This window comes from Cyprinus carpio, unplaced genomic scaffold (assembly GCF_018340385.1).
Source record: "Cyprinus carpio isolate SPL01 unplaced genomic scaffold, ASM1834038v1 S000000004, whole genome shotgun sequence".
NCBI lineage: Eukaryota > Metazoa > Chordata > Actinopteri > Cypriniformes > Cyprinidae > Cyprinus > Cyprinus carpio.
The window spans coordinates 169,547-241,635 of record NW_024872757.1 but is presented as its reverse complement, the minus strand read 5'-3'; the positions used below and the strand labels follow the sequence as shown (position 1 = coordinate 241,635).

General features: G+C 38.7%; 2 protein-coding genes across 2 annotated transcripts; both read right to left on the bottom strand.

Annotated features, from left to right (window-relative positions):
• Positions 1–359: 359 nt before the first annotated feature.
• On the bottom strand, positions 360–6,409 carry LOC109072224 (G2/M phase-specific E3 ubiquitin-protein ligase-like). Its single transcript, XM_042753787.1, has 10 exons — positions 5,971–6,409; positions 5,462–5,615; positions 4,447–4,519; positions 3,906–4,287; positions 3,589–3,684; positions 2,938–3,251; positions 2,510–2,691; positions 2,242–2,376; positions 1,672–1,825; positions 360–586 (listed from the first exon to the last, which is right to left on the bottom strand). Exons 1-10 carry the CDS (start codon positions 6,201–6,203, stop codon positions 360–362), a joined length of 1,950 nt encoding a protein of 649 aa, XP_042609721.1. The 5' UTR covers positions 6,204–6,409.
• A 29,052-nt stretch (positions 6,410–35,461) lies between these two features.
• On the bottom strand, positions 35,462–59,644 carry LOC109093493. Its single transcript, XM_042753786.1, has 2 exons — positions 59,375–59,644; positions 35,462–37,687 (listed from the first exon to the last, which is right to left on the bottom strand). The coding sequence occupies exons 1-2, from the start codon at positions 59,479–59,481 to the stop codon at positions 36,100–36,102; spliced, it is 1,695 nt and encodes a 564-aa protein (XP_042609720.1). The 5' UTR covers positions 59,482–59,644; the 3' UTR covers positions 35,462–36,099.
• Between the last annotated feature and the right edge of the window lie 12,445 nt (positions 59,645–72,089).

The following is a 72,089-nucleotide window of genomic DNA, read 5'->3' as shown; positions in this document are numbered from 1 at the left end:
TCCCACCACTGTAGAAAAAAAAAAAAAAATAACACAAAAAGTAGGAACAGAAAAACATTTATTACATTATTTAAAAGAAAGCAATACACCAGCCTATAACGAAATAAAATAACAATTCTGTCATAGCAATGAAACTGCGGGGAACATGGTTGTTCAGGGGTAGAAGACTGGAACATATAGCTTGAAATACATCTTAAAAAGTAATGAAGAAAACTTTTTTTGTTGTTTTGTTTTTTTTTATGTGTTGTTACAGTAATACAGAATTTTGTATCAAGAAATAACAAAGTGAAAAAATAACAGCAATAGCATAACACAATCTAACATAACTCAAGCTCTACATGCCTCGAAAACTGTACCTCTCACGCTCTTCCAAATCCTGGTGAATTGCGTATGGCAAAATCCATGTCAGATCTGAAAGAAGTGTACACTGCATGAACGGGTATGCGTAGCATTAGAATATGTTCACAAAGTAATTGGCCACTGGAAAATCGGCCGAAGCAGGTAATGAACTCAAGACTTGGCGTTGGAGAGAAACCCAGTGCTGGAATGCTGTCACATCCAGTGAATGGAAGAAAACAAGAACATCCTCGAGAGAGACATTGTTTTCAACTGTAAAAAACATAAAAGAGAGTACCACAATTAAATGATGGCTATGTTAAATGATACCACTGGAGTAATGCAAAAGTGTTATAAGAGCAGTTATATTCGAAAGGGTTGCTCATAATGTCACATGCAACACTAACAACAGTCTGATGATAGTATAAAGAGCCATTTAGCAGAATAAAAGATAGGAGGTTGGTGAGAAGACTGTAGCAAATAATCTTTCTCCAAGTCTCTGTATATAAGGCAAGGTTCAAAAAGAAATGATTGATTGAGTCAGTGTGGAAGAACTTGACTGGTCTGCATAAAGCTAACTCCAAATCCCAGCTGAACACCTCTGGTGTGACTTTAAATCAAGACCTTGAGCCAAAAACTCATCACCAAACACTAATGACATGTACATTCACTATATGGACAAACGTATTGGGACACCCCCTTCTGTAGAACAGAAAAAGGCACTTCCAAAAACTGTGTCAACAAAGATGGAAACATAATTTGTATATTTAAAAATTGATTTCCATCTCTCTGTTTGCAACAGTTTGGGAAGTGTCTGAATGAATGTACCCATATATACAAGTCACTGGTGCTCGGTGATGAGTTTTTTAGCTCAAGGTCTGCATTTAAAGTCACTCCAGAGGTGTTCAGCTAGGATTAGGAGTTGGACCAGTCAAGTTCTTCCACACTGACTCAATCAATCATTTCTTTTTTAACCTTGCCTTATACACAGAAGCATTGCCATGTTAGAATAGAAAAGGGTCCTGTCCAAACTGTTGCTATAAAATTAGAAGCACACAATTTCCTAGAATATCATTATATACTTTAATATTAAGATTTGCACTCATGGATATTACTAAAGAAGTCATACCTGTTCATTGGAAGGGGTTGACCCAATACCTTTGGCAAAATTAGCTTTAAATGTTATATTAATGTATTTATAGTACATAAACACAATTTAAACATTGCAATATATATATAATTTTTCAACCATTGTCATGTACCACTATGATGGAACCAAAAACAATTTAGAAAATAACGTCTTGCGTTGAAAACTGTGTGAAATACTAAACTTACTTTCAGCATCCTGAAGATAGTCTTGCCAGAAAGCCAGGGTCCGGCACTCTGCTTGAAATGCATTACTCCCTCTTTCAGAATGAATGATTTGGAAGAGATTCTCCACATCATTTGCGGTTAAGGCCTTTTCAGCCTTCACAAAAAGGCACTTTGACTGAACAGGATCGTTTTGGAGAGCATCTAGGACACCCAGAGACGTTAAGCCATCTCTGAACCTAATAAAAAGGAAACACGCTGTAATGTGTAGTTTATGTGATTTGAAACATGTAGCACTAGTATTTTTCATTTTTAATTAGATGAGGTTCCACAATGAATTATTATGTCCACCTGTACTGGTGCACTATAACATGGAAGTTGAGGTCAATCAATCAAATTTTCTTATACTGTAGGCACACTTTGTTAGCAACTCAAAAACTTTTTTTGTACATGCTTTCCTCTTCTATCTCTTGTATTTCTGCCAGTTTACAGCCATAAAACTATATTACATTTTTCTGACAAAGTACAATTACATTATGTGTTCAGATATAAACATACCTTTCAAATGGAGCACGGGTCCGCTGAAGGACATACCAATGAGCCAGATCCAAAGCAGTCTCCTGTTTGTTTCTCCAGTGTTATGCGAACATTGTGACCAGCAAGACTGATTAAGCTAGCTGCCTGTGCAACTGCATCTTGTAGTTGTGAATCAGTCTGGGCCTGTAAGATCTAAAAATATATACAAAAAACATTGTTTGAATGAAGATATACAACTATTAGCTGTAACTTCAATGTTAATGAGTGCATGCAAAAAGAATAATTTATATCAAAATACAATATAATTAAAGTAAAATATGCCTACCAACTGCAACTGTGACCTTGTTTCTTCATCAGTAATATCTTCAGTTTTGACCTTTACATTGTCAGGGCCCTTTTGAAGACACTCATACATAAGTTCAGACAGGAAACATGGACTCTGCCCCCCATGGGCAATTGACATTGCCATGATCTGGCCAGCATAGAAGTATGCATTGTCTTTCATCGCTATTATCAAATGAAATTAAAACATCATGTCACAATGCCACCTATCTGTGTGAGGCTGTAAAACCTTTTTTTTTTTTTTTTTTTTATCAAGGAGTGAACTTTTAAATACCCTTTCTCAAATAAGCATTGTAAGTACAACATTTGAAGATTCTTACATTTCCTACTAAATCATTTCAGGTACAACATATTTAGAAATCCAAAAGAAATCCTTTACTTGACATCAATATGAATTTATAAGTAGTGTACCTTTGGAGTTGCATGTGAGGACTTTAGCATTAGATGGTCCTTCAAAGATGCCAATTTTGTCCTTGATTTCATGTAGACAGAGTCGGAAAAACTCCCGAGTAGGTCCTCCATTGTCCACAGCACCCTCAGATGTTCCATAGTCATCAGTAAACTTAACATCCACCTTTTTGTCGGGTGAAAAATTGGATCTGCCCATTGCTCTGGATGTTCCATCCCACACATTTCTTCTTATGATGTTGAAGCGTACAGTGCTGTCACTATTTACTCTAGAACCAATCTGCTCCATTATTCTCTCTAAAGTCATCCTTGAATCACTGAAACAATAAAAAACAATAAAACAATACAACAATCTCACCCATAATGTAACATACAAAAAATTATATATTTTTATTTTATACATTTTATACACTTTTACACCATGATTTAAACAAAAATGTATTAAATGAAAACAATATTATAAATGTTGTTGAAACAATGACCACAGTAAAGCTTTGATATCAGATAAAGAAAAAAACACAATATTGAGCATACATAAATATATTTCTGAACCATTTAGGTGGCGGCAGCCTGTCTATTGCTACTAGTCTAGAAAGTAAGCTATTGCTATGATGCATTACAATTAAACATTTCTACATAATATCTTCTACTGACCTCTCATTTGTGCTGGACTCTAAGGACCTTGAAATGGCTTCCTGGAGATCAGAGTCATCAGAGAGGTATTCTTCCTCAAATAGGTCAAGGTATGTACTAAAAAATTTAATATATCAGTATTTTATAATGGACAATGTTTAAGTACATATATGATGTTAGGAGAAATAGCTGCATTACTACAGGACAAATAACATCCTAGATGTAATAATAACATTGTCTACTGCTGAGTGACTATTCTAACACAAAATTGTACTGTAAACAAGGCCTATTGACATTAAACCCTGACCATGACAATCCTGTATAAAAAGAACATGTACCTGTAGGTTGTGCTGGGTGCATTGGTTTGGGTGGGACTATGGGATGCCCCAGAGGTGTTGCTAGCAGAGAAGCATGGTGTGTGTCCAGTGCCACTGATAGTGGGACCAATCGAAAACCTGTGGGTGTAGCCACTAGAGATGGCAGATGATCCACTAGACAAGGTAGGAGTCTCATCAATAGTAATGGCAGCAGCAAAAGAAGACATGATGAGGTTGTCAGCTGAGATGGGTGGTGCATTGGTGCAAATATCTTTAGTCTCAATACACCAAATAACTTCATCTCCACCAGAGATGGAAGGGGTATTACTGGAGAGACACTGGACCTCAACAGTGGAGATGGCTGAAAAAACATCTTTGGAAATGTCAGGCACACTACCAGTGACTGTATAAACAAGGAAAAATAGCTGGTTAATTTTTCTATTAGGATTTCACTTATATGAGAGTGTAAGCAACAGAACACATTTATATCTTCAACATTACATTATGTAGTAGATTTAAAATGAAAAAAAAAAATTATATGGATGTAAATAAAAGTATTTACCACATTTGTCAGGATCCGATGTTTCTTTGAAATCATTCTTGTTTGTGTTGCTACTGTCTTCATCAGAACATGACTGTCAATTGAAGCAAATAAATACATTTATAATTTTAGTAAATGTATGCTTTCAATATACTATGCTAACAACAAAACAAACATTTGTTTTAATTGTCACAACATACTAGTACCAAAGTAAAATACAGTATTGCCATTGTCACCTGTAATATACAGTACTGTGCAAAAGTCAAATATAGTACCTTCATTCCCCCCCAAAAAATATATTTAATCTTAATGTTTTGCTTTTGTGAGTCTATAGGGAAAATCATTTTATATAGGAAGTATTGTTTACATTTCTTTTGACATTAATTGTAATAATCCATTGTGATTTATGTACAACATCCGGTGCACCACAAAGGGATGTGATCTCACATCACCAAGTCCATGTGCGATTGGAGAAAAAGAAGAAACCAGAAGACTTAATCCAGAAGAACTGTGGCAACATCTCCAATATGCTTGAAGAAAGATCTAACAAAAATGCTGTAAATTTTGGATGCTTGCAAAAATAATGAATAGATGAAATTTAACAATTAACTACTGTTAACTAAATCATATGAAAGTTTGTGTTTCAACAGCTTTTGTCCTTTGGTACACTTGCAAGTAGTTTTGCAGGTGAGTTTCTTCAAGCATCTTCAGAAATATGAATTGATATTTCCTATATACACACCACACAAAAAAATAATAAAAACACACATACACCTGATGATGGTGAGTTCAGATCTCTGTGTGGTGCAGACCAACTGTTGTCCTTGTGCAAACAAAAATCTAATTTGATTATTACACTTAATGTAAAAAAAAAAATGTTTTGAAATAAGAATTTATATTTCCTATATACACACCACAGCAAAATATATTAATAACTGGCTTATAGCAATTTTTGGAGGCTGAAAATACTAGGGTGCCTAATAATTTTGACAATACTGTAATTTAAAATTTTAAAAAAATCTTCTGCACTACTTACAGATTCTTTCTCTTCACTTAAAATGACCTTGTCAGGCCTGACATAAATGGACTTCTGAAGAAAAAGTTTTTTCAGAAGGTCTCCACCTAAAGTCTGTTTAGAAGTCAGGGATGGCTCCACTAATTTGTTGTAGCACGACATCAAGATTTGTAATCTGACGAAATAAAAAGCACACTGTATATGAAACTTATTTTGAAGCTAGAACACTACACAACAGTACATGGAAAGGTATGGTTTCAATACACCATTTGTCTACACATACAAATTTTGATACTGTCAGTATATCAGTTGGTCAGTTAATTCAATTTCAATTCAGATAAATGAATATAAATTTAAAAGAATTAGATATTTACAACCATAATGTATTGGCAAAATCCAATATTTTTAATTTTGTTACATAGGGATATTTATCAAAGCACAAACACTCCAAATTAACCTATCATATTACTAGTATTACTGCAAAAATGTAAAATAAGTAATAAATGTGATTAAACACAGCTAACGTTTACCTGCATCCCTCCACAACTGGCTGGAAGGCTGCTGTTATAGTCTGCATAACTTTGTCAGCGTCCCAGTCACACCCAAATTCTAAGGCAGACTTTATATGTCCCTTTTCAAAAAGCCAAGCTTTCTTGGCACGCCTTGGCACATGTGTAGATGTATGGTCTGGCAGGAGGATAACTTCTTTGGTGAAAGAATGAGCCACCGGACGTAAACTGGCTTGTGCCTGAAACCTTAACATTAAAGAAAATCAACATATTCAATTCAATTAAATATGTATGCACTTTATATTAAGTTATCTTTTCTGTTTATAAATTGGAAGCTGTGTTAAATTAATTTATTGTAAAATGTAGTTGATATTAAGAATTCATTTTTTTTTCTCTAGTTTATAGACAGCATTTGTGCACAACCATTTGTCATTACTACAGCAGTGCAAAAACCCAAAACTACTAATTCCAAAGTTTAACTACTTAAGCCTCATGAATGTATTTTAAATTTAAAGATTTACAATTGTCTACATCTGAAATCATACTTAACACATTTCACCGATATTTCTGAATTTTGCTATGACAAAAACTCTTATCACCCGCAATTAATTTTGTTCTTACCTCTTATGTCTAGGGCCCTTTCGAGTGAACGGGCGAAGATTGTAGATAGCTGTGGGTGGTCCCTGTGAAGTAGAAGGCATGTTTCTTTCTGTAATGTTTGCTTGATAAGCAGGAACTTCCTGGGCTGTGAAGTTCACCGCATTCGCTCTTCCACGATGAAATAACGAATAAATTTCTTCATCAGTAGAACGATGTTGTGTACGGTTGCCAGTATTTTGGCCTGTACATGCATTCGCCAGGGTGTTAATTAGATGATCGTTACTTAAAATTGCTGCTACTAAATTTCGTGCGGACTCGCTCATTGCTCAAAATGTGAATAAAAAAATAGTAGACGAATAACACAAGATGGCGCTGATAACATCAGATTTTCATTCCATGTATTCAGACTTTCGTTTTATATATTCGGACTTTTATTCTATATATATTCAGACTTTCATTCTATATATATTCAGACTTTCATTCTATATATATTCAGACTTTCATTCTATATATATTCAGACTTTCATTCCATATATATTCAGACTTTCATTCCATATATTCAGACTTTCATTCTATATATATTCAGACTTTCATTCTATATATTCAGACTTTCATTCCATATATATTCAGACTTTCATTCTATATATTCAGACTTTCATTCTATATATATTCAGACTTTCATTCTATATATTCAGACTTTCATTCCATATATATTCAGACTTTCATTCTATATATTCAGACTTTCATTCTATATATATTCAGACTTTCATTCCAAATATTCAGACTTTCATTCCATATATATTCAGACTTTCATTCCATATATATTCAGACTTTCATTCTATATATATTCAGACTTTCATTCTATATATATTCAGACTTTCATTCTATATATATTCAGACTTTCATTCTATAATATTCAGACTTTCATTCCATATATATTCAGACTTTCATTCCATATATATTCAGACTTTCATTCTATATATATTCAGACTTTCATTCCATATATTCAGACTTTCATTCTATATATATTCAGACTTTCATTCTATATATATATTCAGACTTTCATTCTATATATATTCAGACTTTAATTCCCTATATTTCAGACTTTCATTCTATATATATTCAGACTTTCATTCTATATATATTCAGACTTTCATTTCTATATATATTCAGACTTTCATTTCTATATATATTCAGACTTTCATTCCATATATATTCAGACTTTCATTCTATATATATTCAGACTTTCATTCTATATATATTCAGACTTTCATTCTATATATATTCAGACTTTCATTCTATATATATTCAGACTTTCATTCTATATATATTCAGACTTTCATTCTATATATATATTCAGACTTTCATTCTATATATATATTCAGACTTTCATTCTATATATATATTCAGACTTTCATTCTATATATATATTCAGACTTTCATTCTATATATATATTCAGACTTTCATTCTATATATATATTCAGACTTTCATTCTATATATATTCAGACTTTCATTCTATATATATTCAGACTTTTTCATTCCATATATTCGACTTTCATTCCCATATATTCAGACTTTCATTTTCCATATATTTCAGACTTTCATTCTATATAATTCAGACTTTCATTCTATATATATATATTCAGACTTTCATTCCATATATTCAGACTTTCATTCTATATATATTCAGACTTTCATTCTATATATTCAGACTTTCATCCATATATATTCAGACTTTCATTCTATATATTCAGACTTTCATTCCATATATATTCAGACTTTCATTCTATGTATATTCAGACTTTCATTCCATATATATTCAGACTTTCATTCTATATATTCAGACTTTCATTATATATATTCAGACTTTCATTCCATATATATTCAGACTTTCATTCTATATATTCAGACTTTCATTCCATATATATTCAGACTTTCATTCCATATATATTCAGACTTCATATTATAAATATAATTATTTCCTGAACGGCTTGCCATAATTTTCATCTATATAAAATTAGCTACCAAAATAAATTTTGGTAACTGCAGTTTGATTAAAAGTAATCACTAAAATTGACAAATGCAATGACTCGTCGACTAAAACTATGAAAGACTCAAAAGCCTAAAATGTGACTAAGACTGTTAAGCATTTTCCTCTCAATATAAAGACTGTCTAAATCAAAAATCCCTGTCAAAATTAACACTGCTCTGTACTGTAACAAGCTGCACACATGCTGAAGTCGGTACTGTAACAAGCTGCACACGTTAAAGCAAGTTTTTTTCCACTTTTTTTTTGCGCAATATGGTTAAAGTGCAACTTTTCTTTGAAAAGAATACAACAAAAGGTAAGATTTTTCATTGCTTACAATTGAAAGACCATCCCCTGATGTAATTTTATTTTATTGTGCTGTATGTGTATGTGTGACTGAGGCACTGAAAGATAATAGGAGGTGATGGGCTCTGCACAGTTTACTCTATTTAACCCATCTTGGAAAATCTCTGTATGACCCTGACCGCTGTATTGCAACACAGTTTCAGGGTGTTACCGATCTTCTTATAGCAGTGGTTCCCAATCCTGGTCCTTAAGAACCCCCAACACTGCACATTTTAGATGTCTCCCTATTCAAACACACCTGATTCAACTTATTAACTCATTAGTTAAGACTCCAAGCCCTCAAATATGTGTGTCAGATAAGAGAGACACCAGAAACATACATTGTTGGAGGTTCTCCAGGACCAGGATTGTAAACCACTGGCCTAGGCCATCTTTGTGGAGAGCAACAATTCTAATTCTTAAATCCTCAGAGAGTTCTTTGCCATGAGGTGCCATGTTGAGCATCCAGTAGTCCGTATGAGAGAATTGTACTCAAAGCACCAAATCTTAACTGCTCTAATGCAAGATACACAAATTTGTATGGTCCTGTCATGCAGACAAAAACATGAACATGATGAATAGGTGCTGCTTTGTTGTCACTTAGGGTGTACTCACTTTTGTTGCTAGCTGTATTGACAATAATGGCTGTATGTTAAGTTATTTTCAGAGGACAGTAAATCTATACTGCTATACAAGCAGTACATTGACTACTCTAAAATATATCCAAGTTTCATTTGTATAGTATTGTCCCTTGAGAAGATATACTAAAATGGTTGCTGAAATGTGAGGGGTGTACTCACTTTTGTGAGACACTGTAGGTTCTGTCATTCAGAAACAGGCATTTTCATATCACTGCTATGCTGATGACAATCAACTCTACCTCTCATTCCATCCTGAAGCGTGGAACAGCCTACAGAAATGATTAATCAAACGTAAAATAAAAAATAGCCCACTGTCACTTTAAGAGCCGCACGGATCCAAATTACTGTTACGTGCATATTTTCATTCTCAACTCTTTATTTACAACAATAACAACGAACAAATAAAAAATACAAAAATCGAAATCTAATCTGATTAATTGAACAAACCCAAAACCATAACCATCAACTTTATCACAATTTCACCATCCAATTAGACTCATCAACCATAACTCCTTCAAAAACAGACAGAAACCTTGGAGTTATGATTGATGATCAGCTGACTTTCTCAGACCACATTGCTAAAACTGTCCGGTCCTGCAGATTTGCTTTATTCAACATCAAGAAGATCAGGGGTCTCATTTATAAAACTCTCCATAGATTTCATCCTAAAAAAGTGTACGTAGGCACAAAAGCTAGATTTTCCATACGCACAAAAGTTTTCAGATTTATAAAACCATGTGTGACCGTATGACTCGATCAACTTACACTAGTAAGGCCCGTACTCAAGACCCCAATTTTGAAGCCTCCCCGATAACAGGCTTCCAACTAAATGAAAAGGACAAGCAGAGACCAACCACAACTACCAATTTTATTTCTCAATTTAAAACAACTTGAGCTCAACATCAATACAAAAAAACACGTTAATCAATGTTGAATGAATCAGCCCAATGGGCATCGTTTCGTCAGTTCACATAGGTCAACCAACCCTTGCACTGGGCAACAAACACACACGAAAGGAAATCTAATACACAAAGAACAGTTCACAAAAACAGATAGACTTAACAAGGAGGTTTCTTTCTTTGGAATTATGTCTTGACATAAACATTTCACTGCTCATATATAAAACAAATACAAAAAACACTTCAAACCAATCCAAAACCAAAAGTACAATAAATTTTAAACCCACTCCACATCAACCAATAAACCAAAACCAGAAAGAAAAAAAATAAATAAACCACAATTTCTCAACCTACGTAATGGAGCAGCATCAATGTGAAACAAGACAAAGAAATACAACCAACCCCCCAAATAATATAAACGAAATAAATTGGTTAATAACAAAACCTAATAAATAAAATACAATGAAGCAACTGAACTGAAACAAAGTCAATTTCAATCAAAAACTCCATTGCACCCACACTTAAAACAAAATACACAAAAACAAACAAACACGATGGAGTTTACCAGCGAACACCAGGTGGCGCCAGAATCAAAGGCCACGGTCTTACAGCGCATCCAACGCGAACGTATACAGGCGACAGCGAAGAGTTCAGTGCAATCGCGTGCGCACAAATCAAATTCTGCGTCCCAAAATTTGGAAACGGCATTTTTAAACCACAGCAAAAGCAGCAGCTAGCAACCTTCGTGTTCTAAAACAATAAAGATGTTTTTCATTTACTTCCCCCCACTCCTCGCCCATTTTAAAAATCACAAATAGGGGAAAGGGAAAAATAAAATTACCTTTGACGTGCATAACACTCACATGCTCACTAGCAATGCCCGAACGTAACCGACTAATCTAAAATTAACACCAAACAAGCACATTAAATCAAGCATGTGAATTACGTTAAATTCCCACAAACACCCATTTCGAAGTCCTATAATTCCCTTCCATGTATAATTCTCCAGCTGAACAAACACCTACCTTCTACCGAGGAGTGAAGGAGATACAAGACCTACGCAAACAGGTCACATCGATACAAAATCATGAGGAAACCTACCTTCTCACCTGTGTCTATATAGCTACGTGATTACCTGACGGCCGATTCCCACCCACCTTATGCAATCAGTGCGCCATTTTTAAAGGGGCCATGCAGACTTATTAAAGGGGCAATCCCACTACACATGCATAGGCCAGAACCTGCGCAAAAATCCTTTTATAAATTCCAGTCAGGGGAAGATTGTGTTTAACACCGAGATATTAAGGAAATATTAGATAAGGACTGTAATGCCATTTGTGCCATACAAATTAATTTTTTTATTGCTAAAAATTATCCAGCATCCTTGTTATGTTTTATAATAAATATATGAAAATATCCATAAAACAAAAATGGTTTAAAGTTGTTTCTCAGATATATTTTAGAATAGATTTGAATCATTCTTTTACACTGGCCAAATAGTATTTTCAATTGTTTTAAACAATTCAAATAAAATTAAATGGATGCATCTTTTTGCTGAATGAACATCTTTGAAGCTATTTTGGTGGAAACAGATAGGCCCATATTTATTGTAGTGTAAATACAATTGTCTGATTCGGCTCGTCACTGAAAAGGAGCCTATTTTAAAAATAGTTTACTTAATTACTTTTCTCACTCCAGGAAAAAGTTCATACGCATGGTCTAGAATGTCCGTATGGTGCGTTCATATTTACGGCAAGTTTATTTTTTATAAAGCACGATATGTGCATATGCAACGTTTATAAATGAGACCCCAGGCCCTTTCTTTCGGAACATGCTGCACAACTCCTTGTTCAAGCTCTTGTTCTGTCCAGGCTGGACTATTGCAATGCTCTCTTGGCAGGTCTTCCAGCCAGTTCTATCAAACCTCTGTTTGTCAATTTCCACTGGCTACCAATAGCTGCTTGCATAAAATTCAAGGCATTAATCTATGCCTACAAAACCACCACTGGCTCTGCACCCCTTTACCTAAATTCATTACTTCAAACTTGTGTGCCCACTAGAAGCTTGCATTCTGCAAGTGAACGATGCTTGATTGTTCATCCCAAAGCACAAAGTCACTTTCAAATACTTTTCATTAACTGTTCCCTCCTGGTGGAATGACCTGCCCAACTCGATCTGAGCAGCTGAGTCCTTGGCCATTTTACATTTTTTATATATATATATTATATATATATATATATATATATATCTATATATATATGTATATATATGTATATATGTAGATATATATATGTAATATATGGTATAGATATGATAAGATATATATATATATATAAATATATATTGTATATATATATATATATATGTATTATATATATAATATATATATATATATATATATATAATACACCCTAGTGAAAAAATATACCAAGCCAGACTAATTGTCAGTATACTTCAAGTGTGTTAATGATTACTTAACTTGAAGTGTGCTATTTTGAAACAATTATTTTTGTACTAAGTGCATTTTAGTTGTAATTAAATTATACTAAAGTATAACTTTGTATTTAGTGTACTTTTTGTGCTAAATTGGAACAACTTCAAGTATACTTAGTACACTTTAAGTAAATACACACTCATCATCAATATAAATTAAACTTTACTTTTTACATTACAAATTCAAAATTAATTATGAGCGTCTTTGAAACACACAAGCAATATACTATAAATGTATTATTTTTGAGTAAATACATGCAAATATTTCCACAATGCTGAATCCACTTTTCAAGGTCACTACAATAAATATATAACTTCAATGACAGACAGAGACAAATTATTTAAACCTCAAATGGTTTTAGCATTGCAAAACATAAAATGCACCAACCATGTTCTTAAATAAAAAGAACACTGAAAGAAACAAACATAAAAAATAATAATAATAATTGTAACAGCAGCAACACAAACTTTATTGCTGAATTTGCTTTAGATTTTTTTTTAGACTTTATTTCAAACATATAAAATAAATACAATAAAAAACAAAAACAATACAACACAACACAACATTTTTTGTTGCAATTCTATAAAGGATTGGCTGCTCACACATGAGATGTACTGGTGTGTGGAAACTAGGGTTGTAACGACACATAATTTAAGAATTTTTTTATAAATTTATGCATTTAGAAGATGCTTTTATCCAAAGTGACTTACAGTGCATTCAGGCTATAGGTAACACAATGCTCTATCACTGAGCCACAGGAACACTATACTGGTATGACGGTTTGTCACCGTTTGAACATGCACAGTTATCATACCGCAAATATTTGCATATCTAGGTTTAAAAAAAAAAAAAAATTCACCCTCACATATGCAACTTATTTTCACTCGGCTGCTTCACTCTGCATTCACTTGGCTGCTTACACACGCGTTTTTTTTTCACGGGGCAGCTGTGGCCTAATGGTTAGAGATTTGGACTTGTAACCAGAAGGTCGCAGGTTCGAGTCTCGGTGCTGGCAGGAGTTGTAGGTGGGAGGGAGTGAATGAACAGCTCTCTCTTCCACCCACCCTCAATACCCATGGCTGAAGTGCCCTTGAGCAAGGCACTGAGACCCCCAGTTGCTCCCCTGGTTCTCTGGATCTATAGCTGCCCACTGCTCCGGGTGTGTGTTCACGGTGTGTTCACTTCTCACTGCTGTGTGTGTGCACTTGGATGGGTTAAATGCAGAACACCAATTTCGAGTATGGTATTACCATACTTGACAAAAGTCACGACTTTCACTTTTCACTTTCAAAATAACAAAGAGATTATATCTCATCTCCATCCCCGTCGGAAAAAAAGTTTTAGTTTTAGTATATCATTATAACACCATTCATATTTCAACTTTTTATATATATAATTTAAAGAAACCAATCCAATGTATATTTGACATTTGAGGCTTAATACTATAGAAAAGCACTAAAAGTTTTCAGTTTCAGAGTGTTTTCAGCTTGTTTATTTTCATATAAATATATGGTATGCAGTTGCATCAAACAATGGTATAAACATCATTCAATGTGAATTGTGATAATCGAAAAAAAAAATCAAAAATACAATTTCAAAGGAATAATCAACAATTATGATTGATTTTTATCATAATCGTGCAGCCCAATAATAAAGGATTTGTTCATAACTTGTTCTTCTTCTTTTAAAAGTTATTGTTATTGATAATAATTATTGTTTAATATATACCATGATGACCGTCAAACCGTGATATTTTCTGAGACGACTATCATACTGTGAAAATCTCATACCATTACAACCCTAGTAGAAACTCCACAAAAGCAGCATTTGTTAACAAAGTAAAAGAGGTAAGGTCAGAGGGCATGTTCATACAACTTTTCTTTTTACTACATCAGACTGTAAATATCCTTTATTAAACCCATACTACTTAATAGAATGAACATGATTACCAGTGAGGAAGTGTATCAGTACGTCAAGCCAATATTGCTTCCAGTGTATAAGTCAAACATACAGTATTCAACAGAAATGAGTACACCCATGTAGCATCACAATAAATCACATGATACAACACTATTCAAGATGAAAAGTGTAGTATTTATAGTACAGATCAGGCTAAATTGTAATGTACACATGCATTTTCTGTAAAGCTGCTTTGAAAAGTTAGTGTACTCTAAACAAGGGCATAAAGTGCAAAAACAGCAGCAGTGCACTGACCCAAGATTTGGTTGATGGTTGGACATCACCTCTTCGTCTTCAAAAACAATCAAAACATCCGTTGGTTCCCTCGTGACATTCCTCTCTTCCTCCTCAACATCACTGAGGGGACTGCTGCCTTCTGCACCCGATCAGGGCTCCTTTTACTAATGCGTTAAAAAAAGTCTTAGTATGTGTGACACATCATAAATTATCCCTTGTGTGGAAAGACATATTTTAAAATGTCATAATGAAAATAAAGGGTGTGAAAGGATCAGAGTAGTGTTTATTCAGCAGGGCGTGTTCCCATTTAAAAACCTGTAGTAACTTTTTTCAAAAACTTGTAGTAATTTTCACACCACGTCTTCCAGAGCCGTTGTTCAACTAGATTTAATTTGGAAAAACTTTCATGGGTGTATCAGCTGCATGTAACTTTAGCTTGAACTGAATGGAATTTTTATTAAAAACAACATCCAATAAATATATTTAATAAATATCATAATAATCAACACACCTTTGTTGAAAAAAAATGATTTAAAAAATATGCAAGTAATGAGTTTAGAAATAAAAAACGCGAGGCACAAATATCAGTCTGATATGGTAAATAACGTCAGCAAAACAGCCAGAAATGCTCCTCGAGCCGCTTTGTTTACCACTGCGGTAAAGTTGGTTTCATATTCACACATTCGGACTTCCATGTTCAATAGCTTTGTCAATATGTATTTAAAAAGGATACTTAGATCACAGAGACAGAACAACACACCCAGACTCTTGTTTTAATCATTCTTGGGGACTACTAAAAGCCAACCTCTCTTCCATGAACTGCCAAATACAGACAGCATGTTACATGTCCCACCCAGAGACAGTAATATATTGGATCACTGTTACACCACAATAAAGGATCATATACTCTGTTCCATGAGCAGCTTTGGGGCGCTCAGATCACTGCCTGGTTCATCTTATACCGACCTACAAGCAGAAACCTTAAATCTGCTAAACCTGCAGTAAACGTACTGTGAAGACATGGACCAACGAAACATGAGCAGGATTTACAAGCTTGTTTTGACCTCACTGATTGGAGTGTTTTTGAAGCTGGTTACCACCGATCTGGACGAACTCACAGAGACTGTGACATCCTATATTAGTTTTTGTGAGGATATATGCATTCCTACCAGGACTTAACATTCAACAATGATAAGCCATGGTTTACAGCAAAACTCAGATATCTTCATCAGGCCAAAGAGGATGCCTACAGAAATGGGGACAGAGTCTTGTACAATCAGGCCAGGAACACACTGAACAAAAAGATTAGAGAAGCTAAAAGCACCTACGCTAAAAAGTTGGAAGACCAGTTTACTTCCAACGACTCAGCTTCAGTGTGGAAAGGGCTGAGGAGCCATCCAAACAAACACAAGACACCATCCCCCAGCACTGAGGCAATCAACGACTTGCTAATGACCTGAAATGAGTTTTATTGTAGATTTGAAACCCCCAACACCCATTCTGACCATCTCCCTACACAACCATTAACACCTCCTCCAATCCCCCTCTCCCTCTCTCCTGCACTTCAAATTGAGAACAATATGCGCCACATTTTACCAAGAAAAAAACAAAAAAAGAAAAACACCAGCACCAGATGGCGTTACACCAGCCTGTCTGAAAACCTGTGCTGACCAGCTGGCCCCCATCTTTTCACAGATCTTCAACAGATCTCTGGAGTTGTGTGAAGTGACTTCCTGCTTTAAATGCTCCACCATCATCCCCATTCCAAAGAAACCCAAGATAACAGGACTTAACCACTACAGACCTGTGGCTCTGTCGTCATGAAGTCATTTGAAAAACTGGTTCTGGCTTATCTTAAGGACATCACTGGACCCTTACTGGACCCCCTGCAGTTTGCTTACCGAGCAAACAGGTCTGTGGATGATGCAATCAACATGGGATTGCACTTCATCTGCAACATCTTGGACAAAACAGGGATTATGTGGAGGATCCTGTTTGTTTGGACTTTAGTTCAGCTTTCAACACCATCCCCAACAGCCCTCCAGACCAAACGACCCAGGTCTGTGTCCTAGCTTTAATCTGTCAGTGGATCACCAGCTTTCTGACAGCTAGTGAGACTGGGGAAATTTATGTCCAACAGCTGCTCCACCAACACTGGTGCCCCCGAGGGATGTGTTCTCTCCCCACTGCTCTTCTCCCTCTACACCAATGACTACACCTCAAAAGACCCCTCTGTCAAGCTCCTGAAGTTTGCAGACAACACTGCGGTCATCAGGGACAGTAACGAGTCTGCTTACAGACGAGGTTAAGCAGCTGGCTGTCTGGTGCAGTCTTAACAACCTGGAGCTGAACATGCTCAAAACAGTGGAGATGATAGTGGACTTCAGGAGAACTCCCCCTGCATTCTCCCCACTCACCATCATAGACAGCACTGACTGCAGTGGAGTCATTAAGATTCCTGGTAACCACCATCTCTCAGTACCTGAAGTGGGACAATCACATTGACTCCATTGTTAAAAAGGCCCAACAAAGGTTGTACTTCCTTCGCAAGCTGAGGAAGTTTAACCTGCCACAGGAGCTGCTGAAACAGTTCTATTAATGGTGCTCCCCTGCCTACCCTTCAAGAACTGTATACATCCAGAGTGAGGAAAAGTGCTCAGAAAATCACTCTGGATACCTCTCAAAATTGAGTATTTTCTGTTTCAGCTGTTTGATCGCGTTGGTGCCTCACGCACATATATTAAATAGAAAAAAAAATATGGGCCGCAAGAAAATAATGAATAAAAAGAGTAAGGCTGCTGTGAGTGCAGACAGCATATTTTAACTCAGTAGCATAACAAAACACCGTTCCTCACAGCCAAAAAAACAGACCAAATTTCAGTTCAGCTGGAGGGGGTGTGAGGTTTTTTGGGGTAGTTCTGGTATAGCTTGTGGGGGGTTGAAACAAAGTTGTTAATCTCTTGCTCTTTCACATGGACAGTGTCTTATGAGGGTTTCAAACTGGCAAAGCAAAGTAGGACAAATGCCTCATCATTTTGATTTTAGGACAACTTTGAAGAAAGGTTTTGATCCACTTCAAATGTTGACTACTGGATAGTAATATAGTTTGTATTAGTTATTATAACTTAATTTCTGTCTTAACTCAAAAAAAAAAAAAAAAAAAAAAAAAAAAAATGCATGAATTTTATTTTGTTGTGTCCATACAATATTTTTTAGAGTGTGAAATATAAATTCTCACAGAATGTAGCCTATTCATTACCAATTTATTGAACCATCTCTTCATGTTTTTCTAAATCCCAAACAGAGTCCAGACATCAGTAAAGTATCCGTTTATGAACATGTTTTATATGCTATTTTAGATTTAGGAAATACACATGTGTTACAGATGTGACAAAAAAGAGACAATATATTTTATAGACTTTCTGTGATTTACAATGCACAAAATAGAAGCAACAATATCTGCAGAGAAGGTTTGGCCATTCTCAAAACATAAAATATAAATTTTATTTCAGTTTTCGTTTTTGTGTTTCAGAGGAAAAATCAATGTTAAGTTATCTCTCCAATACAGACCGTTTTGAAAGCAGAATATGCAAACGCATATAAAATGCTTTAAAAACTTTAACAGAGATGTCTAGAGGGTATTTAATAAGTTTGCCCCAAAGTAAGATTTTTCTAGTTACTAGTCGTTCATTTGTCATTATTCAACTAATCGCAAATTACATTTACATCTATAATCCAGCCTTAATATATTCCGCGCTCAAGCACATGCATTGAGTTTGCCACAAAGCACAAGCAGAAGTAGCCTAATAATTGTGAAAAAGGATACATTTTAATTATTTATTAATAAACAAATGTTTTCTTGTCAGATGCAAGATGAAATTTACAGTGCTGACTCTCATCTCCACAGTATACTGTACGCACCTTTAAAAAGAAATGCAACCTTCACAGATTACATAATGCTTTCGTTTTGAATTGATTCGTTTAAAAGTAGACATTTCAAGCTTTCTGTAGATCTATTTCTCATGTATGTGAGACACCCCAACTTTAAGTTATTTCATAATCAGGAAAAAAATTCAAGTGATCAAGAGGGCGCCTTTAGTAAAAAGTTGTATGAACATGCCCTCTGACCTTACCTTTTTTACTTTGTTAACAAATGCTGTTTTCATGTAGTTTCTACTAGGGCTGTAATGGTATGATAATCATCTCAGAAAATATCATGGTTTGACGGTTATCGTGGTATTATATTAAACAATAATTATTATCAGTAGCAATGACTTTTAAAAGAAGAACAAGTTATTTGAACAAACAAATCCTTTATTATTGGGCTGCACGATTATGACAAAAATCAATCATAATTGTTGATTATTCCCTTGAAATTGTAATTGCGATTATTAATTACGATTATCACAATTCACATTGAATGATGTTTATACCATTGTTTGATGCAACTGCATACCATATATTTATATGAAAATAAACAAGCTGAAAACACTCTGAAACTGAAAAACTTTTAGTGCTTTTCTATAGTATTAAGCCTCAATTGTCAAATATACATCGGATTGGTTTCTTCTTTAAATTAAAAAAAAAAGTAAAAATATGAATGGTATTATAATGTTGTACTAAAACTAAAACAATGGAAAAACCCTTAAGATAACATGTATAAAGGAAAAACATCTTAAGCATGCAGAATAACATAAGTAGACTTTGAACGATTAATTGCCACTTTGAACAATTAAGTAAATGTGGCATCCATAATTGTAATCGAGATTAGAAATTCGATTAATTGTGCAGTCCTAGTATTTCAGTATGTAGTAGATAAAATGGTGCCACTCAGAGACATACAGAAACAAGCAGATTATTTATCTCTTTGCACATAAATATTCACATACATATCATATCTACATTTAATTTATCCATCCATCAGATTGAGCGCTCTGTGACATCCTCATTATACTGTAAATTCAATGTTCACGACTGAACCGGGATTGCCGCTGCATCACGGAAATCATACGGCCTTAACTTATAACTTATTAATGCGACACACATTCATCTGCACGGAGGGATGGTGTCCGCAAATATGAGCGAAGATGTTGGATGTATTGGCTGCTTTTGCAGCCACTTTCATCCACATTATTTTGCAAATTTGATCCGTCCTCAAGGACAAATCCGCATTCGTTTTTTTTTTTATATCCAAGTATTTCCATACTGCAGATATTAACTTTTTTTCCGGCAGGGATGGAGATGAGATATAATCTATGTCTTTGTTATTTTCTCCACTACACGTGTGTGTAAGCAGTCGAGTGAATGCAGAGTGAAGCAGCCGAGCAAAAATTAGTTGCATATGTGGGGGTGAATTTTTTTAAAAAAACCGTAGATATGCAAATGTTTGCGGTATGATAACCGTGCATGTTCAAACCGTCATACCAGTATAGTGTTCCTGTGGCCCAGTGATAGAGCATTGTGTTACCTATAGTCTGAATGCACTGTAAGTCACTTTTTCTGCTAAATGCATAAATTATAATCAAATTATATATTGTTACAACCCTATTTTCTACACACAAGTACATCTGATGTGTGAGCAGCCAATTCTTTATACATGCCCAAAAAAATAATGCAATTCTATAATTTAAAATGGTTTTGTATTGTTTTGTATTTCACGAGTTCGCACTAACATATAATATGGTAGAGCAATTAGTAGCATATTTGGTGTGCTGTCCGGAGGGGGGGGCTCCGAGCTCAGGATAGAGCCCGAACTCAGAGAACTCCCCAAAAGAAGTTAATTGTATGAGACAGCAGCTGGACAGACACCTGTGAGTAGCCCCCCAAAAATATGCGTGTCGTGAAGAAAAGTGGAGTGTGCACGAAGGGCCAAATTAGGAGCACGAGGGGAGGCCAGGTGAGGGACTCTCACTGCGACCAAAGGGAGCAGCTGCTCTGCTGCACCGGAAGGGAGAGTCCCCCTTGAAACTGAATATGTGGCATGGTTTAAAGTGTCAAATGGAGGGCTCTTGTTGCGTCCGAAGGGAGCTGTGGCTTTGCTGCACCGGAAGGGGGAGCCCTGTCTGATGCTGAATAAACCTAAAACTCGAAATGACAGATGGAGGGCACTATCGAATTAAGCAGGGCACTGCAGCAGTAGCTTCAAATTTAATTTAACTTTGAGTTAGATGGGCTTTCTTTGTGTGCAAATTATTTGTCCTGATAACTCTTGAAGAAATCTGGTTACCATCGACCGACAGCTTGAATCCGCTGCTGTGAGAGGACTGTTTTGAGCTGCTGTAGTTGCTGCTCCGATTTGGAAGGAGTGGCTGGAAAATATTTCTACAGGTATGCATGATTGGACGAGGGTGAGTTTTTGAAACCAAAAAACATGTGATGGGGTGGTTACAGGCATCGACAAAAAGAGGGTCACAAGGGGATGTAGACATAGGGTGGCCATAGGCGCCGCCAACACGGGACACGCCCCAGCCAGGACCCCAATACCACCCAAAACATTCAGATTTTGGTTGTCTGCCCTGTACAGGTCAATCGTTGTGTGACATTCATGAAAGCTATTGAGAGCAGAGCAGACTGCTCCTTGTGGTTTCAAATTGCACTTATTTTTCTTTTGCACTTATTTTATTTTAATTGTTTTTAAATCGGTGTGCAGCAATGCTTCAAGTCAAATGAACGAACAAACATCACTTTGATTGATCCCTGTAGCTCTCACCTTCTCACGCGCAGCCCCACGATTGGTCGATTATGTATAATACCTGCATGTTATTGGTCAAACTGCTTTGATGTTTTAGGCAATACAAAAGAAATTCCGGCCCGGATGCGCCCCGCATGAACTGCGCACACAACCACCCCATGCAGACAGAGCTTCTAAAGAGCTTGGAGAAAAAAGGGTGCCGATACGATTGGATTGGTGATGGGAGTTTAAAAATTTAGCAAGTTGACCTCCTCATCATATTAACTACTTTGAAAAAATAGAAAATACTTCTGCCGACCACAAAAAAAAAGAAAAAAGAAAGAAAATAAGGAGCCACAAACTTCTCAGAGACAGCCACACTCACGCACGGATTAGCCTCTGGTGCTTAGGGAAGCTCATAGGAAGAGGTAGAAGGAAATGAGGTAGGAGGAAGCCAGTAAGCATGCATTGCTGGCTGATGATACACTGCTTGGATGTCTGCAGCAGGGGAAGCTGGCCATTGATGGGGTAGAGGAAGGGTAAGAGTAAGGTGGCTGAGCTTGAGTGGCTAGCGGAGGCAGCCTTACGCTCACGTCTGCCGCCAGAGGTAGAAGGAAGGATAAGAGTTTAGGAAGCCACGCCAGTGGGCGACATTGTGGCATTTTCAGCTACAGCGCCGCATGCAGTGATTGGTTGAGAAGAGGAGTTAGGCAATGCAGGGTGAGGAGCAGTCGACTCTGGGGCATGGCCCAAACTTGCTGATGACCTGCTGCATCTTGAAGGTTGAGGGGAGCAGGAACTTGATCCGGAAGACAATGTAATTTTAAATGAAGTAGGGAACTTTGAGGAAGAGGAGCATGGGCTGCAATTGTCAGCAGAGGCAGCCTGACATTTAAATCGGCCTCTGGGCTAGTGTCTGCTATGGAAGCTGGAGGCTACTGAAAAAAAAATGGCCATTAGAAATGTGAGGAAAAGCCCGAGATTTGTGGGCCTGAGTTGCAAGCGGAGACAGCCTCATGCTTCCTTCAGCTGCTGTAGGCCACGGGGAGGGAGTGGGTTTTTTGACATCCTGAAATCCTGTGCAGGCTGCACGGCTAGCAAAGGCAGCCTCATGCTAGCATCTGCTATAGGAGCTGGAAGCCGCTGAAAAGGATTAGAAGTAACTGAAGGAAAAGACGGAGATGTGAGGGCATGTGTTGCAAGCGTAAGCAGCTTTGCGCTTTTTTCAGCTACTGTAGCTGTAGTCCACCAGGGCTTGTGATATTTGGGGGAAAATGCTGAAGAGCCTGTGCAGCCTGCACAGCTAGCAGAAGGAGCCTCACGTTAGCGTGTATTACAGGAGCTGGAGACCACTGAAAAGCAAGAGAGGTTAGAAGTAGCAGGAGAAATGATGACTTTGACATTAAAAAGTGATAAAATGACAAAAAGACATGCTTTTCCTCTTAACCCCCCCCCCCCCCCCCCGCTAGATGGAAAAAAAACAAAAAACCCCGCTTCCCCGCTTCACTAAGTATAGAAACAGCTAGCCATCAGCTGGAAAAGACTTGAAGAGGGGCCTAGCAGTATGCACAACGCGTGCAAATTAGGTTGCTAGTTACACTTGTTCAATAATAATAATAGTTTCTTTATGATAAGCCTTGGTTGTTAGTTTGCACTAGTGCAGGGATCCTCAAATCTGGACCTCAAGATCCACTTTCCTGCAGAGTTTAGATCCAACCCTAATCAAACACATCTGAGCATGCTTATAAATGCCAATCAATGTCTTTGGATTCATTAGAAAATTACAGGCAGGTGACTTTGATCAGGGTTGGCGCTAAACTCTGCAGCGCATTGGACTGCCAGGGCAAGATTTGAGGAAGGGGGCACTAGGACTTGCACAGACCAGTCGACTAGTCAACTTCAATGCTCTGCCATTACGCTTTAAGCTTGAATTCGACTAATCACTGGTCCTATAGAGGGAGCAACAGGATGGTAATTCTTTGAAGGACTTCAACATTTACGCTCTGTTTCCAAACAGTTAAAATGACAAATAAATGTATACTCTGAAAGCTCCACGAGACATGTGTGATTATGTTACTGGATGCTCGAAATTGAAGGGCATAATGCAAATTCTAAACAGCTAATTATACAGGTAAGTTAATCTGCACTGTAACACACACACACATAGGCTACAGACAGTAGCTCATACGTCACACGCTGATTGCGTGCGCAGAATCATTCCGGGCAGAAATGTACTGTCCACACTGTTCTGTGATTTCTAAAAATAGCTTAGAGTCTGAAAAGTTCAAGCATATATTTCTTAACTAAATCCCACAGCATCACTGCTACTACGAGAGATGCTGCCATGTAAAATTGATTCACACACAATTGCTCCCACTAATGCATTCATATAAATGTAATCTTTACGGTGCTACTTTATCTTTCTGATTTAGAATGAGCAGAAATCTGTGAGAAATAAAATGACCCAAGGGCAAAAGAATTGATAAAATGAGCTGTTATAGGAGCAATCGCCATGTGGGCAGCAGTGTGTCATATGCCATAGCTGTGCACAAGATGTTTTTTTTTTTTTTTACAGCTCCAGGCTTATTTGTTCATTAAAATCGTCATCAGCAACTAGTCAACTTCGACTCGACTTTCATCACATGAAAGTCTACTTTAATAAATAGGATGTCGTTCAACCCCTAATTTGCACCTATAATTGTTAATTATTTAGGTACACTGTTGAACTTATTTTCTCAAAAATCAATCTTTCATCTTATCTGTCTATCCGAGTACAGGTAAAATGCTAGTGAAAATTAATACAGAAAATGTGAGTAATTTAATTGTGTGTTCTACACAGTTTTACGTCATGGTTATAAATTTGACATCAACATTCATAACGTTATCATGTCGTTTAAAAACTTTTAGCAACAAACAACCTACCTTTAGCGTCTTTACCCAAAAACTTAATTTGCAACACGATCTATGCCGCTAGCGGAGGAAGAGCTGGAGACCTGGCTACATGCGTCGCTGCGGCCGGAAGAGCCGTGGTGAAAAGTTGAGCCGAAGCGGGAAGTGAGTGAGGTTTTGCTGCGGTGAGAACTGGGGCATGGCCCAGGCTCATTTGAGGCTTGCAGCTGTGATCCAGAACTCAAAGAGAGCCGGGTCTTGTGTGGGACGATGGTGGTGACGAGTGAGGCGAGTTCGGGGCTTTGCTCAGTCTATTGGCCGACTTGGCTAGTTTGTGGGTTAAAAATAGATTGTATAGATCCGCTTTGTTTACCCTCCACAAGAATGGTTCATCTGAATAAATCAGCATTTGCTTCAGGGTTAAACACTATGCACTTTCTGATCGGATGATATATTGGCATGGCCAAATGATACGAGGATGTTGGGGAAGAAGTTGGAAGTCTCGCCGGTGGAGGCGAGGTTAAGCCTCGGCATTGTGGAGAGCGGTGGCTGTGATGAATCCTGGTGCTCAGTGGCAGTGATTGGTGGAAAAGGAGTAAGCCTAGGGCTGGCAGGTTGCAGTGGAGAATACAAAAATCCCCAGTATGGGTCTCATCGTTGTATGGAATAAGTTGAGTCTGTGATATTCTGGCCAAAGGAGCCAAACGAATGCTGGAAGACTGTCATGGAAGAGAGGTAAGTTGGCTGTATATATACCTGTATTGTGCTTGTTAAGTTAATTAGTTGATGAGCTCCAGCTGGGCCAGACTGATTGATTATCTGATCGTGCTCCTCCCGAACCTTGTTAATAAAACATCATTTATTTTACATGTTCTAAATAAAGTCTCAAAAAAAAAATCAAAAGTAAATTCAGCAAAATTGAAGAAAAAAATGTTTTATGTTTGTTTCTTTCAGCGTTCTTTTTATTTAAGAACATTGTTGGCAATGCTAAAACCATTTGAGGTTTAAATAAATACTGTTTGAATTAATAAATTGTCTCTGTGTAACAAGGAGTCAAAGACGTTCGGATACAATTGCAGTATATTTATTGGAGAATGGTCAGACAGGTAGTAATCAGATAACAGTGTCGAGAATGTAAAAGGATATCCAGAAGCAGAAACAATACCAGGCAGAGGTCAGGGCAGGCGTTAGAGAATCACAGGCGGTATAACATTTTAACATTTTATCATTTAGCAGATGTTTTTATCCAAAGCGACTTACAAATGAGAACAATAAATTAAATTAAATTAAATTTATGCATTTAGCAGACGCTTTTATCCAAAGCGACTTACAGTGCATTCAGGCTATCAATTTTTACCTATCATGTGTTCCCGGGGAATCGAACCCCCAACCTTGCGCTTCGTAACGCAATGCTCTACCACTTGAGCTACAGGAGCACAATAGAAGCAATCAGACCAATGAGAGAACAACAACAGTATACAAGTGCCATGACAATTTTCAGTTAGTCTAGCACAGAACCCGTAGCAAGGTGTTTTTTGTTTTTTTTCCAAGAATAGGATAGACAAGAAAAGGTAAGTGCTAGTAGTAGTTTATTAGTTGGTCAAGTGCTGGCAAAAAAGATGAGTCTTTAGATGTTTTTTGATAATGAGTAAAGAGTCGGATGTTCGAATTGAGATCGGGAGGTCATTCCACCAGCCGGGCACAGTCCAGGAAATCTGAAGTGATTTAGAACCTCTTTGGTTGGCAAACCAGCACTGTTCACAATTGCAGGATGCATTACCAAGCAACACCTACAAACACAAGGGAACCGTGGAGCCCTAAACAGACAAGCAAGGAATTTTTATGGCGGTTGGCAAACAAAAAAAAAAAAAACAAAAAAAAAAAAAAAAAAAAAAAAAAAAAACTAAATTATCCCGTATAACCCTATGTCTTTAATAAATTTAATAATGGCTCTATACTTCTTCCATTGCTCAAAATTACATTCCAAAAAGCTTTGTATATTGTAAGTGTTAATGTCCAATTTTTCCATTTCTTGAATAAGCAATATTCTTTCATTTTCGTACTGTTGACATGAAAATAAAATATGCTCTATTGTCTCTAATTCATCACAATTTCTACATTTACCTGTTGCATGCTTTCCTATTTTAAAAAGGGAATAATTTAGTCCAGAATGTCCAATTCTAAGACGTGAAATGATAATATCTTCCTTCCTGTTCTTATATACACTTCTTCCATTTCCTACAAGTTGTTGGATGCTATAAAGATGTCTGCCCTTGCTATCAACATCCCATGCTTTTTGCCATTTACTATGAGTGACTTCTTTCACTTTAGCCTGAACCTCTTTTTTACTAAGAGCCACTTGTATGTCAACATCTGCATGATTTAAAGCTTGCTTAGCTAGTTTGTCAGCCACTTCATTAGCCTCTACTCCCACATGAGCAGGGACCCCACAGAAACATAATAAGACTAGTATTACTATTTCTCAATAAACTTGCTAGAATATCATAAATAATATCTTGCCTAGTTGATTTTAGTCCACTTGCAAGGCTTGAAAAGTGCTGCATAAGAATCAGAACAGATGACTGCTAACCTAGGTTTTACATCCTCCACCCAATGAAGTGCTACCAGAATGGCAATAAGTTCTGCTGTATACACCGATACATTATCAGTTAATCTTTTGCTGATATCACATTGAAATTTAGGGATATGCACTGCAGAAGCAGTTCTTCCAGAGGCAGGATCTTTAGAACCATCTGTGTATATGTGCAACCACGATGTATAGCTTTGATCTATATATTGCTGTGCAATAATGTTCTTGGGGATATCCTTGTCATTGTTAATTTGCGTTTGAATTTGAAAATCAACTAATGGCTTTGGGAATATCCATGGTGGAATATTAGATACAGACACTATTGGGCAAACTTCTAATAAATCAATACCAGCTTCTAATGCTTCCCTGTTAGCAGTCCATCCAAAGCTTTTAATAGTCTTATTCCCATGTTCCCAGCATTCTTTCATAACTCCTTTTACTGAATGACTTTCCTTATGCCCTTTTATATTAACCCAGTAATTCATTCTAAGCTTATACCTTCGCAGGTAAAGAGGAGCTTCTCCAAGTTCTACCTGCAAGGCTGCAATGGAAGATGTTTTGAAGGCACCACAACAAATTCTTAGAGCTTGACTTTGTATAGTTTCAATCTTTTTAAGTAAGGTTTCAGATGCAAATCCATAGATAATACTTCCATAATCCAGGCTTGACCTGATTAATGTACAGTATATTCTTTTCAGTGATATTCTGCAAGCTCCCCATTCAACCCCTGATAAACATCGTAGTATATTAACTCCTGTTTTACACTTCTCTATTAACTTTTTAGCATGAGTAGCAAAAGTCAGTCTTTGATCCATCCATACTCCAAGGTATTTAACTGCTGAAACTTGCTCCAGGTCCTGTTTGTATAATTTCAATTTAACAACTGGTATTCTTTTCTTTTTTGTAAAGCAAATAACTTGAGTTTTTGCTACTGACAACCTAAAGCCCCAGTTATTTGCCCAATCTTCAACAGCTTCCACTGATTCTTGTAACTTTTTTGACACACAAATAATATTACGTCCTCTTTTCCAAATTGCCCCATCGTCTGCAAATAATGCCCTACCTATATCACCTTTAAGATTATTAAAAACATCATTTATCATTATATTAAATAACACTGGACTACAAACACTTCCTTGAGGTGTCCCATTATCTATCTTATATGTCTTGGAATACTCTACTCCTACCCTTACTTGTATTGTTCTTTCAAGAAGAAAGTCCATAATCCAGTTATACATTTTCCCTCCGATCCCCATGCATTTAAGTTTTATTAGAAGGCCCTCCTTCCAAAGCATATCATATGCCTTCTCAATGTCAAAAAGAACCCCAACCAGAACTTCTTTATTTACTTGAGCTTTTCTGATATCAGCTTCCAAGCTTAACACAGCATCCATTGTATTTCTCCCTTCCCGAAATCCACTTTGGTATGGTGACATAAGTCCTTTACTTTCCAGAACATAGTTTAGCCTGTATATAATCAATTTCTCCATCAATTTACACAAATTGGAAGTCAAAGCAATTGGTCTATAACCAGTTGGGTTTGATTTATCTTTACCCGGTTTACCTATTGGAACAATTATTCCATGCTTCCAAGAGGGTGGAAGCTTTCCCTCATTCTAAATCCTATTAAACAGACATAAAATCATATTTAAAGATCTGTCAGTCAAATGCTTGATCATTATATAACACACATAGTCTTTTCCAGGAGATGTATGTTTAACTCCACCTAGAGCTCGTTTTAATTCATATAAAGTGAAATCTGTATCTAAAGCGTCTCCAGAAGGATTCCTTTTAATCATCACATCTGGGTGCTGATTCTTATTCTGCTCTCTAAGTCTTTTTGCTTCCTCTGATACATTATCATCACTATGAACTCTGACAAACACTTTAGCCAACATTTCAGCTTTTTCATTGTCAGTTACTGCTATTATTCCTTCATCATTCTTTAAAACTGGAAGAGTTTGACTTCTATATATTCCACCCATTTTTCTTATTGTCCCCCACACTTCACTTATATCAACATCATCTCCAGTTGTACTACACCAATCTCTCCAGTATTTCTTTTTAGCAGCACGAACAGTCCTTCTGACCTCAGCTTGTGTTTTCTTATATTTAATAAAATCCTCAAATAAATAAGTTCTTTTAATTTGTCTAAATGCTTTATTTCTGTCCTGTACAGCTTTACTACACTGTTCTGTCCACCAGGGAACTGATTTCCTCTTTCTACTTTGTCCCTTCTTCCTATTACAGTATCAGCTACATCATACAATACTTTGCAAATCCTATCATTAAATTCATCCACTTCCTCCATTGATTCTGGTTCTATTGCTGTAAGTCCTACCTCACTTAAAAAAGAATATGCTTCCCAATTAGCCTTTTTAAATCTCCATCCTGGAGCAGGCTTCAAATTCTGTTCTAACACACTCATCCCTACCTTACAAATGATAATATAATGATCACTTCCCATACTATTGTCTTCACACACATCCCATTCACACCTCCTTGCTAATTCTTCTGACACCAGAGTTAAACCTATAGCTGATCCAATTCCCCGAACTAAATCAATTCTTGTGTTTCTACCATCATTTAAGCATACCAGTGCATGACTATCTATAATTTCTTCTATAACTTCCCCATTATGATCATCATTAATACTTCCCCATAATGTGTTATGTGCATTAAAATCCCCACACCAAATAACTTTATATCCTGATCTTGACCCAATAACCTTTTCTAAACCTTTATTTAATCTATCACAAGGATTGTAAAAATTAATAACTTGAATATTCTGTTTTTCTGCATATATATCAATAGCTACTACTTCATACTCTTCAAACTCATTAATGACTCTGTATTGTACCTGATTCTGAATAAAAGTGGCCACTCCACCCCCCCCATTTCCTACTTTTCTATCTTTCCTAACTACACCATACCCTTGTATGACAAAATCTAAATGAGACTTTAACCAAGTTTCTTGAATGCATATTATATGTGGTTTCTCATCCAGTTGATCTATAAAATGTTTAAATTCTAGCCCATTTGCAATAAGACTTCTCGCATTCCATTGCAAAATTGTTAAAACCATTGAATTATGTAATTCTACCTGGAGTTTGAGTGACTGTTTGAATTTTCAGTTTATCATTTATTTTTTTTTCCACAGTCACTCCATCTACATTTAAGTATTTCTCTGCTGCCCTAATAATGATCTTAATTCTTTCTGTTCTACTTTCTGTTTGAGCAGAACAGTTTATCACTTCAGCCATAAATGAGACAAACTCCATTTTCCCAACTTCCAACTTATCCTCATTTACCTTTCTCTGAACCAAAACATTCCTAGTCCATTCACTGATTTTTGTTCACTCCCTGTGTCTGCTCAACTTGTTTTACTTTTTTGGATTGCCTCAGCATATGTCATTCCCTCATTTATTCTAACATTCTGCACTTTTACTGCATGCTTGTGAGCACTACATCCCCCAAATCCAGCACTATGCTCACCACCACAATTGCAACATTTAACCTTTGCTCCTTCATCACATTTACCATATTCATGGTTACCCCCACATCTCGCACATCGTAGTTTGCCTCTGCAAACCGCACTAACGTGCCCATACTTCTGACACTTGAAACACCTCAGAGGAGGAGGAACATATGGTCTTACTGGGTAGCTAATGTAGCCTAATTTAACCCTGTCTGGCATTCTTTCCTGATCAAACTGCAGCATGACCGACATGCTATCAATTCTTTCTTTATTTTTAACATATTGAAGCCTTTTCACTCCAATAACTTTCCCTCCATCAATGCAGCTCTTAATTGTATCAGTAGACACATCAGTTGGGATTCCTGTAATCACACCTTTTACCCAAGGTTTCCTATTATACAATGTGCATGATACCTGATATCCAAGCATCGATTTTATACTGAGGGCCCCTCTTCTGTTGTTTCTCATCTTTGCACATGATAACCAAATTTCCATCTCTAAGCGTCTTTGCACTATTTATATCTCCTACCGCTTTTTTCAGAGCTTTAGTCAATTTTATGGGATTTACTGTTATGCCAGACTCCGCAAATTTCAAAATTACCTTAAATTCTTCAACATTTTTCCTACCTACTTCTTCCTCCTTTCCACTATCCGTAAATGATCCTTGACTACCGGTTTTCTTCCTCCCTTCCGATTAACTATTTTCCACCATTCATTTCCCCCAGCATTCCCGCTACTGGATTCATCCTCCATTTCCGGATCACTACCAGAACTAGCGTCATTTCCTGCCATCTGGACTTCCACTTCCACTTCCACTTCCACTTCCACTTCCACTTCCACTTCCACTTCCACTTCCACTTCCACTTCCACTTCCACTTCCACTTCCACTTCCAGCCTCCCAAGAGTGCGTCCTTCACACCAACTCAAAGTCCAAACACAGTATATATAGGGGAATGGTAATGGGGAACACCTGGCGTTAATTAGCCCTAGGCATGGGATCATGGGAAATGAAGTTCAGACCCCAAATGCAATAGTCCTGAGTGGAGTGCCCTCTACTGGAGTTCATGGGCACTCCAGCTGATGATCGTGACACTCTGTCTGTCATTGAAGTTATGTATTTATTGTAATGACCTTGAAAAGTGGATTCAGCATTGTGGAAATATTTGCATGTATTTACTCAAAAATAATACATTTATAAAAAAACTCTAATTTCTTCCAAATAAACACAAAAAAAAACACTAAAGTACACTTAATACAACAAAAATTACACCAAAATATCACAAAAAAATAAAGCAAATAGGTATATACTTTAAGTGTATTTAGTGTACTTTTTGTGCTAAATTGGAACAACTTCAAGTATACTTAGTACACTTTAAGTTACACTTTAGTATAATTCAATTACAACTAAAATACACTTAGTACAAAAATAATTGTTTCAAAATAGCACATTTCAAGTTAAGTAATCATTAACACACTTGAAGTATACTGACAATTAGTCTGGCTTCAAGTATACTTGATATACTTTTTTTCACTAGGGTACACTTTTAAGATTTGAAGTACACAAAAGGTACACTTTTAATACAATTTATCACACTTCTTTTTCACAAGGGAAGGCTATATGTAAAGTATGATATTCTTGCTTGCCTTTGCCACTTGCACTTCCAAGAGAATTGTTAAATATTGTTAGAACTTTAATCCGAAAGTTCCTAATAAAAATTACTAAAGGAAGATTCATGCACTTTTTCAGAATTTAAAAAAATTGATGTTTTATTCAAACACTTTAATATTATTTCAATTAACATATTAGATTTTAATGCACATAACAAGCAGGCATGCAACAAAAGAACAGAGAAACAAAATAAATGCACCATTAGTTGGTATAACAAACAAGATTTATAGGATGTACCTGTGTTTTCTCTCTAATGAGTTAGCATCAATGATGCTGCATTCACACCACCGCATAATTCCCATAATCTTGAGATGACAACACATGACGTTATATTCGGAGCTGTTCATGTCCTCGAACTGGGAATTATGCATTTAAATTCCATGCTGCTGTCATTTATATTCACATTACTTTTGTGTTAAGAAATTAGTCTGCATTGGCAAAAGTCAATTACATTTTGTACTATTTGTTTTACATATTTTTTAAAACAAATAGTACAAAATAACTACTTGTCTACATTTTACTACTGGAAGCGCCATCATTTTTCTCTGGTTCCGTGTGAGATGCAGTGGCCAAGTGGTACAAGCCTTAACTCTCAGAAAACTCCCAGCCTACAAGCTAGAATAATGAGCTCTACAAGGACGTGAATGCTTTTTACAAGCTGGAACATTGTAATTTAAGGAATTATGAGGTGACATGAATGCACATTTAGGCTACTGAGAAGTGCACATGCAAAACCAAAATGGGTCTTTACCAATCAATGCACATTTTCAAACTACAATTGGTGTTTTTCAACCATTTTTCAATAAACATGCTAAAATCATGAAGGCACTCCCCTAAACCAAGCCCCCAATTGATTAGAGCAAATCTTGTAAAGCAATTGAAAATGACCGTAATGGTTTGACCCACTAACTGAGAAACAGCCACTAAATATGTTACAAACAAAATACTAATATAAAAAACAGAAATAAAAACAAAGATATATCATTTGCAAGCTCGGTTGTTTAGAGGCCGCTTCCACTGGAGAAGCTGTTCCACAGAACCAGCATCTGGTTTCCTCACTGCACTTCAGTCCCTTATAGACAGCAGGTGGATTCCAATGTCTCGTGACATCATGACGTCTGGAAATTCCCTAAGAAGCTTCTTATAAAAAGCCTTCCATGTTCACATTTTTCTCCTCTGGGACTTTCTTCTTTGACGCCTCCCGCTCTGCATCTGCAACACAGCATTCTACGTAACATCCCTTTTCTTAATTTTTCTTTAGCAAAGCTCTTACTAATACATGTTTAATTTCTAGCTATACTTTTGCTAATATATGCTAGAAATATTTGCTCAATAAATGCTTGAAAACAATTACAATATAACGTGTGGTATCTTTCTTAATTAATCACTTTCCTAATAAAAACAATTACGGAAAGATGTTCATACAAATTGCAGTAGCATTCAATGATAATAGCTATACATCACCAGAAGGATATATTTTTTAAAAGAAGCAGAATTATTTTCAGGGTTATATTAAACAGAGGTCTTCAACCCTGCTCCTGAGGAATCAGTCTAGCAAAGTTTATTTCCAACCTGCTTCAGCACACCTGCATGTGTACCTGCAATCAGCATACACTTGCGTCACTGGTAGTTTCTATAGAACTATTTTAGTCCATACTCTGAAGTAGGAGCTAAATTAGTTCCTCCAAATGGAGTTCCTAAAACGAAGTACGTTCCTAGCAATGTTCCCTCTAAGTGGCTGCGCAGAAGAAATAATGTGCCACGCACACGCATAGTTGAGTTGGGAAATTTGTTTAAATCTAGTAAAAGCAGATGAATTGCAATGCTCGGACAAACCGCTATAGAGCTGATATCGCTATAGAGTTTACAGGTTTCATAGAAAGAGAATGATGTGTGCCAAATGAGTCACTGTAGAAACCGAAAATTTTAATGGTTGCGGACAATATAAATAGCTCAAAATAGCTCAAATCAAGAGCAAACGCAATGACGTGAAGTAAAACATCATGTATTATAAAAAGTGGCTTGATGAAGTCCTGCTAAACACCAGATGATGGGCACAGAAAGGTAACAAAACTCAGAGATAAGTAGAGTCACACACAGGTGTATTGTGCAAACTGTACTTCATAGGGCTGTTTTGATAGCTATAGAAGAATTCATGTTCACTGTGTTTTTTTAAAAAAAAAAATTTTATATTTAACTTACAGATCTCAGTTTAAATGCTTCGTTTTGTTTTGATATTATATTATATTATATTATGTTAGGCCTATATTATAAAACTAATACATAATTGGTGTGTTTTTTAATGGAGTCTCTTCTGCTCAGAGGCTGTATTTAAAAAAATACAGAAAAAAAAATTATATTGTGAAACATTATTGCAATTTCTAATATTGGTTTCCTAATCATAATATACTTAAAAATATAATTTATTCCTGTGAAGCAAAGCTGAATTTTCAGTATCATTACTCCAGTCTTCATTGTCACATGTTTCTTCAGAAATCATTCTAATATGCTGATTTATTATCAGTGTTGAAACTGTTATGCTGCTTAATATATTTTTTGGAACCTGTGATATTTTTATTTTTGATAAATAAAAAGTTAAAAAGAACAGCATTTATTCAAAATACAAATCTTTTCAAGTATACAATTATAAAATTGCTTTGCTTCATTGGAATAAATTATAATTTAAAGTATATTAAATTAGAAAACTTTTATTTTAAATTGCAGTAATATTTCACAATATTATTTTGTGAAATAATATTCAGTATTTTTAACAAATAGATACAGCCTTGATGAGCATAAGAAACTTCTTTAATAAACTTGGTTTCACTTTATCTTGATGGTACCTTTAACATTCTGTTGACTATAAGTAACGTTGCATCTACATGTCTACTAACTCTCATTAGAGTATTAGTAGACTGGTGAGGTTAGGGTTAGAATAAGTTGACATGTAGTGCAAAGTTACTTATAGTCAGTAGAATGTCTGTTGGGAAACCATGACAATAAAGAGTTAGCAGATATTAAGCAAACAGTCTACTAATACTCTGATGAGAGTTAGTAGACATGTAGGTGCAACATTATTTATTGTCAACAGAATGTTCAAAAGGGACCATCAAAATAAAGTGTTACCATAAACTTTACTGATACCAAACTCTTGAATGGCTGTGTATTATACTGACGTATAAAAAAATGTTTTCTCAGGTAACCTAAAAATGTACATCATTTAGTCAAGGGTCAAATCAAATATAAATAGCACATTAAAATTAAAAGTTGCACAGTTTTTTGTGTGTTGTGCTGTACAGGTATGGTATAAAGATTTTTTTTGCTCAGGTGGCCGAAATATCCGCCCAATAGAAAAAAAGTTTTGCTCAGCAAGAAAAAAAAATTAGAGGGAACATTGGTTCCTAGTTCACTGGGGTGTGAACACACCAAAAAGCAGGAACTTATGCCACTAGTTCTAGGAACTATGAAATGGTTCCTCTGGTGAGAAAGTGCCTTGTGGTCCAGAAGATATTGATTAGCTGCTTCAAGTGTGTTTGATAAGAGTTGGCGTTCTCTCCAGGATAGTGGGTCCCCAGGAGCAGGGTTAAATACCTCTGCTTTTAAGGATTTAGGTTTTTTTTTTTTTTGATTAACTGACACATGAATTGTTTATTTTTTAAAAAAACTTGTGAAGTATCCCAGGGCTCCTTTTTTTCCTTTTCCTGCTCTATTCTTGATGGTTTCCAGCATTTTGAATTTTTCTGGCTCATTCCTTTCCTTCAGCTTCTCAATCAAAAAATCAATGTGCTGAAGTGTGAGCACAGAATTAGTGTTGAGCGCGATTTTCTCCAGAGTTTCCACACAGTCAAAAGCTTCATTAATCAGCTTAATTTTGTCTTTCTCTAATTCTTGCAGTTCTTCTTCCAGCTTCTTGACCAAAGACACACCATCTCCAATCTTTCCATCATATTCCTTCTTTAGATTTTCATATGTCCTCGTCTCTGTCCTCATTTTTGTTTGATATATTTTTGCTTCTTTGACATGTTTGCTGTGGTGGCATTTATTTGTGCACACTGTACAGTGCCCAGCTTTCATCACATGGCACATTGGGACAGTGGTGATCCGCCAGCATCCTGGATAATGACAGTTCTCCTCACAGACGGTGCAGCACACTGCATTATAGGCCAAAGAAAGATCAATATCAACCTTTTCTTTGTAAGGCACTTCAACTTCATACTCAAAGTTCTTATTGTTTTCTACATTTTTTTTGTTCTCTTCCAGAGCTTTTTGAGTTTGTTTCAGCTGGCTTTGTTTTAGTTCTGTCAGTTCAACACGTGATTGAAGATTATTGATATTTGCCTCCAACTGCTTTCGATTCTGCAACACATCTTGAGTCATCTTCAGGGATTTTGGTTGTATTTCACGAATAAAATCCAAAAATTGTCCCATTCCTTTAAAACTGCGATTCCATGATTGTTCCTGAGTCATTTCATATTCTTCTTGATCATCATCTTCATCAGCAGTTTCTGACTGACAGTTGTCAAACAGGAAACACACTGGCTGTTTTTTGTCATTTACTGCACACTTGATTTTAGCCTCTTCAACAGCCGTCAGGGCATTTTTAGGACGCTTTCCATCTGAGTGTGTGAAGAGCAAGACTATGTTTTCAGCAATATCTCTTCCAAATAAAGACTGAACAGCATCAAATATGTATATTTGTCTGTCAGAGAGTCGATTCTGTGTTGCTTTAATAACCAGACACACTGCATGTATTTCATTGATCCCTTCTTCAGAATTACTTAAAAAAAGTAAACTCTCAGCAATCTCTTTATCAAGATCAACTCCACGAGTGTCTCCATATCCTGGAGTGTCAATGATTGTTAAATAGGTTTTGCTCTCTTGTAGATAAAACCCATAAACAGTGATTTTGGAGGTCTGACTGTGAGCTGATGATAGGTCACTCTGATCATCTGTGATCTCAAACCAAACCTGGTCTTTTCTCTGAACATCCAACATGTAGTTGACCATAGTATTGAGTAGAGTTGTTTTTCCTGTTCCTGTTTCTCCAACTATCAGAATGACTCTATGGGGTTTATTCTTGTTTCTTTCGCCAAACATAATTTTTCTGTATGGTTGAGATTCATTGTGAGATAATGTCTCCGGTTTCAGATGGTATCGAGTAGGATTACCATCTAAAATTAGATCACTTTGCTTGATGATGTTGTGCAATTCTGGCCGTAAACTGTCCATAGTTTGTCTGTAACATTAAGCAGAAAACACACATTTAAGAACTCAAAATAAATAGCATCTAGTACACTGCAAAAAGTGGTGTTAATAATGACGTGAATTTCAACACATGTAGTGTGTTGGTGTCAAATTTAACACAGTAGATGAATGTCATTTTAACACAAATTGTGTCAGATTGTACAGAACGCACATGCACTCAAAAGTACTAGAAAATGTTCAGTCTTGTTCAGTGTCTGGATAGACGTACTGTACTGTACTGTACATTATTCGTGATTTGACCCCTAATTGACAACGCTGTTTTTGGGAAAAGTTCATGAAGAGTTAATGGTTAATCAAGTTTACACTTTGATTTCAATTAAAATACAGCAAATGACAACATCTGTATTAAATTTTATTTTCATAGGACTATTTGTTTGAGTACATAGCTAACAATTCATACAATGCACTATGATGGTGAGTGTTGACGACACTTGAAAATTATGTGTTGAAAACAACACAACCTGTAGAAAGAGATGTGTTGAAAATGACACGTTGTGTAGAGTTTAACATCTTTTACTCAAGTAACAGTACAGATACTCATGTTTAAAAATGCTCTGGTAAATGTAGAAGTACTCAAGATAAAGTAAAGTATGGGCTCTGACATGTACTTAAGTAAAAGTTCCCCTTATTACTACTACCTGTTTTAGGCCTCATTTACACTGCAGGTCTTGATGCCCAATTCTGATTTGTTGCCTATATCCAAGTTTTTTGTCTGTCCATTTACAAGTTCTTTCAATTGTGACCCATATCCAATTCATGTGTTTATACTAGCTATACCACCTGAAACATCACGCATGCGTTGTTGTCATTTACCACCTCCACATGTGCTTCCTTATGAGAATACTGTGACCTCTGCTGACAAAACGAGTCACAATGAGCAATAATAAAAAAAAGACATTGTCAATTAAAAGACCTTCTAAATTATTTATGATTTGTTGGAATCAGACAAAAAACGACTGAGTCACACCCATTTTAAGTCGATATGTGAAGTCCTCTGTCTTTTCTTATTATTAATTACTATATTTATAATCACAATACAGATTTTTTTATTTTATCTTTGCTATTATAAATATGTGTAAAAAAAAGAAAGAAAAAATAGGTGAACAAATAGCCTAGAAAGAAACATATAATGCATTACCTTTATCATTTTATATCTAAACTAAAGCATTAATGTACGAAAAACTAATAATCATACGTAAAAATAACTTAAGTGTGTTCTTTACAAATAAATTAATTATTCAAACAACAAAAGCAGTTCAATGAAGTGCAGCGAGTGATTCCCTCCTTTCTTTTGTTGTTAAATTAACATTCTGATAATGATGCAGACGTCCTACACTGTAATGCATGGATCTAATATAATATTACACATCAGATGTTTTCCCCCAACAGTTCCCTAAGCGTTCACTTAAGACAGGGCAGATGATGTTTGCGTGAATTCTGAAATACTGTAATTCTGTATATGTGTGTAGGCTATTTATCGGGATCGCGCGCCGTCAGAAGCACCGTTATATGCACGCACTACAGATGACAGCCAGCGCAAGCGGACAAAAGGTAGCCACTGTAACGTTAATCCTCTCAAAAAACATACGAATAAAGATAATTTTAGATGTTTAATTTCTACTTGGAGCATTTTCCCCTTTATTTGCCTGTAGCTCAAAATAGCCCATGCAAATTTACACTCATTTTGACTGCACAGGTCATATATGACGTCATTAAAACTGCAACAATTTGGTACTTTAATGACGTACAGAACGCAATGCCTCAGAAAATCCGATCTGCCTGTTTACATGACAGTCGCATTGGCACATATCTAATTTATATCCGATTTATTTCCACATATGAATGAGGCCTGAAACAGATCTCGAAATATCCGGATGCATGTACTTTTTTCCTGTTTACACTGTCATAGAACAGATCCGATCTGTGTCACATATGAGCAAAAAATTAGTTGGGTCACATTTAACTGGCCACAGTGTCTCATTAACGGAATTGGGTCACATTTAACTGGCAGTGTAAACGAGGCCTTAGTGTCACACTGGTAACTGGACCTCATGTCATATTGACACATTAATACAAAATAATTTACATTTAAAATTTTGTTAACTAATGAATGTATCAAGGTTGAACATCCACCATGGGTTGAACATCCATCATGTAGAACAGGGCAGGACTGGGACAAAATTTCAGGCCAGGATATCTCACAAGGCATCAACAAGGCATTTTCACTGGACTGCCGCATACTGGATGTTTTTCCCTTTTCACACCATTATTTGTAAACCCTAGAAATTATGTGCGTGAAAATCCCAGTAACTGAGCAGATTGTGAAATACTCAGACTGGCCCGTCTGGCACCAACAACCATGCCACGCTCAAAATTGCTTAAATCACCTTTCAAGATTGTCTTGACCAGGACCACACCCCTAAATGCATTGAAGCAACTGCCATGTGATTGGTTGATTAGATAATTGCATTAATGAGAAATTGAACAGGTGTTCCTAATAATCCTTTAGGTGAGTGTATATATATATATATATATATATATATATATATATATAATAAATATATATAAAACATATGTATAAACATATGTATGTGTGTGTGTTTTTGTTCTGTTTATTGAAAGCAATTTCAATTATTCACATAATTATTTACAGGTGAAATAATATGACATCTGAATGTATTTTGAAAATGCAATACTTTGATAAAAAATTTCTCAGTTTTTTTGTACAAAATGTATTTCTGATGAAACCTATCTGCATTCAAGTGGTGATAAGACATGAACACATGAAAATAAAAATTATCAAAATGATTGTATCAAAATGAGCTGAGCCTCTGCTTTTAAACAAAGTATGTTCATATATTCATAGCAGAAAATATTCTGAGGGTCATCAAATTTAGGTGAAAATCATCAGAAATGCTGGCGGTGGCTGGCAATTTAAAAAAATGCTGGTGGGAAAAGAGTTAACAGGTAAGTTTTTTTAGGGGGTATGCAACTCAGGCCTTTGGCCAAATGGGATGTCACTGACAGTCGTCAAGGCATGCATGGGGCAACTCTCATAGCTTTGGTAGAGTTGGTACTTAGTGCTCGCCTTGGTGCTTGGCATTCACTCCCCTCAGCACGGCAGCGTGGGTGTACCGTTCCCCATAGTGACCTCTAGAGGACGCAGTTCAACGTTCCGAAAGGTAGCATCTAAGGTCACGCATGTTACCATGGTTCCCTGAGAAGGGAACGAGACACTGAAGCATGGTGAGGGTTCTAGAGGATGCAGACATGAGCTTCAGACAAAGAAATGGATGACGCGTTCTTCCGGCGTCCTTTTATACTGTGGTCGTGCCGGTAAGGGCGTCATAGGCTGTCGCCGGCCAATGATATTGTCATGTTTAGATGTATGCTTCAGACACCGGTCACACCGAAGGCGTTCCCCATAGTGACCTCTATAGGACGCAGTTCTAAGTTCCCCCGGAGGTAGCGCCTAAGTTTACGTATGTTACCATGGCTCCCCGAGAAGGGAACGAGACGCTGCATCTTCTAGAACCTTCGCCATGCTTCAGACATGAGCTTTAGACAAAGAAGCCAATGACGTGTTCTTCCAGTGCCCTTTTATACTGTGGTTGCGCCAGTAAGGGCGTCATAGGCTGTCACCGGCCAATGTTATTGTCATGTTAAGATGTATGCTTCAGATACCGGTCACGCTGATGGTGTTCCCCATTGTGACCTCTAGAGGACACAGTTTATGCATGTAACCATGGTTTCCTGAGAAGGGAATGAGACACTAAGACGTTTAGTTCCAATCCTAATTAAATGCACTTGATTCAGCTAATCAAGTCCTTCAGGCTTATTTGAAAGCTACTGCTATGTTTGTTGGAGAAGGGTTGGAACTAAACTCTGCAGGGCTGCGGCGCTCAAGAACTGAGTTTGACACTCCTGGCCTAGAGTATCAAAAAATGGCAGATTTACCTGTAGACAGACTTGCTCAAGAACCGCCATACACTAGTGTTGGACGTTGACTTGATATTTTGGTCCTTGGACAATTATCACATGACGCACAAGAGGAAGTGGTGCGGAAAGCAAACGATGGGCCGTAATCTTTACATGTATCTCTACCAGAGCCGTGCACACAGAGCTCATTGAATCCATTACCACCCCCAGCTTCTTCAACAAATTAAAAAGATTATTTTCTAACCGTGGCACAGCCAAACTTCCCAGATCTGACAGAGGAACAAATTTTGTTTAGTGCCTGTAAGGAACTGAACATAGACACCAAGGACCAAGTACTAAGGAATTACCTGAAGCAGAAAGGATGCACATGGCTATTTAATCCCCCACATTCATCACACATGGGGGGCTCATGGGAGAGACTAATTGAAGTCAGCAAGTGAATCCTGGTTGCAATGTTGTTAAAGACCGGGATCAGTCATATTAATCATGAAATCTAGAGAACCTTGATGGCAGAGGTCATGGCTATTATGAGACGTTTGCTTCCAGTGTCTACTGACTCTGAAAACCCAACAGTTCTCACCCCATTCATGCTTCTGACTCAAAAGACAAGTGCCTTGTCAACCCCTTCTGGAATCTTTGATACTTCTTGTCTGTATGAGAGAGCAATGCAAGCAAGTCAAAGGTTAGGATATACCAGTGGCAGGGAGAGTGTCTGTCTGCACTAAAAAACCACAAGAAATGGACAGAGGACAAGCGTAACATTAATGTTGGGAATGTTGTATTGCTCAATGGCAGGTACACAGAAATTAATGGCCTATGATACTCGTTATTAACTGGGGGTGCTCCGATTGATTGGCTACCGATCACAATCGGCCGATAATGACATTGGGATGATCTCAAAAAACGATCTCAAGCTGATGACGCTGCCGTGATAGGTTTGGCATGACATGCAGCGGCACCATTTCAGTCTCTGTCTGCTGCGGGTGAAATAATTATAATGCTATTTTTTTTATTAATTAACTTATAAAGTAATTTGAAAACCTTGTGGGAGAAGTAACTTCACAAACAGTGGGAGTGAATCACCACGCGCTCTCTCTCTTTCGCTCTCAAAATACGCAAATGGCTTCAAATCACCACACGTGGCATCTGTCTATAAGCGAGCTGACACAGGAATTGTCACTTGCACAAATGAGGCAGTGTCACATAGTCACTAAAGTATATAAATTGCATTACTTTTTAATTCTTGCCCATGTTTAACCATTCAGTGCTCGCGCGCGCTGTGAGTGTGCATGGTCTCCAGGAGAGCGCGCGAGTGGAGACCGTGCGCTCATGCACACCTGCAGCGCGCAAGCCAGGTTCACATAACTCCGTTTGCAGTGCGTATGCAGTGCGTATTTTTTTCCCGCACTCACGTTAACGGATTGTTAACGGAAAGCGTTCACACTTCACACACGGTTGAGTCTATTTCTCCTCTGCAAGCGCTGAATTAAAGTAATAGCGTATTGTTTTCAGTAAATAAGAACATGGATTGACATCTAAATGTAGTAATTACACCAAACATGCATATTATTAAAGTCTACTGTGTTTCACAGTCAATACATATGTCTTTTTGGCTAAGTTTAAAGGGAAAGAGTACTTTTAGATAAACAAGGCAAAATGATGGCACTCGTGGAGGAAGAAAAACAAAGTTCTTTATGAATGGCAGGATTGCTTGTAATATTTTAAAAACAGAAAGGCAGTAGAGCTGACTATTTCTGTCAATGGTAAGTTTGTGATAACCTAAGAAAATAAGTTTAAATGTTTTGCCACTTGCTTGAGCAAATTAATATATAAATCTAGAAGTAAATGCAAAAGTAAAAGCATTGAATAATGTGTTGCTTATATTTATTGTTTAAACATGTCTTTTAAAGATTGTATTACTAAACTGCAATTATAATTTTTTAAAAAAATTTTAAAAAATTTTACACGATGAAAAAGCATTTTCAGTGACATGTTTGGATTTGAAATCAAAATAATGTATAAATGTTGTGTTTGTGCCTTTGTGGTAAACAACCAAGGATCAGTAGTGGACTCTTCTGTGAAAGCACAGTCCGTGCTGCTTCCCTCTCACAAGAGTCACCTAAGAGAGGAATTGCCCTCATTTTCAAAAATGAAATTCAGGTCCTGAATAAATTGCTAAAAATCCTGATTGGAGTATCAATATATATAATTATAAGAAGAAGCCTTTAAAAAGATCGGTATTAGTGATTGAATCGGCAGGTTCTGCGATCGGTGATCGGCCTCAAAAATTCTGAGCAATGGAGCACCCCTAATTTAGATGTATTTACACAGTTTAATGTATCTCAGAGGGGACATGGATGCATTTAAACTGCAGATACAGCTGCATAAATATGCCTAATGTTTTGTTTTTAACATAAACCTTTGAATACTGGTATTTGAAATAATTTAAAACATAAAAAAATTGTCGAAATGTGAAATTGAAGCCACCAGTAGGTGGCAGCATGTGAGTGTTTATGAGTGAGTTATTAAGATTCAGCCGATTCATTCAAACGGCTGATACCTTTCAGCTGTACCCTTCAAAATACTTCATTCTGAAGGCCCCTTTGAAGTTGCCAGTTTTGAGCACTTCGGTTTGGAACAACCCTTCAATATGGCAGCCATGATTGTTTTCACTCCGAAGTGCCCTCCGGAGGGCAATATATCCCATTTGTTACACCATCATTCAGGAACAAAGCTGTGGGTGCTTCTCAATTCTTATTTGTGCATCCTCTTTTCCTTTCCTGTCTTACCTCGCCTCTTAGCTCCACCCCTTCAGGATGCGATGGATGGAGGAGTTTAATCAAGTGAAATGATATATCCTAGCTCCCTTTAGCGTCACTTCAAAGCATCATCAGCTGCGTTAAAGTATCTGCCCTTATGTTGTTAAAGTATGTTATTTAAGACATTCATAATAAATATATTTAAAACAGGGAATCTTGCTTTATTAATATGACATGTATGGTTTATTTAAGCTGAAAAGTTAAAATATAAATTCAAATGATTACAACAGATGTGAAGGGGGAGGAGAATTTATACGTGAATCAGGTTTTTAGATGAAAAACACTTCCGCAAAGGATACACCCCTGTGTATCCTCGCTCATGACTCCTCAGGAAGCCTCCTCACTTCCCGATCCTCGCCTTCTCATGGTGCAATAAGAGAATTGAGATGTCCTACAAGATGGCTGAGCTCGATCGGTTTCCAGGTCATAGGATGGAGGACGGAGGAGTGAGGAAACGAGGAGGGATATTGAGAAGCACCCTGTGTTAATGAGTGAATCACTGAATTTATTTATTCAACCAATTCGTTTGTCAGGGCTCTGCCCTGGCAGCTTTGTCTGTGTTGTCTTTGTTTAATGTTTCTTTGTTTGTCTTGTGTCTTCACACATTGCTTTGTCTTAGTTTATGCCTGCCCTGTGTTCCTGTGGTCCCACTTCCTCGTTTCCTTTGGTCACGCCCTCTCGTTTAGGCCTTGTCTACAGGGGCGTGTCTAGAGCATTTTAAATGGGGCACTGGCTCAAAAGAGGGTGGCCGGGGGTGGGGGTGGGGTTATGGTTTGCGGCATGATGTATGTTAAAATACATTGTGTATACACTCACTAAACAAAGAGTGACAGCTTTTTTAGTGGTAGAGCACTCTTTGCAAGCTTTCTAGTCTATGATCCATTTAAAATGTAGAACTTTGTTTTTCAGCCACACACACGTTGCAAAGTTTCGGGAATGACATCTGCATATTTATGTGGGATTCACTCTCAAAGTAGCAGTGATTGACACAATGATGACCAAAGCAATAGACGGGATGTGAAAATGGGCATTAAGACTAGAGCACCCTCACTAATTTTAGAAGCACCCTAAGTGATTATTTCTGGAACCTGGTTAATATGCTTTTATTGCAAAACTATATACAAGGCAACAAAATACAAATGCACTTAATAAAACAATTGAATGAATGCATATTTATAAGTTAAGCACCTAACTAAAATAAGTAGGCTATTAATAAAATAAATAACTAAAGAAGGCTGTCTATAATCAGCTTGCTTCCATTTAATGAGATAAGCCTACTCCTCATCTGAATTAGAAAAAATGCGCTTCTAGTCTTCAGTGATGCAAGAACGTTTGAGCATACACGTAATCTCTCAGCAAAAGCAGAGCCAATTCATAAAAGAACAATGTATCTTTAAAAGCACACATCCAGTTTTGTGTGAGTGAAGGAAATCCACTTGCGAGTGGAGATTCGTGCTCGCGCATTACATGGATCACGTAATATTATGCGCTCTCGATATCTGTCAAATATCACGCTATAGAAACAGCCTAAAATTAAGTATAAAGAGGAGAAGAAAGCTGCCCTAGGCAGCTACACATGCCAGGATCCGCCACTGCCAGATGCAGTTAGAAATTTACTAAAAACAAGTTTATCACAAGACATCTGGTGAGGGGTGGGGGGGCACCTGGGGTGGCCAGCCAAATTTTAGGGGGGGCCGGTGCCACCCCTGGCCACCACTTAGACACGCCTCTGCTTGTCTTCTCCTCGCTTCTGTAATTGTGCTCACCTGGTCCTCAGTGGCGTAGCGCAAACTGCGTTGGCCCACCCGCAAGAGTGGAGGCGGGGCCCCTCACCGCATAATTAGATGGGGGATTCACCTTTTCATTCAAAATCGTGAAATTAGTACTGTGGAATTTAATAGTATGTAATTATTTCGTATTTATTTATTAAGAACTTTTCACAAAAAAAAAAGAATAAAAGAAACACCAACAATAAAACAGCAATTACATTAACTTGTTAAAATGCAAGGGAGCACATGACGTCAAAATATTTTTTCTATCTGCAGTATACAACAAAGATTCATGACGTTTAACATTCAATAAAGGTAATATATATTACCTTTAAAAGCCTCCAAAGCGCCCCTTTCTCCTAGCATTTTTTTGCGCAAAGTCTTTGAGAATGTCTGTTATGTCCATCTGACGCGCTTGCTGGCTTTCAATGCTGAGTATCGCAAGGTCAGGAAGTCTGTCCTGCAGTAATGTCCGTGATGACACTGCTAGCAAACTCCTGAGTAATGTTACCCGTGCTCGCTCTCGCAGCTCCTTCCCGCTGATTTGGAAGAAATATGGATGAAATTTTCGGTAGTTTTGCATTGAATTGCTCTTTTCGGTGTTGGTTAGTCCGTTTTTGAGCTCCGCTGACATATTTTCTTTTACTCATTTTGCGCTCATAAGCTTCACTCTCTAAACAGTTGCGAAAAATTCTTAATCGTGATTGGATAACAAGGACAACAGATATGGTCATAATCGCCAAACACGGTAGGCTGCAATTACTACCAAAATAAAAGTCCTATATGTTCACGTTATAAAAACGCTTTATTTATTCGAGTCAATTTTTGGGGGGCCCCACACAACGCGGGGCCCCCCCGCAGTGCGGGCCCTGCGGGCCCGTCCACTACGCCACTGCTGGTCCTCATGTACTTTCCTCCCTTTATATTGTGCTGTTTTCCCTCAGTCAGAGGAACACAGTCAGAAATCTTGAACCATAGCTCACACATACTTGCATGTATTTAAATGAAACTCTGTACACCTATAGATCTCATTGAGCTGAACAACTTTTGCGCACTATGTCATAGGCTCCGCCCAACAGGAAGTCAGCTATACAGGGCTGTTTAAAAAAAGCATGCTCTGGAATTTGAAATACTCCTCTGAGGACTTTCAACCGTTTTTTTGCCTCGAAACTGGGTGAACATGATCTCAAGACATTGGGGATGCAAAATTGCCAGGGGATTTTTGATATCACGAGGCGTTGAAATTAGGGTGAAAAATGACAAGCAGGAAATGTCTAATAACATCCACATACATTCCTTGATTTTGATCAAACTTCATTGGTTTGTTTGTTGTATAATGCCGAGCGCATATATGTAACTATTAGGAGTCAAAGTTATAGTGCCACCAACTGGCAGCAGGAAGTGTGTCATTTTCAAAATGCTTTGAATTCAGCATCTTATTTTTACTCGATTTGCTTGAAACTTCATCAGAATAATGACAAAACACAGAGTATTAATGACAGATGTGGGGATATTGATATCTAATATAGTGTTGCCATGGCAACGTGTCAAACTTGAATATTCTGTGGTGATTTTGAGGCAGATAACATGCTCAGAATTACATGAAACTCAAAACACATATCAGTATTAATGACAGATAGAACATGGCAAAAGCTCATAAAAGAGTGTGGAGGAGGCACTCTATAGTGCCACCTTTTGTCAAAAGTGGGCTTGTCAAATTCACATACAGACACCAAACTCGGTACATATATTGTTCTTATCAAGACAGACAACTTTCTAATTCACAGTCATCAGCTACGACCAACAGGAAGTCGGCTATTTTGATTTGAATATGGATTTTTGGAAAAATATAGCTGTGAATTAATGCATACTCCTCAGAGGAGAATTACACTGTACACACCAAACTTTGTCTACATGATGCCAAAACATTGAGGAACTTAAACTGCAAATGGATTTTGGATAGCTTGAACGGTTTTGCCGTGGTGATTAAAAAAAATAGCAGTAAAAAGGGAAACATTAATTGTCTTGTATTTTTAAATTGCAGCTTCCAAACACTTCAAAACCTTTTTCACACAGAGAACAAGTCATTCGGAGGAAATATGCATAGTTTCACGACTTTACAACACTGTATGGATAACAGAAAATTAAAAAACTGTCAGACATCTGATCTCACTCTGAGGCCACTCTCTCTGTGTGAGGGAGGGGGGGTGGGTTGAGGGCCTGGCTGACAGAGAGAGAGAGAGGGAGACAGAGAGGGAGATAACATCTCTTTAATCACCAGGAAAGAAAAAAAAATCAGTAATTGTGTGTTGTTGTTGTTGTTGTTTTGTTTCATCATTACAGCTTAAGAAATCTCTTAGGCCTTATCCTTTTCTGTCAGTTTTAGGGACAAAAAAACCTAGTACAATTTGTAGGGCTCAGACAACATGATTTTATATAATTAGTTTAAGAATTATGTTAATTGCAACATAAAAAGATTAAAAAAAAAAGTGGACATTTTTTTTCATTCTGTAAATAATTTGAAACTTATTTGGTACTGACCTATGACAGACATCCTGTGACATGACATTTATCTGAATTTACATAGTCTTCATCTGTGAGCTGAACTGTTTTACATGAGATTAAGCTGTAATGCAGGCAAAAATATTTTACAAATGCTTATAGATCAATAAAATCATTAAAAATGCTTTTTCGCAGAGTGCATAATAAGTAGTCACATTAATATTCTGATGATATTGTTTTTCCCATCAATCTTAATAAATACTATACATATGGTATTTAATCACATCAATCTTAATAAATACTATACATATGGTATTTAATCATTTATGAGTGATACATAATTGTCCTTGAAGGCTGGAAGTGAAAAACTCCTTATATTCAGGAGTGCTGAATTATTAGGCAGGTTTTCTTTTACTGATAAAATGACCCTCTCTTAATTAGAATAGTATTGTGAAATACTGTATATTAAGACTAATTCTTTATAGGCTTTATGGAAAGATAAGTTTTGAGTGACTCTTGAAGGATTAGCACCACATCCTCTTGTACCACTGTTTGAAGAATTTATCTTTCAGAACAGCGGTCGGCTCGTGAGATCTCTTACCCTTTACCAACAAATGATCAATTACAAAAAATAATACATCGCTAGAGATCAGCGATTTGTTGCAGAGTCTACATAAACTGATAGAAGGTTTAGAATAATTTATTTTTTTTATCCGCCAATGTGCGTTTTCAGTGCGCATTCAGTGCTGTTCGCGAGTCACGATGGCAAACCACTGACTTGTCTATGCTAACATAGAGCTGATAAACTAGTTCGTTTGTGGTAATAGCAAAAAAAAAGATTTTTTGAACAGCAGAAAAAAGTGTAAAAGTATGTAAAAAAGTGACAGGACTGAAAACTGAAAATGTCTAGACATATAGCAAAAAAAAAAAAAAAAAAACTGACCATTTATTTCTTTTTTCTTCCATGCAATGGCCAGACCATAGAGCTCATTGTAGCGGAGCCTCAGGTGTTGAAATAGATTTGTTATACATTATACAGGTTCACACGTAGGCCTACTCCGTCTGCAGTGCGTATACAGTATGTGTATGCGGTGCAGAAGCAGCAGCGAAAGCGCGTTATTGTTATGCGAAAGCACATTAAAATAATGTGCAAGCGCGAATCTATCCGCTCGAACACAGATTTCCTTTGCTTTGTCACAAAACCAGACGCGTGTGCTCAGATACATGCTGCTCTCGCCTGGAGAGAGTGCGCGCAATTAAAACGTGTCTCCTGTCACTCACAACCCTCTCTATGCTCATGCACTAGATATTCATTCTTTTCGCACCTTTCTATTTCTAACCTTTTCTGTTCACATATTTTACTGCTTGCAGTGTGGATGCTCTGATCCATTCACATGGGCTCGGAAAAAATACACATCACAGACAGAGTGTGTGAACCTGGAGTTATGTAGGCATATGCCCAGTCTGTTCTGTTCTCAAGCTCCATTTAGGCGCGCTTCATTCTGACTGGTTGGGATAGCATACTGTGGGAGGTTGGGGCCGAGGAAAATCGTGCTATAAAGCAATTTAGAAATTGTGCACGCTCAAATCGTGATTTTATGACGATTTTGATTGATCGCACAGCGATCCACATGCACAATGCATTATTCTTCCCTCACTCACTGAGTCTCTCTCTCTCTGTGTGTGTGTGTGAGTGAGAGAGAGAGAAATCTGAAAAGATTTAATCTCCCTGTAAATCAACCTTGAAGCAAAAGCCCTGCATAATTTATGATGGTTAGTTGCATATTTGTGTATTTTAGTTTCCATAACGTTACTCTTAAAATGTTATTGTTATTTGGTCAAAAAAGGTTCCCGACCCCTGTTCCAGAATCTGGCAGTAAGTTTGGGGAGCTCATTTTTATTCCATCTATTCTGAAAAGTCTTGCAGAATTGGCAAAAAAAATTATCTTCACATTAATTCATAATCCCTTTGCAGTTAACTTGTCTTTTCTTCTCCACCTGTTTATTTTTCATGTTTTGGTCATGTCTTAATTTTGCAATTTCTGTATTGCAATAGTTTTCAATATTTCTCATGGGGATTTAATAATTTTTGACTCATTTCATCTGTAAAAGAAAATTGCCTAATAATTCTGCATACCTGAATATAAGGAGATTTTCTCTTCCAGCTTTCATGGACAATTATATATCACTCATAAATTATTAAATGCAAAATTAATGGTAGTTATTAAGATTGATGTCATTTGGAATTGGTAAAATGTGCTTGGAAAAAATCAGAATATCAACATGCCTAATAATTATGCACGCAGAGTAAATCAATAAAGGTTTTAGTAACACTGTATAAGGCCTAATTTGTTAACATTAGTAAATGCATAAACAGAATGTATTTATGTTTGTTTATTTTAGTTCACAGTGCATTAACTAATGTTAACAGATGAAACTTTTTTTTAAAGTTTTGAACATGCTATATAATTATTGTTCATGTTATCTAATATAGTTAATGCTAATAACTGAAACCTTATTAAAAAGTGTTACTAAAGTTTTATATATTGTTCTGTGTGAGTGTCTTTCACAGTCTTGATGGTTTGGATTAACCCTTTAATTGCCAAATCCTTTAAAACCAGTTACTGTAAATGCATGTGCCTGCTGGGCACAGTTTTCCTGATGCCACCGGGGTGGCGTTTGCACTGATGGCTTGAGCCCACCATCGCTGCTTGCAGCTCTTGTTGCCCTAAGGATTATTAGGGCCCGAGCACCGGTGGTGCAAGGACCCTCTTGGAATTGCTCCATTTATTATTATTCTTCCACTTCTTCTTCTTCGCCGAAATGAATCGCATTTTTGAGGGCCTAAACATGCTCCAAAAACTCATGCATAAAAATCAGTACACACGTGTAACAGGACCATTACCTACAAAAAAGTATCTTGGTACAAGATCCAAAACCCAACAGGAAGTAAGTTATTTTGAATTTTCTGTACAATTTTTGTGCAGTTTTTGCCATTTCCATGCCTCGTACTTTGACAAACTCCTCCTACAGTTTTAATTGGATTATCTTCTAATTTGGTGAGGGTCACCATAAGACCTTTGAGACGTTAAATTGCGAAGATTTTGAGTTTTCGTCAACGGGTGTGTCCCTGGCGCCCTGACAAAGTTTGATGTTTCGCCGTGAAACAGGAAGTCGCTGTAACTCAGGCAAGCAATGTCCGATCTGCCCCAAACTTCACACGTGATAGGTGTTCTGTCCTGAACAAAAACCCATGACCAAATTCAGTTATAGTCATAGCGCCACCTGCTGGCAACAGGAAGTGGCATGTGTAACACTGTTATGGACTCCTAGCAACATATTAAAAAGTGTCCTGAAATGTTAAATAAACTGGCAACATGTTAGAAACATACTAAAACATGCTAGTAGAACTTAGCTAAGTGCTAAAGCATGCTACTAATGCAGTGAAAAAAGGAAGTTGCTGTAACTCAGGCTAGCAATGTCTGATCTGCCCCAAACTTCACACATTTGGCAAGAGTCCTGTCCTGAACACATCAACATGCCCGTATTCGATTATAGTCATATCGCCACCTGCTGGCAACAGGAAGTGGCTTGCTTAACACTGTTATGGACTCCTTGCAAATAATATAAAGCATGGTACATGAAACAGGAAGTAGCTTTAACTCAGGCATACAATGTCTGATCCGCCCCAAACTTCACAAGTTTGATTACAGTCCTGGCCTGAAGACATGTACATGCTCATATTTGGTTATAGTTATAGCGCCACCTACTGGCAACAGGAAGTGACATGTTTTACACTGGTATGCACTATTAGCAACACAATAAAATATGCCATTGTGTGCTAAACATGATTAAAATATTCTCAAATATGCTAGAAACAGTTACTAAGTGCTACAGCTTGCTATTAATACTATGAAACAGGAAGCTGTTGTAACTCATGCATACAATGCCCAATCTGCTCCAAACTTCACACTTTTTTATAAGAGTCCTGGCCTGAGCATAACTAAAGGTCAACATTCAATTATAAATATAGCGCCACCTGCTGGCAACAGGAAATTACTTGTTTTACACTAACTTAAACATGCAATATCCAATCTGCCCCAAACTTCACATGTTTGGTAAAAGTCCTGATCTGGAAACATCTACATGCCAATATTCATTTATAATTATAGCGCCACCAACTGGCAGCAGTAAGTTTGGCACATATAAGGGAATTTGATGCATTTATCCAACATTAACCACTTTAAAAGCATATCTCCTACCCTTGGTCTCTTGGTACGAAATCCGAATCCCAATAGTAAGTCCGTTATTTTTAATTTTCTCTGCAAAATTTGTGTCGTTTTTGCCATTTTCAGGGGTTGTACTTTAACAAACTCCTCCTAGAGATTTATTCAGATCAACACCAAAGTTGGTCAGTATAATCTAAAGGCCTTTGCGATGTGAAATTACGAAGATCTTGAGTTTTCGTTAAAGGGCGTGTCCATGGCGGCCTGACAAATTTTGATGTTTCGCCATGAAAAAGGAAGTTGCTACATACCATGTCTAGTCTGCCTCAAACTTCACTTGTTTGATAAGACTCCTGACCTGAATATATCTACATGCCCATATACAGTTATAGCCATAGTGCCACCTGCTGGCAACAGGAAGTGACATGTTTTATGCTGTAACAAACTACTCCTAGAAATTTTATGACACATAATTTTTTTGGTCAGTCTTATCTAAAGGCCTTTGCGATAGTGAATTGTGAAGATCTTGAGTTTTCGTTAAAGTGCATGTCCATGGCGCCCCGACAAAATTCGATGTCTCGCCATGGGAATAAAAGTTGTTGTAACTCAGGCATAAAATGTCCAATCTACACCAAACTTCAAATATTTGGAAACAGTCATGGCCTGAATACATCTAAAGGCCAATATTCAGTTAGAATCATAGTGATACCTGTTGGCAATAGGGCACATCATGCTGGCAGCAGGAAGATTGGAAGATAAATGACTTTGACATATCTCTTTTATATTTATGACTTTAAATGCATATTTCTCGCCGTTCACTGTTTTACTAATGGCACTCGCTGGCGGTGAGCCCGGGTGCGAGGGATGTTCATCGCTGCTTGCAGCTTTAATTTATTATTGAAATCTATTTTATGCACCATCATTTTCGTTTCTATAAACGTGTGAATATATCCTCTATCGTATTCTACAATAAAAACAAATAAGAGCGCCTTGTTATCACTAGTTTTATTTAGATTTTCCGAGTCCGCTAGTAGCTTATAGCCCATTAGCATCGCCAGCATGGTTGTCGCTAAACCCATGTGCGTGCATTGCTAATACTCTATTCACACACATTACAATTGCTTTACTCACTGTTACTTGCTTTAATAGCAGATGTTTGTCTACCTTTGAGTGCAGGTGATGACATGTTTGAGCTGCATTTGGTGCAGCTCAAGCTGGAGGCCGTGGAGAAGCAGAGTCGGGTCCTGGAGCAGAGGCAGGCCCAGCTGAGAGAGTGGAGAGCCGCGCTGGAAACCTCCCGGGCTGACGCTCACAAGTCCAGGGTAAGTATGCAGTGCGCTACTAACAGTCCCACCACCTCTACCCCATGTGTTTCTCTGCACAGGCCCGGTGCACCCAGGACCCGATCTTCCCAGATGTCCTTCACTCCGGTGCCGGGACACCACGGACCCTGGGTGCATCCGCAGCGGAGGATGCAAGCCAGGCCCCGGGCGACGACCTCTCCCCCTCCAGACTTCGAGATCTCCACACGGAACCGCTTCGCTCCCCTCCGTGAGACAGAACGCAACACTGTGATTGTCGGAGACTCCATCGTCCAACACGTCCGTGCTACGTTAGCTGAAGGTAAAGTGCACACTCACTGTTTCCCTGGTGCTCGTGTTCTCGATGTTTCAGCGAAGATACCCACGATCCTGAAGGCCGACGAGAGCCCCAGAGCGGTCGTGGTTCACACCGGGGTTAACGACACCATGCAGCGGCAGATGGAGACGCTGAAGAGGGACTTCAGGAACCTGATCGAGACGGTTCGCAGCAACAACGCCTGCGGTGACGATCATCGTGTCAGGACCACTGCCCACGTATCGACGAGGACACGAAAGGTTTAGCAGACTTTTTGCTCAAAATGAATGGTTATTGTCATGGTGTAAAGAACAGAAACTGCTCTTTGTTAATAATTGGAATCTTTTCTGGGAGCGTCCTAGGCTTTTACGCGTTGATGGCCTGCACCCCAGCAGAGTCGGAGCGGAGCTGCTCTCGGACAACATCTCCAGGACTCTACGCTCCATTTGACTAGTAAGCTAATTCTCAAATAACTGCTATGATGGCTTTTGTTCTGCCCGCTTAAATGTTAGAAGTACGTGCGCTATACAATCTATTAAGACTGTGTCTGTTCCCCGAATAGTGAGGTCAAAATATAAATTTAATGTAGGATCAAGAAAAAAATCTTATTGTGATTAAACCAGAAAATCGTAAAATAAATGAACGAAAACAATTTCTAAAGTTTGGGCTCATACACATTAGAATCACTCACACCCAAAGCAGTTATTGTAAATAAAATGATCACAGATAATAGTTTTTGATGTACTCTGCTTGACTGAAACCTGGCTAAAACCAAATGATTATATTGGTCTAAATGAGTCTACTCCACCAAACTACTGTTATAAACATGATCCCTGTCAGACTGGTCGTGGGGGAGGTGTTGCAACATATAGTGTGATATGTAGTGATATTCTCAATGTTACCCAGAAAACAGGATACAGGTTTAAATCATTCGAAATACTTCTGCTTAATGTTACACTGTCAGATATACAAAAGAAATCTATCATATCTCTTGCTCTGACTACTGTGTATAGACCACCAGGGCCGTATACAGAATTCCTAAAAGAATTTGGAGATTTCCTCTCAGACCTGTTGGTTACCGCAGATAAAGCGCTAATTTTCGGAGATTTTAACATTCACTTCGATAATACAAATTATGCATTAGGACTTGCGTTTACTGACTTATTAAACTGTTTTGAAGTAAATTTATAAATTAAATTTATGCATTTAGCAGACGGTTTTATCCAAAGCGACTTACAGTCCATTCAGGCTATCAATTTTACCTATCATGTGCTCCCAGGGAATCGAACCCCTAACCTTACGCTTGTTAACGCAATGCTCTACCACTTGAGCTACAGGAACACTAAAAGTATTGAAGTAAAGCAAAATGTTACCGGTCCCACTCATCGTTTTAATCATACGCTAGATTTAATTATAATTATGGAATCGATCTTACTGATATAGATATCGTACCTCAAAGTGATGATGTTACTGACCATTTCCTTGTATCGTGCATTCTGCTTATTGATGATAACAACCATATGGCTTCACGTTATCGTCCAGGCAGAACTATTGTTCCAGCCACCAAAGACAGATTCGCAAATAACCTGCCTGATTTATCTCAACTGCTCTGTGTACCCATAAATACACATGAACTAGACAAAATGACTGGCAACATGGGCACTATCTTCTCTAATACATTAGAAGCTGTTGCCCCCATCAAATTGAAAAAGGTTAGAGAAAAACGTAATGTGCCATGGTACAACAGTAATACCCACGCTCTCAAGAAAGAAACTCGTAGTCTTGAGCGCAAATGGAGAAAAAACTAACTTGGAAGTTTTTAGAATTGCGTGGAAAAACAGGTATGTCTAGCTATAGACAGGCTCTAAAAACTGCCAGGGCCGAGCATATCCACAAAACTCATAGAAAACAACCCAAAAACAATCCAAGGTTTTTATTTAGCACAGTGGCTAGATTAACAAATAACCAGACGCCACCCGATCTAAATATTCCCTCACAGTTAAATAGTAATGACTTTATGAATTTCTTCACTGATAAAATAGATAACATCAGAAATACAATAACAAATGTAGATTCTACAGGTCTAATACTTTAGTTTTATCCATAGCACCCAAAGATAAACTGCAGTGCATAACAACTACATGAAACAAAAAAAAAAATAAAAAAAACACTTCACCTAAAAAAACAACACCTTCATTAAATCCTGTACCCACTAAATTACTGAAAGAGTTGTTACTTGTAGCAGAAAAACCGCTTCTCAATATTATTAACTCGTCGTTATCTTTAGGTCACGTCCCAAAAACCATTCAAGCTGGCGGTTATTAAGCCTCTTATTAAGAAACCACAACTAGATCCTAGTTGAACTGGCAAATTACAGACCCATTTCAAATCTTCCATTTATGTCTAAAATTTTAGAAAAAGTTGTGTCTGCTCAATTGTGCTCCTTCCTGCAAAAAAAATTATCTCTATGAAGAATATCAGTCGGATTTCAGGCCCCATTATAAGACAGAAAATGCACTTGTTAAAATTTCAAATGACTTGCTTCTTGCATCAGACCAAGGCTGCATCTCATTGCTAGTTTTACTTGATCTTAGTGCTGCGTTCGACACCATAGATCACGACATACTCATAGATAGATTACAAAACTATACAGGTATCCAAGGGCAGGCTTTTAAGATGGTTTAGATCCTACCTGTCCGATCACAACCACTTTGTTTATTTAAATGGGGAGTCATCTCATTTATCACCAGTAAAATATGGAGTGCCACAAGGATCTGTCCTAGGTCTTCTGCTATTTTCAATATACATGTTGCCCCCTGGTAATGTCATTAGAAAATATGGGATTATATGATACTCAACTATATATCTCAACGAGACCAGATGAAACTTCTAAATTATCTAAGCTAACAGAGTGTGTTAAAAATGTAAAAGATTGGATGACCAATAATTTTCTCCTATTAAATTCAGATAAGACAGAGATATTACTTATTGGACCAAAAAACATTACACAGAATCTCGTAGATTACAATTTGCAATTAGACGGATGTACTGTTACTTCCTCTACTGTCAAAAATCTGGGTGTTATATTAGACAGCAACTTGTCTTTTAAAAAAATCATATTTCCCATGTTACAAAAACACCATTCTTCCATCTTAGAAACATTGCCAAGCTACGAAACATGTTACCTGTTTCTGATGCAGAAAAGCTAGTTCATGTATTCATGTCCTCTAGACTGGATTATTGTAATGCACTGCTAGGTGGTTGTCCTGCATCCTCAATAAACAAGCTACAGGTAGTCCAAAATGCAGCGGCTAGAGTCCTTACCAGGTCAAGAAAATATGATCATATTACCCCAATTTTACAGTCTCTGCACTGGCTACCTATTAAGCTACATATCAGTTACAAAATATTATTACTTAATTATAAGGCCCTTAATGGTTTAGCTCCTGCGTACCTAACTAGTCTTCTACCACGCTACAATCCATCACACTCCCTAAGGTCACAAAATTGCTGGACTTTTGGTAGTACCTAGGATTGCAAAGTCCACTAAAGGGAGGTAAAGCTTTTTTCGCATTTGGCTCCCAAACTCTGGAATAGCCTTCCTGATAAGGCTTGGGGTTCAGACACACTTTCTCTGTTTAAATCTAGATTAAAAAACACACCTCTTTGGCCAAGCATTCAAATAATGCATCTCATAATTTTGGACTGCAGTTATATCTGATCAAATGCGCATTATTATTCTTTAGCTTGGGTTAAAACTAATTAATTTTACTTGGCTGGAACAGCAACTACGCTAATTATATCTCTATTTGTATCTCTGGTTTGCCACAGGATTTACATCCCGTGGTAACTAGGATTTACACAAGCTCCAGTCTGGATCCAGAACACCTGAGAAGAGATGATGCCAACCCCTCAGAGAACCTCAGATGACGCTAAGACGCTAAGAACTACCACATTTTGCTATAAGTTTGATTGCATAATTGCTGTTAATAGTGTTAATAGTCTATTTGTTTACATCTTTTATTGATTTTTCTGAACATTTCTGCCGTATACTCATAAACTGACAGTCACCACTGATAAGCTACTACTAAATATTGTAGAAACTAATCTTCTGTAAAAAGTTGCTTTGCAATGATTTGTATCGTAAAAAGCGCTATACAAATAAACCTTGAATTGAATTGAATTGAATATTACGTCTAAAATGTAAGTCACTTATTGCTTTACTGAACTTGTATAAAATGATTATTAAATGTTTATGCTGATGAAAAACTGCAGAAAAACAGTACTCTTTTGTGTGATATAGATTGTTAACTACATTAATATTAAATAATATAAATATAAACTGCAAACAGAAGCATTTTTGCCATCTACAATTTAGAATACCTGAAATTTTTATTTTTAATAGACTAATTAATCTACGTGCGTGTATTCTCTGTCTGTGATTTGGTGAAATAGCCTACTTGATAATGTCAGATCACACATCATTACAACAACACTTAACCATACTATTGCAGAAGATATACTGTATATCGCACACCCCATCCTCGACTTGAGTGGAAAATTAAATCATCCGTGGTTACTTCGTTACATTACACCACTGGTTAACAATGAGACCAGGCTGCACTGATTCACTGTGTCAATTGGTGAAAACAAGTGTCCACCAATGCCAAAAGATGCAACCAGGAGTAACACACTGATTAGACAAAACCTGACGAACATGTTGTTGTTTGTTGGCATCTGTCGGTGTAGTGTGAATTGGCTAAGACATGTAATGACGTATTCTTACCTTCTGATAACTGGAATATGTCTCAACTGGTTCCGATGGTTACAATGCAGTTTGATGCTAAAAAAAAATGTAAACAAGAGAAATCTTTTTTTTTTTTTTTGGAACATTGAAACTAATCTTACATCTCTCTCTCACATTCAAAACTTCCAAGCACATGCTAGTCGGAAATAAATTTTGCAGGGCTGTGGACCTCCAGGAACTGACTTTGAGTCCACTGATGTAAAATGTGGTTCTACCACATGTACATTTACTTTTATTTTCATACACAATGAAAAACACGTATTGATAGCATTAAATGGTATTTTTTTTTATATATGAACAACTTTAAACTTTTACCTTGTTAAATAGCCTAAATGAACTTGTGTTAACAATATAATTAGAACTAACAATATAATTAGATTTTTTATTTTTTAAATGAACAATTCCTGTATAAAATGGGACAGCAACCTTTATATCAAACATTTTTAAATCGTCCACAGCTGAGCAATGCAGGAGGCGGATCTGCACCAGAGCGCATGAAGTGAATGTGCTGCACAAAGTCATTTTCAGATCCAATGACAAAAAAAAAAACACCTGGATAGCCTAGATTAGGCCCAGACTCTGTTCCTAAGTATATAATTATAATTACTGTTAACCCACAGTAACAAATTTTAACTGATTAATCTATTTTTGTTTTTGCTGCATGTTTTTTTTTTTTTTTTTATTTTTATTGGATATTTCAGTTCATAAGTCATTAAAATGGCTCTACTTACTATATGAGGCGTGTTAAACAGTCTGTCCTTCTTCAGTAACGTGTAAAACAACAGACAAAAAAACAAGATCCCCACACTTATTTATACTGAAGCCAAACACCTATTTTCTGAAAGTCATGTGATTTGCAGGAAAAACTAGCATGTCCAGTGCCCCCCTGGGGAACCTCCCACTAAGGTTGTACTCACACTAGGAACGGTTACCTTGAAGCGAGCCAGAGTGCATAAGTTATATGGCAATTAACAGTTCTTACTTCAAAAAAACAGTAATTCACAGTAAGTGAATTAAATGTAATGTAGTGTTGATTGATTTAAATTTTCTCCTTATATGTGACCCTGGAGCACAAAAGTAGTCTTAAGTCGCTGGGGTATATTTGTAGCAATAGCCAAAAATACATTATATGGGTCAAAATTATAGATTTTCCTTTTATACACAAAAAATCATTAAGATATTAGGTAAAGATCACGTTCCATTAAATATTTTGTACATTTGCTACCGTATATATAATATATACGGTATATAATATATAAAACCTTCATTTTTGATTAGTAATATGCATCGCTAAGAACTTCATTTGGACAAATTTAAAGATGATTTTCTCAATATCGAGATTTTTTTGCACCCTCAGATTCCAGATTTTCAAATAGTTGTATCTCAGCCAAATATTGTCCTATCATAACAAACCATACATCAATGTAAATCTCAGAAATCTCAATTTCGAAAAATTTACACTTAAGACTGGTTTTGTGGTCAAGGGTCACATATGGTAAAGTAACGTTCAGCTAAGGTTTTTAGTTCAGCATGGTTTTCCTGTAAATCACATGATTTTCAGAAAATGGGTGTTGGCTTCAGTATAAATAAGTGTGGTGATTTAGCTATTTGTCTGTTGTTTTCCACGTTACTGAAGAAGGACAGACTGTTTAATACACATCATATAGTAAATAGATCCATTTTTAAATGATGAACTGAAAAATCTTAAAATGAATTATGTCTGATCATGGTCAAAACACTCTTAATGACTACTTATGGACATAATATTTTATACACAATGACGTAAACTGTAAAACAGTAATGTATATTGCAATGTTAATACTTGCATTCATTTTAGACTAATTTCACAATAAGACTTCTCTTTTATCTAACTGCATGCTTGTAAAATCTTAATGTCTTAATGAGTGAATCATTGATTCAACCAATTCAGCCAATGTTGTGTGTTGCTTGGAGATGCGCGACTGTTCTGCTGTGGCTTTGCTTAGAACGACACTGCTCAAAAAAATTAAAGGAACACTTTGAAAACACATGGGGATGGGGAAAAAATGGGGAAATGGTGGCACATCTCAATGGGGAAAAATATTATGCAGGATATCTATACTGATATGGACTGGGTAATTTGTTAGGAATGAAAAGATGCCACGTTGTTTAACCCTCTGGAGTCTAAGGGTATTTTTGGGGCCTGGAGAAGTTTTGTCATGCCCTGACATTTGTACCAATATCAGATTTAATTTACAGACCAACAGTTTAACACTAAATTCTCACTGTAATCAGCACAAACTGGGCTATAATAATATGTGAGCAGCAATGTATGTACATGATTGTGTTTTTGAGAAAAAAAAATGTTATGCGTGGTTAGTGAAAAAACTAAAAATGGTTAAATCACTTGAATAAGGCAATAAAACACATACAGAAAATTGGTTCCCGGGACTTTTGAGAACTGGAGCTTGTAGCCTAGAATTTTTTTTTTCTAAATGATGTGAAAACAATATATTGATTTAAATTTTCTAAGACACTTTTTGTTGGTAAAAGTCATATGTGAGTAGGCATCAACTATCATGAATTCACACCTGAGAAGACAAAGGCCTGCATAATGAGCTGCATAATGAGCCATTCAGTCAGCTGTGTCACTGAGAGGGATGAGCTACAAGAAAGAATGTGAGGACAAAATAAATGTATATAATTTTATGTTTGTAGTTTATTTAGAATATATTTAATTATCCCACAACATAATTTAATACTCACTTGTGAGTGCAGTTAAAACAGTTTATTAGGAACAATCAAAGCTGACTTTCAAACTGAATTTTTTGCATCATTACTCCAGTCACACAATCCTTCAGAAATCCTTTTAACAATCTGATTTTCTACAAAAAAAAACATTAATTGTTAATATTATCATTATTATTATCATTAATGTTGAAAAGAGCTGAGAATATTTTTTCAGGTTTTTTAGGGGGGGTAAATTGAAAGAATAGCATTGTTTGTTACATTTGTTACAGTTACATTTATTGGTACATTTATATTATTTACATCAAGCTTTTGAATGGTATAGTAGTGTGTATTGTTATTGAAACTTCATAATATTTCACTTGATTATACATTTAGTCAGGAATTATAGTTTGGAAAAAGTCTTTGGAAAAAGTCTAACTAGTAAAATGTTTACACGTTATGTGAAAACTAGTACAAGTATATAAATAAATAAGAGACTTACTCATGTTTATGATCCCTGCTGAATAAAGTGCTTCATTCTTTTTTTCTGAGGAAATCCTAATCTCAAATCCTCAACCACATCACATCTTTTTGGGGTGAATTATGTCTTATTCCTCTCATTGCGAAGCAAACAGTAAAATAAAAAAACAGTCTCGCTGCGTTGCCTTCTGTTGTGTGGGCGTATTCAAAAGCCGCGCGCTTCAGTGAAACATTTGAATCTGAAAGGCGCGCTCGGAGCGGGGGCGTGGTCGCATTAGAAGATAATGAAGGGAGACGTGAAAAACGGACATCGCGTTGTTTTCATATGGATTACTTTATCACAGAATATTTGTTTTCGGCAGCAATTGTTTAGTTTAAAAGTAGACATGTCAGGCTTTCTATATATATCTCTCTCATGTCTCTGTGTTGAGTATTCACGGAGTTACAGTTCATTTTAATGACGTGTTTGTAACTGAAGATCAGTGCAGACAAATGCTGCAGACAGCACTCCTGGTTTGTTATCTTTATTTTATAAGTGCACAAAGTTTTGTTGTTATTATGTCTGTAAACAAAAAAAAGTAGACCCTTTACAGATTCGATTGATGTATTGCTCTTATCTGTACGATCAAAACTGAAAGTGTAATTTAAGTTCTTTTCGGGGTTATCAGGAGAAAATACCCCAAAACGCGTATACGCGTTAATCAACTTCAGAGGGTTAATGGAAATTAAAATTATCAACCTACAGAGGGCTGAATTCAAAGACACTCAAAATTAAAGTAAAAAAAGGATGCAGCAGGCTAGTACATTAAGCTGAAATTTCATTGCAGCAACTCAATATGGTACTCAGTAGTTTGTATGGCCCCCACGTGCTTGTATGCATGCTTGACAATGTCAGGGCATGCTCCTAATGAGACGAAGGATGGTGTCCTGGGGTATTCCCTCCCAGATCTGGACCAGGGCATCACTGAGCTTCTGGACAGTCTGATGGACCGAAACATAATTTCCCAGAGGTGTTCTATTGGATTTAGGTCAGGCGAGCGTGGGGGACATTCAATTGTATCAATTCCTTAATCCTCCTGGAACTGACTGCATACTCTCGCCACATGAGGCCGGGCATTGTCATGCACCAGGAGGAACAAGGACCCAATGCACCAGCGCAGGGTCTGACAACGGGTCCAATGATTCCATGCCGATACCTAATGGCAGTAAGTGTGCCATTGTCTAGCCTGTAGAGGTCTCTGTGTTCCTCTATGGATATGCCTTCCCAGACCATCACTGACCCACCACCAGACCAGTCATGCTGAACAATGTTACAGGCAGCATAACATTCTCCACTGCTTTTCCAGACCCTTTTACATCTGTCACACGTGCTCAGGGTGAACCTGCTCTCATCTGTGAAAAGCACAGAGCCCCGGAGGCGGACCTGCCAATTCTGGTGTTCAATGGCAAATGCCAATCAAGCTACACGGTGCCAGGCAGTGAGCACAGAGCCCACTAGAGGACGTCAGGCCCTCAGGCCACTCTCATGAAGTCTGTTTCTGATTGTTTTCTCAGAGGCATTCACACCAGTGGCCTGCTGGAGGTCATTTTGTAGGGCTCTGGCAGTGCTCATCCTGTTCCTCCTTGCACACAAAGGAGCAGATACAGGTCCTGCTGATGGGTTAAGGACATTCTACTGCCCTGCCCAGCTCTCCTAGAGTAACTGCCTGTCTCCTGGAATCTCCTACATGCTCTTGAGACTGTGCTGGGAGACACAGCAACCTTCTGGCAATGGCACACATTGATGCACCATCCTGGAGGAGTTGGACTGTCTGTGCAACCTTTGTAGGGTCCAGGTATCGCCTCATGCTACCAGTAGTGACACTGACCCTAGCCAAATGCAAAACTAGTGAAAAACAATCAGAAAAGATGAGTAGGGAAAAAAATGTCAGTGGCCTCCAACTGTAAAACCATTCCTGTTTTGGGGGTTTTCTAATGGTTGCCCATCTAGTGCACCTGTTGTTAATTTTATTAACACCAAAGCAGCTGAAATGAATTAACAACCCCCTCTGCTACGTAACTGACTAAATCAATATCCCAGAAGTTTAAATTACTTGATGCTATACTCGGATTAAAAAGTGTTCCTTTAATTTTTCTGAGCAGTGTATTTTCTTTAGCGAAATGGAGCAAAAACGTTCCATAATTTGTCTTAAATGTAAGTCAGTTAATTACTTGTTTATTTAACTAAAGTTGTATAAAATCAATATCACAATTTCAATTGAGCTGAAAGTCGGGAAAACATCACTCCTGGTCGTGTGATGTTGCATATATTATATAGGATTATATAGGATATCTGATTTCTCTGCGAGTCAGACCGGCTGCACAAACCTCAACTGACGCGATCTTGATACTGTCAATACATTATCCATTATTAGTCATCGTTTACACTGGTGAGAACGATTCTGATTTTATTACTTTTAAAGTTTCCGTGCAGCCCTAGTTAATGTTTGTTATTAAAATTTAAATCAGGTTACTTGTCCGGTCGGGCAAGTGAATTTTCTTTCACTTGCCCCTGTTGAATTATTAGAAAAATAATGCACACCTGAGGTGGTGATGCAGGTCGTGGCCGTTACACCTTGGGTGTGCATTGTTTTTCTAATAATTTCACCGGCCCGGAGTCAATTATTCCGCTTATAATACGGTTACCACACCTCAAGACATCAATCAGATGATATATTTAAAGGGATTCGTCCGGTTTTTGTACTTAAATCGCTGTTGTGTTTAGGATTATTTCTTCCACATCTCATCCAATGCCTCTTTTGCTAGCTCCAAAATGTCATTTTGAAGCTGGTAATGGAGGCTTGAGCCGTTGATAGCATTCTAATGCAATTATTTATTTAGTTATTAGAAAGAGAGTGGGAGCGACAGAGACACACAGAGAGAGAGAAAGAGAGAGAGAGCTTGTGTGAATTAGCCTAATGTACCTCTGTGCGTCCCTCAACAGTCTTCTGCAGCAGCGTCTCTAAACAGCGCTGTTATTACCTCGCTAGTGAGAAATGTCATGTGTAGCCTTTAAGTTGCTACACTATATAGGCTAACTGATAAAATCATCAGGGCAGCACTGACAACACCTTTTTGTGCAAACTGCATGACCGTTATTACAGTTAACTATGCGAAGTGATATGGAACTGTAATGCGGTCAAGAGAGCTGCCTGGAACTACGTTCACCGTGCGTTTCCCAGAAAATAATTGCACACCTCAGAACGTTCGGCAGCTTATCAGATTCAAGCATTCAACGGCCCTATAGTATATATAATTGTGATGTAAAATGTCCGTTTATTTTTCTACAGTCAAACCTTAACACAAAGATATTTTGTCACAAAAAAAAAAAAATAGGAATGGTTTATTAGAGCTTGCCTAATTTGGGTTTGATCTAATTTCAACCTCTTATTTAAATCTTTTGGTTATATTTTTTTGGCCATGGGGTGCGCGGACACAACTAACGCACGATTAGTTGTAACAAACATGGTTTTAACATTTCCACACGTGATAGCATAACGTCTCGGTTACGTATGTAACCCTCGTTCCCTGATGGAGGGAACGGAGACGTTATGTCGAACGACATATGGGGTCTCACTTGGGAGGCCAATCATCTCTGAGTTTAAGAGAAAACGCCAATGAAAATTGGCTAGTGGATTTAACATACCTGAGCCACTCCCCGTGCCCACGGGTATAAATAGGTGGCAGGTGCATTCACTCACTAGGTTTTACGCTGAGGAGCCGAGAACGTGTCCCGGCAACAGCGAATGGTTCAAGATTGTGGCATGGGGACATAACGTCTCCGTTCCCTCCATCAGGGAACGAGGGTTACGTACGTAATCGAGACATTCCCTATCTGTTGGTCACTACGAGTTATGTCGAACGACATATGGGGTCCTATGGAAAACGCCACAACCTGAACACCATCACAACACAGTGGCGCTGCAATTTTCGGCAAGCCATGGCATGCCACAAAAGCTACGCTTAAGGTCGTAACCTTCCCAAAGCCCCAGCGGAAATTCACTGACCTTGGTACCGAAGGGGCCAAAGGGTGAGTACATCGCTGATGGAGAAGGCCATGCTGCTGTTCCACCCACACAAAGTTAGTGGAAGGGATTTCAACCTTCAGAGAAAGACTGCTTCAAATCTTCCCTATTTGTTCTTACAGCTTGGCAAGACGATGGGGAAGCAAGCCTTAGGAAAAAGTCGCTACGGAGACCACATCCTACCCGTAGGGAGGTGACATGTGGAGATACTGATATGGACTGACCCAGGGGGCAGTACTACATATGGAATGGGTCTCTGAGGCAGGTCCTACTTTAGAGTAGGGATGGAACAGCTGCCAGAAGAGACTGACAGAGCTGGTCTGTCAAGGGAAGACACGGGTTTGCCAAGAGGGAAACCTTACCGTGGAAGAATACACATATGGGATTACCCATAGGCAATCAAGCCATATGGACACCTAGCCCAGTACAGGGGCTGACCGGAACTCCGGGCATGCTAACACCAGTGCTGGGCCTGGCGGCAGACTGCTCCGTCAAGTCTGACCACCGAGGGTGCTGGAGGATGCTCGACCAGGGTACGCCAACCGGGGAACTCTACTGGGAGAAGAAAGGCGCTCGCATCCCCGTGTTAGGGGGAATGGCGCAGCAAGCATGACACCCAGCCAGCCCTTCCCGCCAATTACCTGTTACCCAACACACGGGAAGAAACTGGCTCTACATGAAGGTTGTAAAACCTCGTGAAGGTATTAGGTGTCACCCAGCCCGCAGCTCGACAAGTGTCTGCCAGAGAGGCGCCATGCGCCAGCGCATAGGAGGAGGCCACACTCTGTGTGGAGTGGGCCCTCGCCCCCAGGGGGCACGGCTTGCCTTGGGAATGGTACGCCAAGGCGATGGCATCCACTATCCAGTGGGCCAACCTCTGCTTGGAGACAGCCTTCCCTTTCTGCTGATCTCCAAAGCAGACCAGGAGCTGCTCAGAGCTTCTGAAGCTCTGGGTGCGGTCCACGTATATGCAAAGTGCTCTTATGGGACACAGCAACGCCAAGGCTGGATCTGCCTCCTCCAGGGGCAGCGCTTGCAGGTTCACCACCTGGTCTCGGAAGGGAGTGGTGGGAACCTTGGGCACGTATCCAGGCCGGGGTCTCAGGACAACGTGAGAGTAGGCCGGCCCGAACACAAGGCACTCTTCACTTACCCAAAAATGCTTGGAGGTCCCCGACCCTCTTGATGGAAGTGAGCGTGACCAGGAGTGCTGTCTTGAGAGACAGGAACTTAAGCTCGACTGAATCCAGCGGCTCAAAGGGACCCCTCTGAAGTCCAGTCAGAACAATAGAGAGGTCCCAGGAGGGAATCAGGGGTGTCCTAGGAGGATTTAACCTACTGGCACCCCTCAGGAAACTAACGATCAACTCATCCCTCCCCAGGGACCGGCCGTCCACTGCATCGTGATGGGCTGCAATGGCAGCCACATACACTTTCAAGGTGGAGGGTGACAGCCTACGCTCCAACCTTTCTTGCAGGAAAGAAAGCACAACTCTGACCGAGCATCTCCGCGGGTCTTCTCGGTGAGAAGAACACCAATTCATGAACAGACTCCACTTCAAAGCATAGGCCTGCCTCATAGAGGGAGCATTAACCTGAGTAATAGTGTCCACCACTGCTTGTGGCAGATCACTTAGGTCCGCCGCGTCCCGTCCAGAAGCCACACGTGGAGGTTCCAGAGATCTGGACATGGGTGCCAAATGGTGCCCAACCCCTGAGAGAGGAGGTCCCTCCTCAGGGGGATGCGCCAGGGAGGGGCTGTCATAAGGAGCATGAGTTCCGAAAACCAGGTCCGGGTGGGCCAGTAAGGCGCAACCAACAGGACCTGTTCCTTGTCCTCCCTCACCTCACACAGTCTCTGCGAGAACACTCACACTGGGAAAAACACACACTCGCATAGACCCAGACCACATCTGTGCCACCACTGCATCCGTGCCCAGGGGGTCCTCAGGACAGGGAATAGTACAGCTGGCAGTGGGAGGACTCGTGGGAAGGAAACAGGTTTACCTGGGCTTCCCCGAATTGACTCCAGATCAGCTGGACCGTCTGGGGATGGAGACGCCATTCCCCAGGGAAAGTGAGCTGTCGTGAGAGCGTATCGGCTGCACAATAGAGCTCCCCAGGGATGTGGATAACGCGCAGCGACTTGATCCGCGTCTGACTCCAGAGGAGGAGATGGCGGGCGAGTTGAGACATGCGACGTGATCGTAGACTGCCCTGTCGGTTGATGTATGAAACAGCCGCAGTGTTGTCCGTGCGGACCAACACGTGCTTGTCTAGCAACAGCGGCCGAAACCGCCGTAAAGCTAGATGCACTGCCAGCAACTCCAGACAGTTGATGTGCCAAAGCAGTTGAGATCCCGTCCAGGACCCTGAAGCTGCCTGCCCGTTGCATGTCGCGCCTCAGCCCATGTTGGAGGCATCTGTTGTGACAACAACATGCCGGGACACTTGTTCTAAGGGCACACCGGCCCGTAGAAAAGCAAGGTCCGACCAGGGGCTGAATAGGCGGTGACACATCGGTGTGATGGTGACACGATGTGTACCGCGGCGCCATGCCCATCTCGGGACTCGGGAGTGCAACCAGTGCTGAAGTGGCCTCATATGAAGCAACCCGAGCGGCGTGACTGCGGCTGCGGATGCCATATGCCCCAGGAGCCTCTGAAAGTGTTTCAGTGGTACCACTGTCCTGCCTCTGAAGGAACTCAGGCAGTACAGCACTGACTGGGCACGCTCGCTGGTGAGACGTGCCGTCATACTCACCGAGTCTAACTCCATACCGAGATAAGAGATTCTCTGCGCAGGGGAGAGCTTGCTCTTCTCTCGGTTGACCTGAAGCCCCAGCTGACTAAGGTGCCGGAGCACAAAGTCCCTGTGATCGCACAACTCCTCTTGGGACCGGGCCATAATGAGCCAGTCGTCGAGATAGTTGAGGATCCTGATGCCCACTTCCCAGAGTGGGGCAAGGGCGCCCTCCTCGACCTTCGTGAAGGACACGGGGGGACAGGGAGAGTCCGAAGGGGAGGACCTTGTACTGCCATGCCTGACCCTCGAATGCAAACCGCAGAAACGGTCTGTGGCGAGGGAGGATCGAGACGTGAAAGTATGCGTCCTTCAGGTCGATCGCTGCAAACCAGTCCTGGGGCTGAACGCATTTGATAATGTGTTTCTGCATCAACATCTTGAACGGGAGCTTGTGCAGGGCCCGATTCAAGACTCGCAGATCCAGGATAGGTCGAAGGCCACCGCTTTTCTTGGGTACGATGAAGTAAGGGCTGATCTCGACTGGAGGGACTGGCTCGATTGCATCCTTCACCAGCAGGACAGCAATCTTCTCGCGCAAGACAGAGTTGTCCTGGACTGCCACCAAAGTCTCGAGCACGCCATTGAGGTTGGGAGGTCGGCGGGCGAACTGAATCGCGTAACCGAGTCGGACTGTCCGAATGAGCCAGCGTGACGGGTTGGGCAGCGCAAGCCACGCTCCCAAACTCTGTACAAGTGGCACCAAAGGGACAGTCGACATACCCGCAGTGGTGCAGCGATGGGGAGTTGTGTTGGATGGCCCAGAAAGCATTGCGCTCTGAGTCATCACAGCCAGACTCCCAGTGTTCCGGGAGGAACTGGCCAGAGAACCGCGTGGAGAGGCGTGTGCGTCTCCGAACCGCGACCTCTTTGACCACTGGCGAAAGGGGGCGTCGTGGGTGAGGAATGAAGAGGCCAGTGCGTCACATCATCGTCAACCCACGAGCCTTGCAACTCGGAGGAAAGGGAAACTGCTCTTTTATTGAAAAAGTGGGTGCCGCCGGCCGTTGGACCAGCGGCGGAACAGAAAGAAACGTAAACTGAAGATTCTCCACCCGGCCCTCCTCTGGGGGAAGGAGTGGCGCTGTCTCTGCCAGCTCCTGAAGAGCAGTCCTCCCACATCTCTGAGTTGCCCATGTCAGGGCCGCTTAGTGGTCGTCTTCCTCAAGGACTTCGCAGCCGTAAGTGACACGGGCCCCCCTCCCTCCCGCGCCTCGACTCGACACCCCAGAATAAAAGAAATCACAGCACGGAGCCTAGGGAGCTGGTGTGGAGGACGCAGGGGGGCGCCCACGGCGATGAGCAGGCTGAGGCGCTGCCCAGGATGGAATGGTGCCAACCGGAGGATCACGTCGGGGCAAGATGTGCTGTATGGCCTCAGTCTGCTGTTGTGCTGTCAGGAACTGTTGGGCACAGCCCTTGACAGCGTCGCCGCACAGGACACCTGGGAAGATGGGAGCGTCGAGAAAGTGCACTTTGTCAACGTCTCTCTACCGACCATGCTGAACCAGAGAGGCACTCCACTGGACCAACAGAGTGGACATCGCCTTCCCGAGGGAAGCTGCATCGTGACTTCCGTCACCCGGAAGGGTGAGGTCAGTCACCGGTGCGCAGCTCCTGCATCGACCTCGGGTTGGATTACTACCCTCGTAGGCATTTGTTAAAGCCTTGGCTTGGTGCAGTTTGCAGGATAGCCATGGCATGCAGGGCATGAGGCAGCTTGGCCCGCAGTACTGTAAGCCTTGGCACGAGAGTCGGCCAACAGCTTTACAGGCCTTGGACGGGAGACGCCAGACTATTCCTCCCAGTGGCGGCATTTTGGCGGTACACAAGTGCACCGCAATCGCCTCATCCTGCTGGGGAATGTCGACGCCTCATACCCCCTATAGCTGCCCCGCCATCGAGGGGTTGTGAGGACAGAGGAAGGGAAACTGAGTGCTTCTGGCCGTAAAAAGGGGCCATCCATGACTCCATCCCTTCCCCATTGTGCACCGGGAAGAAATGAACCAGAGCAAAATCGCGGTTTGTGACCACGCTCTACACCAAGAACCATCGAATCGATCCAATTCGGCATTAGGCGACAACACCCGCTTGGGGGCACGCCCCGCCGGAAATCTTCATCCACAGAGGTCAATAGCGCATTGCCCCTATGATTGGCAAGAGTCGGGGCATCTGAGTTCCCCGGCGGACAAACTGAATTGACGCCGTTGAGGTTACTTTGCCGGGTAAGACAGCCAACAGAATCACCCACAGCCCACACAGGACAAACACTGCTCTATACCACCTTCTCGACAACACACACCCACCAACAATATAAAACAATAAAGCAGGGAAACAGGACATGTGAGAATTGATTGGTCAAGTGCCCACAGGAAATTATTTTGATTAGTCCTAAATCAAGCCTTTTATGAGTGTCACTGTTTGATTTTCAACAAGGCATACCGGTCCAAACTTTGTGGAGACAGTCCTCTGTATTTTTTGACCCTCCTACTTTACTTAACCACTTAACTGGGTAATCGGAGTAGAAAAAAAAAGTTAACAAAAAGGGGGTGGTAAAGAAACCAGTAAGGAGGGCTAAGGCAGCACATGGCAATGAAACTCAACACGGCATGTGTTGACACAGATAGACACAAGAACAA

What these genes read in the sequence shown, in the direction of transcription:
- LOC109093493 (XM_042753786.1), bottom strand. Translation starts at nt 59,481, where the DNA reads ATGTTCCAAAAAAAAAAAAAAAGATTTCTCTTGTTTACATTTTTTTTT. An exon ending in CATATTCCAGTTATCAGAAG is followed by an intron (nt 37,688 to 59,374) that starts GTAAGAATACGT and finishes TTAATGTTACAG; the next exon opens with ACAAACTATGGACAGTTTAC.
- LOC109072224 (XM_042753787.1), bottom strand. Translation starts at nt 6,203, where the DNA reads ATGTTAAGGTTTCAGGCACAAGCCAGTTTACGTCCGGTGGCTCATTCT. An exon ending in GCACCCAGCACAACCTACAG is followed by an intron (nt 3,685 to 3,905) that starts GTACATGTTCTT and finishes TAAATTTTTTAG; the next exon opens with TACATACCTTGACCTATTTG. An exon ending in CAAGGTCACAGTTGCAGTTG is followed by an intron (nt 2,377 to 2,509) that starts GTAGGCATATTT and finishes ATATATTTTTAG; the next exon opens with ATCTTACAGGCCCAGACTGA.